General features: G+C 34.4%; 11 protein-coding genes and 3 pseudogenes across 18 annotated transcripts; 5 read left to right on the top strand and 9 right to left on the bottom strand.

Moving 5' to 3' along the window:
* Positions 1-3,206: 3,206 nt before the first annotated feature.
* LOC120199634 (sucrose synthase 2-like) lies at positions 3,207-8,464 on the top strand. The gene is made up of 15 exons (XM_039200666.1): positions 3,207-3,405; positions 3,565-3,697; positions 3,994-4,145; positions 4,288-4,480; positions 4,704-4,826; positions 4,971-5,186; positions 5,328-5,423; positions 5,513-5,686; positions 5,870-5,974; positions 6,015-6,193; positions 6,484-6,708; positions 7,126-7,447; positions 7,530-7,774; positions 7,866-8,004; positions 8,116-8,464. The coding sequence occupies exons 1-15, from the start codon at positions 3,308-3,310 to the stop codon at positions 8,146-8,148; spliced, it is 2,433 nt and encodes an 810-aa protein (XP_039056597.1). The 5' UTR covers positions 3,207-3,307; the 3' UTR covers positions 8,149-8,464.
* Positions 8,465-12,275: 3,811 nt separating this feature from the next.
* LOC120199410 (protein SENESCENCE-ASSOCIATED GENE 21, mitochondrial-like) lies at positions 12,276-12,857 on the bottom strand. Its single transcript, XM_039200501.1, has 2 exons — positions 12,698-12,857; positions 12,276-12,598 (listed from the first exon to the last, which is right to left on the bottom strand). Exons 1-2 carry the CDS (start codon positions 12,766-12,768, stop codon positions 12,364-12,366), a joined length of 306 nt encoding a protein of 101 aa, XP_039056432.1. The 5' UTR covers positions 12,769-12,857; the 3' UTR covers positions 12,276-12,363.
* An 842-nt stretch (positions 12,858-13,699) lies between these two features.
* Positions 13,700-15,934, top strand: LOC120199635 (peter Pan-like protein). Of its 2 annotated transcripts, none has more exons than XM_039200667.1 (7): positions 13,700-13,818; positions 13,996-14,190; positions 14,315-14,545; positions 14,812-14,904; positions 14,997-15,184; positions 15,320-15,513; positions 15,687-15,934. In XM_039200667.1, exons 1-7 carry the CDS (start codon positions 13,801-13,803, stop codon positions 15,821-15,823), a joined length of 1,056 nt encoding a protein of 351 aa, XP_039056598.1. In that variant the 5' UTR covers positions 13,700-13,800; the 3' UTR covers positions 15,824-15,934. The 2 variants fall into 2 exon arrangements, with proteins under 2 accessions (XP_039056598.1, XP_039056599.1); XM_039200668.1 differs by having other exon boundaries at positions 13,702-13,818; positions 13,999-14,190; positions 15,687-15,933.
* Positions 15,935-18,601: 2,667 nt separating this feature from the next.
* LOC120199636 (E3 ubiquitin-protein ligase RFI2-like) lies at positions 18,602-22,242 on the bottom strand. Of its 6 annotated transcripts, none has more exons than XM_039200674.1 (6): positions 21,980-22,242; positions 21,348-21,520; positions 20,856-20,917; positions 19,993-20,018; positions 19,509-19,587; positions 18,602-19,314 (listed from the first exon to the last, which is right to left on the bottom strand). In XM_039200674.1, the coding sequence occupies exons 1-6, from the start codon at positions 22,110-22,112 to the stop codon at positions 18,894-18,896; spliced, it is 894 nt and encodes a 297-aa protein (XP_039056605.1). In that variant the 5' UTR covers positions 22,113-22,242; the 3' UTR covers positions 18,602-18,893. The 6 variants fall into 6 exon arrangements, with proteins under 6 accessions (XP_039056605.1, XP_039056603.1, XP_039056602.1 ...); XM_039200672.1 differs by having other exon boundaries at positions 19,509-19,593; positions 21,980-22,233; XM_039200671.1 differs by having other exon boundaries at positions 18,602-19,320; positions 21,980-22,224.
* Positions 22,243-23,695: 1,453 nt separating this feature from the next.
* On the top strand, positions 23,696-27,905 carry LOC120199475 (heat shock factor-binding protein-like). Its single transcript, XM_039200534.1, has 5 exons — positions 23,696-23,785; positions 26,870-26,938; positions 27,043-27,066; positions 27,133-27,175; positions 27,557-27,905. Exons 1-5 carry the CDS (start codon positions 23,696-23,698, stop codon positions 27,667-27,669), a joined length of 339 nt encoding a protein of 112 aa, XP_039056465.1. The 3' UTR covers positions 27,670-27,905.
* Positions 27,906-29,039: 1,134 nt separating this feature from the next.
* On the bottom strand, positions 29,040-30,132 carry LOC120199639 (glutathione S-transferase PARB-like). The gene is made up of 3 exons (XM_039200677.1): positions 29,916-30,132; positions 29,793-29,841; positions 29,040-29,711 (listed from the first exon to the last, which is right to left on the bottom strand). Exons 1-3 carry the CDS (start codon positions 30,063-30,065, stop codon positions 29,257-29,259), a joined length of 654 nt encoding a protein of 217 aa, XP_039056608.1. The 5' UTR covers positions 30,066-30,132; the 3' UTR covers positions 29,040-29,256.
* A 688-nt stretch (positions 30,133-30,820) lies between these two features.
* Positions 30,821-32,321, bottom strand: LOC120199638 (glutathione S-transferase PARB-like). Its single transcript, XM_039200676.1, has 5 exons — positions 32,301-32,321; positions 32,086-32,094; positions 31,608-31,771; positions 31,499-31,544; positions 30,821-31,294 (listed from the first exon to the last, which is right to left on the bottom strand). Exons 3-5 carry the CDS (start codon positions 31,755-31,757, stop codon positions 30,822-30,824), a joined length of 669 nt encoding a protein of 222 aa, XP_039056607.1. The 5' UTR covers positions 31,758-31,771; positions 32,086-32,094; positions 32,301-32,321; the 3' UTR covers position 30,821.
* Positions 32,322-36,141: 3,820 nt separating this feature from the next.
* Positions 36,142-37,197, bottom strand: LOC120199640 (annotated as a pseudogene).
* On the bottom strand, positions 36,142-37,226 carry LOC120199641 (transcription termination factor MTERF9, chloroplastic-like). The gene has a single exon (XM_039200678.1). It carries the CDS (start codon positions 37,198-37,200, stop codon positions 36,784-36,786), a length of 417 nt encoding a protein of 138 aa, XP_039056609.1. The 5' UTR covers positions 37,201-37,226; the 3' UTR covers positions 36,142-36,783.
* Positions 37,227-38,042: 816 nt separating this feature from the next.
* On the bottom strand, positions 38,043-43,028 carry LOC120199637 (peptide chain release factor APG3, chloroplastic-like). Its single transcript, XM_039200675.1, has 15 exons — positions 42,747-43,028; positions 42,602-42,658; positions 42,065-42,145; positions 41,897-41,954; positions 41,676-41,779; positions 41,301-41,352; positions 40,977-41,026; positions 40,611-40,676; positions 40,197-40,361; positions 39,868-39,940; positions 39,635-39,767; positions 39,418-39,475; positions 38,825-38,872; positions 38,501-38,584; positions 38,043-38,321 (listed from the first exon to the last, which is right to left on the bottom strand). Exons 1-15 carry the CDS (start codon positions 42,897-42,899, stop codon positions 38,250-38,252), a joined length of 1,254 nt encoding a protein of 417 aa, XP_039056606.1. The 5' UTR covers positions 42,900-43,028; the 3' UTR covers positions 38,043-38,249.
* Positions 43,029-45,335: 2,307 nt separating this feature from the next.
* LOC120199403 (monothiol glutaredoxin-S1-like) lies at positions 45,336-46,505 on the bottom strand. 2 transcript variants are annotated; one of them, XM_039200497.1, is made up of 2 exons: positions 46,484-46,505; positions 45,336-45,731 (listed from the first exon to the last, which is right to left on the bottom strand). In XM_039200497.1, exon 2 carries the CDS (start codon positions 45,723-45,725, stop codon positions 45,417-45,419), a length of 309 nt encoding a protein of 102 aa, XP_039056428.1. In that variant the 5' UTR covers positions 45,726-45,731; positions 46,484-46,505; the 3' UTR covers positions 45,336-45,416. The 2 variants fall into 2 exon arrangements, with proteins under 2 accessions (XP_039056428.1, XP_039056427.1); XM_039200496.1 differs by lacking the exon at positions 46,484-46,505 and adding an exon at positions 46,102-46,333.
* Positions 46,133-47,781, bottom strand: LOC120199402 (annotated as a pseudogene).
* Positions 47,782-51,734: 3,953 nt separating this feature from the next.
* On the top strand, positions 51,735-52,354 carry LOC120199404 (glutaredoxin-C11-like). The gene has a single exon (XM_039200498.1). It carries the CDS (start codon positions 51,843-51,845, stop codon positions 52,149-52,151), a length of 309 nt encoding a protein of 102 aa, XP_039056429.1. The 5' UTR covers positions 51,735-51,842; the 3' UTR covers positions 52,152-52,354.
* Positions 52,355-53,657: 1,303 nt separating this feature from the next.
* LOC120199409 lies at positions 53,658-54,281 on the top strand (annotated as a pseudogene).
* The last annotated feature ends 2,886 nt before the right edge of the window (positions 54,282-57,167 follow it).

Raw genomic sequence — 57,167 nt, forward strand, 5'->3', positions numbered from 1 at the left:
TATAAAATATTAAAAATTATAATATTAAAATAAAATATTATATTTTAAATAATATGTTTTAAATATTTAATAATTTAATAATATTATTTTTATAAAATTAATAAATAATATTAATTTTATTAATAATTTATTATATATTATTAACATAAAAATTATAATATTATATATTATAATAATATAATTATACCATACATTTATTTCAATTTAATTGTCAACTTTGATATTAAATATTAGTTTAAATTGAACCAATTTATTTTTTCATTGATTAAATCTTTTAAAAAAGTTAATTTAAGCCACAATTTAGGGCATGCTTGTTTGGATAAGGTTACGTAAATAATTTTTTATTAGTTGATATATTTTAAAAAATTTATTATAAATACCAAATATATTAAATAATATTATTTATTAAATAATAATAATAATATTTTTAAATTATTAAAATAATTTATTAAATATTATTTATTTCAATATTATTATTAAAATATTATATCTATAATTTTATAAATATAAATATTAAGATTATTGTATTTATTAAAATAAAATTATTACAAATTATATTATTTATTAATTGAAATTAAAATATTATATTAGTAATTATATTAAATACTTAATAAATAATGATATTATAAAATATTAAAAATTATAATATTAAAATAAAATATTATATTTTAAATAATATGTTTTAAATATTTAATAATTTAATAATATTATTTTTATAAAATTAATAAATAAAATTAATTTTATTAATAATTTATTATATATTAACATAAAAATTATAATATTATATATATAATAATATAATTATATATTAAAAATTATAACATTACATTATTAAAATTATCAATAAATATAATTTAATAATTAATATTTTTATTAAAGTGATATTAAAATAAAATATTATAATTAAATATATAAAATAATAATATTTTAAATATTTATATCTTAAAATGAAAAATTCGTAAAATAATTTTAAAAAAATCTAACTATAAGAAAATACAATGAAAAATTAATTCGTCAAGAAAATGAAATATATCGATTATTTATTTTTCCCAACTAAATATTAAAAAAATAAAAAATATTTTTCAAAAATAAATTATAAAAAATAAACAAATCCTGAAATCATTTTAGAAAGAACGAATATAAATAGAGAAAATCGCCTCAGTGACCAAAAATACCTTATAATATACGATTTTAACCAACTTTTTTTGGATTTGCCAAAATGACCAATAAAATCGCAACGCGATTTAGAAAATCGCAACGTAAAAAAGAAAATCGCAACGGACAAAAGACAAATCGCAACACGAGCTTCCAAGTTCGCAACGCGATTTAGAAGAAAATCGCAATGCGATTGATTGAATCGCAATGCGATTTATAGAATCGCAATGCGATTGAGAGAGTCGCAACGCGATTTAGAAGAGAATCGCAATGCGACTGAGAGAATCGCAATGCGATTGAGAGAATCGCAACGCGATTTAGAAAATCGCAACGTTAAAAAGAAAATCGCAACGGTTAAAAGAATAGTTCAAAAAAATTTGTTTCTTAAGAATTTTCTCTAAAAAGATAGTATCCGCGCGGACGTGTCGAAGACACGTATTACCACGACCACGACCACGACCACGACCACGACCACGACCACGACCACGACCACGACCACGACCACGACCACGACCACGACCACGACCACGACCCGACCCGACCCGACCCGACCCGACCCGACCCGACCCGACCCGAGACGAGACGGCGGCGGCGGCGGCGCGCGAGAGTCCCCCTTGTCCTCTTTCACTCAACAAGGAAGTGCAAATACAAGCCTTAAATATAATTCCCAATAGTGTTTCCAATACTATGTGGGATTGAGCATTACCAACACTTGTTCCCAATATCATTATTCTTCATAAGTTATCATCCATTACAATATGAATTATCGATAATAAATTAATTCATTTTAATAAGTATTTAAAATTATAACTTGATAAATACATGAAATAATTCTATTATTAAATAAAAAATATATTTTTTATATTAAAATTATTGAGATAGATATTTACTATAAAAGTAAAAGATTTTTTTTTCACGTACAACCTCTATGTGAATTAGTTTCACAATAAGGTATCGGTTATGCATTGGATTCTTTCGTATTAGATGGTCTTTAATAAGATCATCATCATCATTCTTTTGTTCAACAATACCATATATTAATGAGGTATATTGGTTCATTAACACGACTAATTCATATTGTAATGGATGATAACTTATGAAGAATAATGATATTTGGAACAAGTGTTGGTAATGCTCAATCCCACATAGTATTGGAAATACTATTGGGAATGGTATTTAAGGCTTGTATTTTGCATTTCCTTGTTGAGTGAAAGAGGACAAGGGGGACTCTCGCGCGCCGCCGCCGCCGCCGTCTCGTCTCGGGTCGGGTCGGGTCGGGTCGTGGTCGTGGTCGTGGTCGTGGTCGTGGTCGTGGTCGTGGTCGTGGTCGTGGTCGTGGTCGTGGTCGTGGTCGTGGTCGTGGGTGGTGGTCGTGGTCGTGGTCGTGGTCGTGGTAATACGTGTCTTCGACACGTCCGCGCGGATACTATCTTTTTAGAGAAAATTCTTAAGAAACAAATTTTTTTTAACTATTCTTTTGACCGTTGCGATTTTCTTTTTAACGTTGCGATTTTATAAATCGCGTTGCGATTCTCTAAATCGCATTGCGATTCTCTCAGTCGCATTGCGATTCTCTCAGTCGCATTGCGATTCTCTTCTAAATCGCGTTGCAACTCTCTCAATCGCATTGCGATTCTATAAATCGCATTGCGATTCAATCAATCGCATTGCGATTTTCTTCTAAATCGCGTTGCGAACTTGGAAGCTCGCGTTGCGATTTTCTTTTGACCGTTGCGATTTTCTTTTTAACGTTGCGATTTTCTAAATCGCGTTGCGATTTTGATATCGCGTTGCGATTTTATTGGTCATTTTGGCAAATCAAAAAAAAATTGGTTAAAATCGTATATTATAAGGTATTTTTGGTCACTGAGGCGATTTTCTCATATAAATATTTATTTCAACATGAAAATGCGTCAACTTGGTCTTTCCGCTATTACAACTCGTTTCAACGTGTCGCAAATCCGATGATGAAGGGCAAAACCATCTGCTTCATCTGTTATTCCCCTCTTTGATTTGCTATATATACCACCTTATCGACTTCTTCACAGTTCACTCAGTTTCTTCTTATCTTCCTTTTTTTCGATTTGACTTTTTAAAATTATCAAAGATTTCTTTTTCTTAACACTGGAAAGAGGATATCCAAAGTTTGCTGATGGCGAATCCTAAGTTAGGTCGGATGCCTAGCATGAGGGAGCGCGTGGAGGACACGCTTTCCGCTCATCGTAACGAGCTCGTCGCTCTTCTCTCCAGGTTCTCTCTTCCACGACTCTCCGATTTATTAGCTTTTTTTTTCCTTTCCGGTTTTAAATTTAGTAGTATCTGACTATCTGTTTGGTTTTTAAGAAAACGATGAAAGGAAAAAAAAAAGAGATGTTATGTTACTGAAGTTTAGGTTCGTGGAATTTTAAGGTACGTGGCTCAGGGAAAAGGAATATTGCAACCACATACGTTGATCGATGAACTAGAAAACGTTGTAGGCGACGAGAAAGCTCGAGAGAGGCTTAGTGATGGTCTCTTTAGCGAAGTCCTTAAAACTGCACAGGTCATTTTTAACACTCTCCTCTTTTTGGACTTTAATCAATTATTTTATTTTTTAATATATTGTTTTTTTGAAAGAATATATTGATTAGAACTTTTTTATTTTATTTATTTTTCCTCCGCAATTAATGATTTGGTAAATAAATAGAAAATAATTTCGTACTGATTAGTTTTTTTGGATAAATTATTTTTAATTTACTGTTTCTTCTAGGTAAGCTCTTGATCTCTCTCAAATGGAGTTTGTACGGTCTTGCTTACGATATTATATTTATTTATTTTTGAAAAAAAATAAAACTGCAGGAGGCCATAGTGCTGCCTCCGTATGTGGCTATAGCAGTTCGTCCAAGACCTGGTGTTTGGGAATACGTACGAGTCAATGTTCACGAACTCAGTGTGGAGCAACTGGGTGTTTCCGAATACCTTCGCTTCAAAGAAGCACTTGTTGATGGAGTGTAAGCTAATAAGCTTATTTCCTGTTCTTTGTAATTTGTGTTTATTCATTCTTTGAAGTCATTGTATGGTTGTTATATGTGTCCTAGCTTGTAACTAATGGAGATTGTATTTGTTGATTGTTGATTTTTACATATTGCAAAGGGATAACAACCATTTTGTGCTTGAACTTGATTTTGAGCCATTCAATGCATCGTTTCCTCGGCCCAACCGTTCTTCATCCATTGGCAATGGTGTTCAATTCCTCAACCGTCACCTTTCCTCAAACATGTTCCGTAACAAAGATTGTTTGGAGCCCTTATTGAATTTCCTCAGAGTTCACAAATATAAAGGACATGTAAGTACTCATAATAGGTCCCCCCCCCCCCTAAAAATCTATTTCACCCTTATTTGGTATTCCTGCTTATACATCTATAACGTTCCTTTAGATTTAGGACAAGAAAATTTCACCTTGTGATTTGTATGGTGATGAATTAACAGATTTGGAAAGGAATATGTTGGGGTATCTATTTCTGATGAAAATTTTGTAACAAGATAAACTAACGAAGGTCTCTATGTAGGGATTGATGTTGAATGATCGTATACTAAGTGTACCCAGACTTCAAGCTGCTCTGGCCAAGGCAGAAGATCGTCTTTCTAAGCTTCCTCCTGATGCACCATATTCCGAGTTTGAATATGAGTTAGTGTCTATTTATGTGTTCTGTTTATATTTGCGTTCAAACATATACACGTACACATACATTTTTTTCATGGAGTCTATCAGCATATGGGTAGAGCAATAAAGTTTTTGATATTTCCATCTGTTTTTCCTTTTTGTATGGATGCAGTTTACAGGGAATGGTTTTGAGAGAGGGTGGGGAGATACTGCAGCACACGTTCTGGAGATGATGCATCTTCTCTTGGACATCCTTCAAGCTCCTGATCCATCTACATTGGAGACATTCCTGGGGAGAGTGCCTATGGTGTTTAATGTTGCCATTCTGTCTCCACATGGATACTTCGGGCAAGCAAATGTTTTAGGTTTGCCCGACACTGGTGGGCAGGTTCGTAGTGAATCTGAAAGCATGGAGATTTCTCCATGTTTTTGTTCATTAAGGGGTTGAATCTTTGTTCTGCCCTTGCAATTGCATGGCTTCTTATTGTTTAACATGTTATGATCACCATATTTCCTATGTAATGTGTAGGTTGTTTATATATTGGACCAAGTGCGGGCCTTAGAGAATGAAATGCTTCTAAGGATAAAGAGGCAAGGACTTGATGTTACTCCCAGAATTCTTATTGTAAGTATATATGACAAGATGCCCAGATTGCTTCATTTTTTTTTTCTTTTGCTTATGTAAATTTGACATATTCTTCCTTCTTGTTCAAGGTGACCAGGTTAATACCTGATGCAAAGGGAACTACTTGCAATCAAAGGCTGGAAAGAGTCACTGGGACAGAGCATACTCATATTCTGCGTGTTCCTTTTAGGTCAGAACATGGGGTTCTTCGTAAATGGATATCAAGGTTTGATGTATGGCCTTATCTGGAGACTTATGCCGAGGTAAATTATTTTGACTTTCACTTTGTTGAACTTTATTGATTTTATTCTCTTAAGTCGTTGAAGATTTTTCATCAGTCATTATTTTTGAGAAGGATGTTTTCTTTTTTACTTCTCTATTGAGTTCTATCTTCCTTCCTATAATATTCTTTCATAACACACTTTCATATTTGTATGTCTAATCAGGATGTAGCAAGTGAAATTGCAGCAGAGTTGCAGGGTGTTCCAGATTTTATTATAGGAAACTACAGCGATGGAAACCTTGTCGCATCTTTGTTGGCTTACAAAATGCTGTGAAGTAGTTGTTGCTAAATCTTCAATGACGAAATTACACTTTTTGCAGTGTACCATTGCCCATGCTTTGGAGAAAACAAAATATCCAGATTCAGATATATATTGGAAAAAGTTTGATGAGAAATATCACTTCTCTTGTCAGTTTACTGCTGATTTAATAGCCATGAATAATGCAGATTTTATTATCACCAGCACATACCAGGAGATTGCAGGAACGTAAGTTTTCTTCTATTACTGTTGAATACACTATTTATTTACTGGACTAGTGTTAGCACCATTCATTTTGGAATGGAATGTCGTTATCGTTATTTTATAGTAATATGTTTAAGAACATTGTTCATCTTAATACACTTCAGTCAGCTGCTTTCCTATTGTATATGGATGGATCCCCTGGCTAAAACATGTAACTGCCTTTGAACTGGAATTTCTGTAGTTTATTACATGTTACGAAAAAAGTGATGCCTTTCACATTATATAAATTGCTTGTCACAATGTTCTTGCTTCAGGAAGAATACTGTTGGTCAGTACGAGAGCCACACTGCTTTTACTCTTCCAGGGCTGTATCGAGTGGTTCATGGCATTGATGTTTTTGACCCAAAGTTCAACATTGTATCTCCCGGGGCTGATATGTGCATTTATTTTCCTTACTCTGATAAGGAAAAGAGACTTACAGCACTGCATGGCTCAATAGAAGAATTGTTATTTGATCCTCAGCAGAATGATGAACACATGTGAGTTTCTTCATTCTTCAGTTGTTGCTGCTTATATATTACCATCTGTTAGAGCATAATCTTTGAATTAATAACATTTTCTGTTTGTTCTAACATATTGTTCTATTAGACAAGGCACTTTTAAATTCTCTTCATTTCCCTCACCATTCCCTTTTTTCTATTTATTGAATATAGTCAAGAATGTGGGTTGCCAAGAGAAGTTAAGTTACTATTTTGACATCTACTTTCAAGAATCTTAATAGTTTTACATTAAATGGAATACTACTAGGCTTCTGCAGGTAAAGTAAAATGCGTCTCTGAGATTTTCAGCTGATGAATATCAAGTCGGGACTTATTGCAAAAATTTGCTGCACAATTCTACAATATAATTTTCTTTGTTTGCCTAGTTTTTTATGCAAGTTCATCTTCAATTTGTAGTGGTAGTTTGAGCGATCAGTCAAAGCCCTTGATCTTTTCCATGGCAAGGCTGGATCGAGTTAAAAACATGACTGGATTGGTAGAGTGCTATGCCAAGAATACTAAGCTGAGGGAATTAGCAAACCTTGTTATTGTTGCTGGTTACATTGATGTAAAGGATTCCAAAGACAGAGAAGAGATGGCAGAAATTGAGAAGATGCATGGCCTTATAAAAGAGTATAAGTTGGATGGTCAATTTCGTTGGATAGCAGCACAAACAAACCGAGCACGCAATGGTGAGCTATATCGCTACATAGCCGACTCGAAGGGTATATTTGTACAGGTATGTTCCCTTTAGCAATATGCTGCTATTGTGGTACAACCTCTTGGGATTTTCTAATAACAATAACCGTCTCAATTTTCAGCCTGCATTCTATGAAGCCTTCGGACTTACGGTTGTGGAAGCTATGACTTGTGGCCTTCCAACGTTTGCCACATGCCATGGTGGTCCTGCAGAGATTATCGAAAATGGTATATCAGGGTTCCATATTGATCCGTATCACCCTGACCAGACTTCAGAACTCTTGGCAACTTTCTTTGAACGTTGCAAGGAGGACCCAAGTTACTGGACTAAAATATCCGATGGAGGGCTTAAGAGGATATATGAAAGGTCTGTTCCTAATCATAATTTACATTTATACCTCCATTGTCTAAACAATCAATGTGGAACTTAAGCAAAGTTTCTTTTGCTTACATGTTAGGTATACATGGAATATTTATTCTGAAAGGCTGATGACATTGGCCGGGGTATATGGTTTCTGGAAGTACGCCTCAAAACTCGAGAGGCGTGAGACCCGAAGATATCTTGAAATGTTCTACATTCTCAAGTTCCGTGAGTTGGTAAGTGAACAACTTTGATCCCTCATTAAGGAGGAGCGTTACTTTCATGTTAGAAAACTCGGGTAAACGTTGTAGTATATAGAATTAAAGCATGCATGTATTCTTTTTCAGGTAAAATCTGTTCCGTTGGCCAGTGATGATTAAAGCATAATCCCTGGTTGCTGCGGGGAACTGGTAGTATATATATAAGGATGAATAAGTTTGAGGTTTCCTGGTATGGAGCTTTTTCAATTAGATGTTGGAAGTCCTAAAATCATGTGCGAGGGCTGTTGTAAATAAATGTACTGCCTAGGCTTGGATGTTGATGGTGTGTACGCTTAGCTAACGGTACCTGTATGAGGCAATCATAAGATCGGAGTCAATGGCCAACCAGTTGGTAGTTTGAGAAACAGTAATTCTTATCCATTGAATTACACTGTACTTGCACACTGTTTGGTTACTGCTGGCTGCGTTATATGAATTCGAGTGGTTTGTTATGTGTGTGAAGAATCATAGTTGGGGCTTTAGGTATTGTGGCTTAACAAATAATAGAAGCAACCAACTGGATTAAAGCATAGTGGACACGGTTATTTAAAAAAAAAAAAATGAGGAATAACTTGACTGCCGGCCGGGTGACTGATATTTTCTATAGTAATAAATGTATAGGTCCACAAAAGTAAGATATAACATTTGTGAAGACGTCATCCATATACCTAGAAATAGCATATCAGCCGGACCGCAAAGCGGAAGGGCTTAATATCAAAACAAGTGTTCCAAAGTGTACTTTTTATTATTATTATTATTCAATAAGGTGCTCAACATTATAAATATGATTATTTTAGGTGTTTAGACCATTAATGACATTAATTTTTTATTAAGTGACACTTATCATAATTAATGTCCCGATAAGTGACACTTGTTACAATATAGTAATGTTGAAATTTATTTTTTAAAAATATTATGAAATTTTAAAAAAAATATTTATTTTTCTTTATATTATAAAACAGTTTCAAAATTTAAAATTATAATCTTAATAGGTTGTTATTCTTTTTAGTCACGATTAACGTTGTCGATGTAGTTGTTATTATCTTTCTATTCATATGTCGTTGTAGTTGTTATCGATTGGTTGAAATTGTATAGGATCGTTATTTTTATCTTAGGATTCGAGGGATATAAAACGTTAATTCTTTGTTGATTGGTCGTCGATCAGTTACGATTTTATGAGGGTTTTAATCGTCGGAAGAGATGAAATTGGGTGGAGTTCTGTTGACAATAAAAAGTGGCGGTAAGTTAAAAATATAAGTTTTAAAATTTAAGGTTATTTTAAATTTTTTATTTCTTAAATATATAGTTTTTAATTTTTAAATTTTAAATATATTTTTTAAATTTATCAGTTGTAACATGTGTCACCTAACAGGAAAATTAATATTATTAACGTTATTAAAGTGATAATATTTATAACATTAGATACTAAGATAAATTAAAAAATAGTATATAATTATTTTGGTATTAAACCAAGAGGAAAAGGAAATGTTACACGTGGTTTTTCGAGACCAAATAAAAGGGTTAGTCATTATTTTAGAAAACATTCTTCTTCTTTCTTTCTCCCGTATCATATTAAACCAACTCCATCTGATCTGATTTTTTATTCTCAGATAAATCATATAAAGCCATGTCTCTCATTTTAAATATATTTGTATTCTCACATTTTTCTATGTTTTTATACTTTTTTAAGTAAAATAAAAATACGAAATTATATATCTGCACACAACTCTTGCCACTCGTCAAATGATTATTGATTAGTTTAACTATTTTAGATATATTATATTACAAAAAAAGATATATTATTTATGAAATACTTTCATTGTACTACATAACAGAGTGTAATATTCAATTTAATTGGACCTATGGACTCGCTCGGTTCTCGTCTTCTTCACGTCCTTTCTGTCACATGAGAGCCTCAATTTATATTTTTGTCATAAAATTCATCTTCGTGCTATAAAAAATACTATAATTATTGCGTTTATATATAGTAATAAGTAAATAAAAGTACAACACACACATCAACAACAACAAAATGCTTTTCACCTAAATAATACCATTTCAAAGATTATTCATCAAATTTACACTTAAAATCAATTAATTATTAAAATAACACTTTTTATTTACCAAATATATCAGGTAATGATATGTGCATCCTCTGTTCCGAAGCAAGGGAATCCAGAAACCATCTCTTTGCTTAATGTAAAACAACTGCTTCAATCTAGAATTCTATTATTCGGCTCACAGGTATTCATAAACCTCTTCTTACCTGGACTAATATGCTTACTTGGGCATATAACACATGGAAAGGCAAGTCCTTGCTTACTAGTATATTGAAGCTTTCTTGGTGCACTCTCAATTATACAATATGGGAAGAAAGGAATCGAAGATTTTTTCGAGGAACCTATAGATCCGAAGACGAGATTCTGGCCTCAATCAAAAAGACTGTAGGAATACAACTTAGCAATAGGATTGTCAATAGATTGGGGTATAGTATGATTTTTTGTGTATCTTGACACCCCTTTTTCATGCTAGTTTGTTTGTATTGGATTTGAAGCAGCTACTGCTTTCATTGGGTAATAATAATCTAATTATCCAAAAAAATAAATATATCAGGTAAGTAAAAGCATATTCAACCAACCACGTTTTTAAAAAACACTTTTAGCAAAATATGATTTTCATAAAATAAATATCAAATATGTCCAAGTGATTAGGGATGGCAACGGGCAGGGTTCGGGTCGGGTATTGGTCCCTCCGTCTCCGTTTAAAAAATCGGTACACGTCCCCGTTTAAAAAACCGCGGGGATTTAAACGGAGATCCTCGTCGGGTAGTCGGGAAAAACCGCGGGGAAACGTGTATCCCCGTTTAGCATAAACGATTATTTAAACGGGTATTGGGCCGGGTATTGGCTCGGGTATTGGCTCGGTATTGGGCCGGGAATCGGGCAAGGTATATATATATATATTTAAATTAAATATATATTTTTTATTTAAAATAAATTTATTAATATTATATATATATATATATATATATATAAATAATTATTTTTAATATTTATCGGATCGGGTATCGGGGCGGGTAATCGGGGCGGGAATTACCAAACCCGTCCCCGTCCCCGTTTAAAATAAATAAGTTTCCCCGTCCCCGTCCCCGTCCCCGTTTATCATCCCCAAACCCGACCCGTTTAATTCAGTTTTCGATTTTCCCCGTCGGATTCAGGTTTTTTTGTCATCCCTAAAGTGATCGTGTATATATAATCTCAACGTCTAATCTTAAGTTCAAATCTTTTTAGTGATATTTCCTTATTTTTTTTCAAATGCACTTTTAGATAAAGATTTAAGTATATCGAAGGTTCATAAACTATTTTAAAATTTAAATTTCAGTCCATCCACTATATTTTGTTCAATTTTGTCTTTAATTGCTAATCTAAAGAGTTATAAGATTTAAAACTAAATTATCATACTTTAATTTTATGACATTAATGATTGTACTATTTTCTATTAAAAAATATTAGTTTCTCCTCAATTTTATTCGATTTCATTATTAACTGCTGATACGCAAATTATAAAAAATCAAAATAACTATTTTAGTTTCATACTACAATTTTTATTATTTTGGCTATTAATATTTAAATATATAAAAATATCTAAATATATAAAAATATCTGTAATTGAACTATGTGATTTTTTAATTATTTAGATTTATATTATTCTAAGAGTCAAATGGATAAAAATTGTAAACGTAAAGGACTAAAAGTTGTTTGCATTCTTTATAACTACTCGATTAGCAATTAAAGATAAAATCAAATCAAAATTAGTAGAGAGTCTAATATTTTCGAATAAAAAAATCTCAATGCCACAAAAATCAAAATACCTAGACTAATATTAAAAAAATAATAATAAAAAGACTCGATAACTCGAAGTTAAAGTTTAAGGACTAAAACGAACATTTGATAAACTCGTTTGAAAAAGAATATCCCTAAAAAGAATTAAACTTAGGACTAGACTATGAAACTATACATACATTATTACTAAGACATATTTAATATTTAATTCATAAAAAACACATTCTGTCGAAAATGATTTTAGAAGACATGATTGAATGAACGTACCTTTATCATACATGACACATTAGACCGATAAAAGAATATTAAATTCAATAATTAATAGGAAATCAGTGTCGTTTGAAAAATTAAACTTTTAGTGATTCTATTTTGGTAAAAAAATAAAAAGAAACAAGCACGTTCGACGAATTAAAAAACCAAAACAACAGAAGGAAAGGATGGATCTTCCCTCGAGAAACTCCCTGCCGCAGATATAAATCGTATGTATGTTTATCTAGTTCCTCCTCAAGAACGTGGCTCTGAGCTCGGCCGGGCAAATATCGGCGGTGGAGTTCTCGGGTCTGTAGAATCCGGTTTTTGGGTCGGGAACCCAGTAAACGTACTCTTTAGTTGCAGCAGCAGCTCCCATATCTTCTCCTGTTTTCTTCAACACTGCGGCAATTCTCGCAGATGCTGCTTCCTTTACTCCGTTCGATACCACTCCTTGTGATGCCGCCGAGTATCCTCGTCTAAACCAAAAAAAAAAAAACACCAAACATCATTAAACCATTGTCCCTGTCCCGTTCCCTAATATTATATTTAAAAAAAACAGAGCAATGGGTTGACACCTTGAGATAGCTTTAGAGAAACCATCGATAACGAAATCAGAGAAAAATTTAACGTTTGAGAAAGGAGACATTTTATTTTTTGTAAGAGAAAGGTTGTTGAACGCTGTGTGTTGTGGTGGGGAAGAGAGTTCCGCAGGCTTTGTGGATTAACTCTCTCCCCCTTTCCCTGTCGCGAAAAAAGATGGGTTGCGAAGGGGGACTCCCTCCGGCTTTATATAGAACGCCTCAACACTCGTTCGACGGATCCCCTGTTTTTGCTATGGGGTTTGTTGTTGTCAACCCCTTTATTGTTCCTTATTTATTTATGGTTTTGCAACGTGATGTGTTTATTAATTAAACTTTTTTTAGTTTTTGGAATGGATAAAGTAAATAAGGATTATCCGAGATTACGCCTTTAAATGACAGTTAGTGGAAGGGATAAAAAAAGGGTTTATGTCATGGATGCCCATTATTTTTTTTTCGAGCACACAAGGCAGGACATGTTGCACAACACAACAAACCTGCAAAACATGATCCCACAATCATCTAGCATAACCACACTCAAAAATATAAATGGTCACGAGACTCAGTCTCACCCAAACACAACACATAATGACTATCTAAATTAAGACCAAACGAAATAAGTCTACTATTAGTAGGAAGTCTGTCTAATACCGCATTCAAACCATAACAGAATTCTTCAAGTTATGATCCGAATGCCAAATCAGCTATCCTAACCCACATTAACTTTCTGCACTCGCACAGCTTTCCAAATCGCTGCTACCGAATTCATTTCACCCCCAAAAAGGTTACCCAACAAGGCCACAACATGCCTCAAGTTAAGCAACCTACTCCAAGCATGACCCCCTAAAAGAGCCACTCGCCTGCCAAAATAAATAAAAGAAACTGGGCTGAATTCTGAAATCTTAGAATGTAGTTAAACTCAGCCCTAGACCATTAAGTTATTTGCCCAACAGAATATAAAGTAGCAATCGATTTTGCTTGTAGAATTCGTTTTTTTCCCCCTGATGGTGAAAAATTAGCTTCTCTAAAACCCAGCCGTCAATTAAACCCTGCTTCTTTCAAATCGGGGCCTCGCTGGTTGCGGCGCCTCTATTATAGCCATGGCTCGTTTCCGTAATGTAAGTAATAGCTTTCTCTTGAAATTTTAGCATTGGTCGATTCTTTTGAACTCCAAAACTATTCAACTGAGCTATGAATTTCGTCATGCTTTTGTTTATTTTTAGGGTTTTTTTGTTCTTGTTTTTAGGTTGGTTTGGTTTAATCATGTTCTGATATCTGAATCGGAAAAAAAAAAACAGAGAAAGACGAAGGTTTTCGTGAAGCCTATTGTGAAAAAGAACCAGCAACAGCAATCAAATGTGGACCATATCACGGGGAATAAAATCCCAAAGAGTTTCGTGTTTTCGAGAGGGAAGCTTCCTGGTCCAATTAGGCAACTTCAAATGGACTTGAGAAAATTGATGCTTCCTTATACTGCTCTCAATCTCAAGGTAATTCTTTCGTTCTTTCACTTTTCGTTATATATATGTATATATATATAAACTGGTTTTACTTTGTTTCGTAAGTTTTCTTTTTAATTAATGTTTTTGTTATGTTGTTGTTTAATTTTTGCAGGAGAAGAAAAGGAACAATCTGAAAGATTTTTTGAATGTTGCAGGGCCAATGGGTGTAACCCATTTCCTCATTCTATCCAAAACTGAATCTTCGCCTTTCCTTAGGGTTGCAAAGACTCCTCAAGGCCCTACTCTTACTTTTAAAATACACGAGTATTCATTGGCTGTTGATATCGCTCAGTCTCAATTGCGCCCTCGATGTCCTCAGGATCTTTTAAAAAATCCTCCTTTGGTAAGTTCTTCGCCTCTTACCATCTCTCCTATGGAAACTTCCTTGTGTTATTGTAATTCTTAGCTGGTTGTAGAACCTTTTTTATATAAGAAATAAGAAAGTTTTTTTACAAGTCAAATGTTGATGTGTTTGCCTCTTGAAGCATAATGAGGGAGAGTCTGAAACCTCGGTTTTCGCATTAAAATTTTTGCTCAAATTGGTTGAGTTTATGTCTCAACTTATATATGACACTTTCATGGCATTAATTTTGAATATATGTTGGGCAGATTGTTTTATCTGGCTTCGCAGCTGGAAATGAACATTTAAAGCTCACCACCACGATGTTTAAGAACATCTTTCCAGATATTGATATCAACACTGTGAGTGCTTGGACAGTTAAATTTTAGTTTCTCAACTGACTTCACTTGTTTCATTCTTCCCTTTTAACATTGTCTCAACATGAATATTTCAGGTTAAACTTTCTTCTTGCCAGAGGATTGTGCTGCTTAATTACAACAAAGACACACAGCTTATCGATTTTCGACATTATTCTATCAGACTACAGCCTGTTGGTGTCTCCCGTAGAATTCGCAAATTCGTGCAGAACCATCAAGTACCTGATCTTAGGAATCTTCAAGATGTGAGCGACTTCGTCACCAAGTGAGTATTGTTATGAGCTATACATATTTATAGTACCGTCCTTATTAATAGCATACTCTTTTTGATTTGTTTATGAATAGTATACTCTTTTTGATTTGTTTAGCTCTCCTCATGTGTTTGATTTGTTATATGAAGAGCGGGTTACGTATCAGAAAGTGAAGCAGATGAGGAAGCTGCTACAGTTACTCTGATTAGTGATCTTAGTCGAGTTAATCGTGCTTCCACAAAAAGTGCTGTCAAGCTTCAAGAAATTGGACCTAGAATGACTCTCCAACTCACAAAAATCGAGGGTGGATTATGTTCCGGTGAAGTTATGTTCAGTGAATATGGTATGCTCATCTATCCTATCAATTTTTCTCATTATTACCATCATTTAATCGATAAAAGAAATAGAACCTTTTCTTATACATGCTAGATTAGTAGGCTGAGAAATTCCAGATATATGCCCTATACAGTACCATCATTCAACTAGCATTTTAATAAACCATTCTGTATTTTTCAGGAAATGGTGGCAATAAGAAAAAACCAGACAGTGAGAAGGGCACTGAAAAGGAAGATGATGATAACGATGACGAAATAGGAGATAGTGATGAAGATAACGAAAGGGAGGATAATGAGGAAGAGGATGAAGAAGATTAATAATGCTTTCGTAGAGTGGAAGGATACAACTTTTGTATTCCCATTAAAATGACATGAAAATTATACTTTGCTGTGTTTTTTTACATGGGGAAGGTGATCATCCAGTTAGCTTTTTTTTTTTACTTTACTTTCCTGCATTGTGGTTTTCCTCTTGAATTTTCCCTCTAATTTGTTGTAAAAGATCCACATATTTTTATATGAGAAAGAGAACCAAATTGGTGTCTACGCTTTAAATTGCCCAATGTGTGTGTGTATATATATATATATATATTAAAATCTTGGGGGTAAATTACTGGGTTGGTAACTTTTGTATATATTTTAAACCTATGGTCACTCGATCTAGAAATGTCAATACATGATCATTTTTGTTTCGTTTTAATTAAGACGTGATCATTGGGACATTAGTTGCCGTGAGTTGGATGACGTGACACGTTTGTAAAAATGTTTAATTTTTATTTGAACCCTTAAATTTAAGATAATTTACTAATTTTGGGTCTTTTTATAAATCTAAAATAATTTAGGGATAAAAAATCAATTAACCCCTTTTCCCCTTATGTTTTATTCTCAAATCAGAAATGGAAAATCCCAAAAATCAAACCCCCAAATTTTATTTTAATCCCGTCACCATTCCATCGATCTCCCGCCATCATTCGGTCGCCGATGATTGTCACCGTCGATGCCATCGTGAGCGGTTGATGAAAGCGATCAAAACCCCGTTGAGAGTGTCTCGTGAGTCACTTCTGTTCGACGTGAAAAGTTCGTCGAAATTCTGTCGGAGAACTCAAAACCACAACAATGTTATCAACGAATTCCAGTTGATCCAGTCACCGTTAGGCTTCACCGTCACCATCCATGTGCTCCCCGACGTCTTGCGAACAAAACCCTACTGGTGTGAACATCCCTGTCGCCGTCGTGGAAGGGGGAAAGCGTGGAGGTTTTGGGTTTGTTGATAAACGTATGGGAAGAATAGGTAAATTGATATTTTATCATGAACTATTTTAGGTTTACAAAAAGATTCATAATTAGTAATTTATCTCAAATTTAAGGGTTAAAATAAAAATTAAACATTTTTACTAATGTGTTACGTCATCCAACTCATGGCAACTAACGTCTCAGTGACCACGTCTTAATTAAAATGAAACGAAACAAAACAAAACTGACCACTATTGACGTTTCTGAATCGAGTGACAATAGATTTAAAAAAATAAAACAAAAATGATCAACTATGTAGTTTACAATAAAATCTATTGCTAATTGATATATGCTAATGAAAAGGGACAATGATTTCATACTTTACTAGTTTAAAACGAGTTGATGGGATGAATTGGATTAGTTATTTTCTATTTGGATAGTTGGCGTAATCATTACGTTCATCAACTAGTCTTTGGTTCTCCCTCCTTCGGATCTCGTCCATCGTTTTCTATCAATGTTCATCTCAAGGTCGTCTCTTGCTTTTCTCCTTCGCCATTCAAGTTTTCTTTTTCTTTTTCCGGTTAATCATGTTCGTCGTCATTGTTGTTATTGCTCCATGAATCGGAGTTCATTTTTAAATTGTTGTTTCTATCTTATCTTCTACAACTCAGCTTACATCATCAACACATGGTTTAGTTTTGATAACGAAACTTTTGTTTTAGTATCTAAATTATTACTTTTATTATGTTTTGATACCTGAATTTTTGTTTTTACTTTTTTAATAATCATACCTAACAATTGATTTTTTGTATTAACCTAAGATGATTATAAATAGTAGTATCTATTCTAAAGACCTAAATATTTGACAATGAACGGTTAAATACTCTGCAATCGCTAGTAATCGAACCTGAAACCTGTAAGGATAACAATCATCTCTTTAATAATTGAGGTCACTTAGTTCGTGCATACCTAGAGTTTAATTTAGGTTTTAATTTGGTATCACCTCGTTATGGTGACACATCAACATCATCATTAAGTTTTTAATCACAGGGTACCAAAATAAAACATAAATTAAACGTTAGGTATGATTTTAAAAAATAAAATAAAATTTAAGTATCAAAATAAAACAAAAGTAATAGTTTATGCACTAAATATATAATTTGCCCTAAAAAGAATTAAGAATGACATTGCCGAGACGTTGAACTATGATATTATGGTAATGATAAGTCAGTTTAGGGGAGAAATACTAAGGATTAGTATAGATATTATGCTAATGATATGTCTGTTAAATTAAAGGAATATTATTAAACATGTGTCATCCCTAAATCATCATCTTATTTTTTTTATTAAATAAAAGTTATTATAAAATAACATCGCTTATAAATATTTTTAACCGACAATTAACGCTCACGGCAACCGCTACTATATTAGTCATCACCTTATTTTCTAGGTACAACTTATTTAATTACCAAATTAAATTTAAAGTTGTTTATTAACCATTCAACTAATTTTTTTCTTCTTAAAATTAGATTTTATATCATATTTTCCATTCTATTTTGATCGTCAATTATTAAAAGCATAAAACCGCTAAAAATTTTACAATAACTACCTAACATTTCTAAAATCAATACGTCAATATTATTATTAATATTATTACTAATTTTTTTAGTGATAGACACCTAAAACAAAACTAAAATATAACATTATTATTTTAAATTATTAAATTTTATAAAATATATGTTTGACAACTACATGACTTGAGAATTTTAAAATATAATTTTTATACTTTTGTGAACAATAGATTTTAAATAATAATGAGTCAAACTTTAAAAATTAACAAATTTAATGGAACAGAGACTAGTCGTGTGACCACACCGAAACCACAAAAATAGTTGAGTGGCTAGATACATGATTTACACTATTTTCTAACATCCGATGTGCATTGTAAGATCTTCTTTCTCATCCACCGAGTAAACAACATAGGGAAGAGGTAGATCGTTACATCAGTACCTAAGCAGAAAATGAATTAAAAGCTTCAGTTGAAATACCACATGGAAGGCGTGGCTCACGGCCAAATTCTACCATAGTTTCTTGTAGTTTACTTTTCATGCCAGTCAATCGTTTGAAAACAACCAATTGATAAGCGTTTCCAACCAATCTAAAGGTCGGTCACAGACCGGTTGCCAGAACCAGAGCTAGATGTAGGAAAATATCCTCCCCAACCGCTTACTCTTGTAACAGTTCCGAAATGAGGCAAACGCTCTCTTTCCAAAGCATGGTAATTATTTGGGTATGAGCTTTCTGCTTCCTGTGGGTTCTGTCCTGATGAACTCGATCGAGGATAGACATAGTAGCCCTCAGTTTGATCAGGTTGTGGGACTGCTAGGGTCATTGGGTTCATACCTCTTATACCAGGAACTACGGGAGCAGGCACTCCAGGTTGGTTGAAGTGCTGTTGATGGAAACGATGTTGTTGTCTATGATAGGCAAGAGATGGCCAGATTCCTTCATGGATATGAGCACCACTGCCTGGATGACGATGAAAAACTGAAGAGACAACCGAACTCCCGCCTCTAGAACTGGACCTATGAAGAGCAAACAACAATTAAGTGTTCCAGTGGTCAACAACATTCGTGATAAAGAAAAAATAGGGCAAGCTTTTCCAATCACGTTGGATACTTTGTCAATGACATTTGATTTTCATATTTCAATAATCACTGACAATAACATCAGGTGTGTAACCAAACGTGTCTCAGCTAGCATGGCATCTTACCCATGCTCAAATGGAGAAGGATGTCGAAAAGAGCTGGGTCTAGTCGCAGCATCAAGCTCACCATTAGAAGATCTCGGAGCTGCAGCTGGAAGAGAAGTTGGATCAGTATTGCTCATATGGCTATTGGATATAGAGAAATTTGAAGAATGACAACCCCAACAATGATATTGGATACTAATGGTGGGCAAAACATGAGGGATGAAAATCTCGTTGTGTGCAGAGATATGTTCCAATGGCGATTGAAGTTGGAATCACCACGCAATCACTATTTCCTAAAGTAGTGGATGGAAGTGGACCAATCGCAACATATGAATGAGCCACAGATGAAGCAGGCAGCGTGTTGCAGCAACTATAGGGTGGTGTCCATATATTTCATGAACTACGTGGAGAAGGATTTCAATTTTGAGTCACATAGTTGTTGGCTCTCATTGAGTCACCAGAGAATAGGGATGAAGAGAGTAACAGTAATCATAGTAAAACTTACATGTAGTTGATGGAGATTCGACTTCCCTGAAATTTATGATAAAGAATTATGTCAGAGGGCAGCAAAGAGTTTATCAAAGGAACTCCCAAACATTTTTCAGTAAACAACAATCAAGGTTCGTATAAAACTGTTTTTCCCTCTTGTCTTACAGTTCTGTCATGGTGAACAAGAGAAATGAGAGATTGGCACCATAAGAAAAGTAGAAAACTGCAGTAGCAAAACCAAAACGGAAGTTCAAACGATCGTAAAAACTAAAAAGAGAGTTCAACACCTGCAAAACATTCAGCACTACCTATAATCATTCCGTTATGATTTTAAAACCCTATACTCAGAAAGCGATAACACAAAGATCCTTTAAATGGCTTTATCATTCCAGGAAAATGTATTCTCAAAGAAAGAAGATGTAAATTGCTTGCTTTTGAGACTCAAAGATTTTAAAATGTGACAAGTTCCATAGAATGGGTTGCAATAAAGCAATAAGCTATTTTCTGCAACTTAAACAGTTCAAGAGAAGATAGAATCACTTTGACCTGGTTAGTCTATTTCCTCAAAGCAGTTAGAGAGAAAAATTTCAAGAAGAAACCTACTCTAAGTGAGAGAAGCTTATTATTATCATGGCCGTAACAAAGCTTGAATACTACAGAAATAAAACCCATGAAAAAGATAAACTAGATAAAGAAGACACTAGTATCAGAGAAAAGTATACCAACCAAGCAACTAAATTGTACTGAGCAATTTTGTTAATAACCTGTCAGCACTAAATAACTAAAAGTTCAAGAGAATAGTTTTAATAGTTTGATAATCGAAGTACCAAAAAAAAGTCAAAATGAAATCAACACCACAAAAAGAGAGATATTGCTTACTCATATGATGATCCAACTCCTGTGAATTCGCCAAATGGACACCATTGAGCTCTAAACTGCTGCTAAAAAAAGGTACTAAGTGTGATCACAAGGATATCATATGAATTACACATTGTGAGGAAGAATTACCTATACTTTAATAACTGAAAAGAAGAGGATTCAAAGGAGAAAACCATGTCACACATATTTAACAACGTCGGCAATTGAAATAAACAGAAAGAAGAAAAACGAAAACGACGCTCTTGAACTTTTCTTTCTGTGAACACTGTAGCATAGAGATGGCATATACCATATTTCTCGTCATAATATATATCGAACTAAAAGACCACGATTTGGGGCAATCATTAGACAAATGTCAATATTTTGCAAACATAATATCACATCAGGTTAAGAAAGCAGCTAATCGCACATATTGAACACTGTGTTTTAACTTTTAACATGATAAGACTCAACAATACCAACAGATAGAAAACATAGGAGTTTGCTATATACCATTTCAGAATAAACAGGATCATAATACTCCTCCTCAACACTCCACTCCTCCATGGTTAGCTCAGGAAGTGATTGGGTGGATCCCCTTGCATACAGCCACTGACCTTTTTCAACCTTCCGGCAATTTGGGCATTGCATAGCCCCCTTCATATTAAATGCTGAACCAATGCAATCTGCAAGCATGAGACATAAGCAGGAAATTATCCAAGCCAAGAATGACAGAATGAAGGACACTGTCAAACAAAAACACAACATGACACAAAGCAACATGCAAAAAACATAGTTCAAGTAGAAACGGTAAATGCATGTAACTTGTTTCATCTAAAAATCTCATTGCCTTTCATTTCTTAGCTTATCAGACAACCTTAAGATACACGCCTAAACGTTACCGGTCCTTTTGAATGGCAATGAATTGATCATTGAATCCGTATATCAACACGACCAAGATTATCCAACTAGATTTCCATGCTAATAATTTCACCGACTTTGCCTTATTTTTCCTTACAACGAAGTTCAAAACGGGCGAGATGTTAACATGCAGCAACATAACTTCATAAATAACTGTTTACCCAGAAAAGAAGCTTGGTTTTTAAAAAAATAAAAAGCATCGTGATTAAGAAACATGAAATTACCTAGATGGAATTGATGACCACAGTGAAGCTTAGCCCAGGATCTGCCTCCGGTATCGGAGACCAAATCGAGGCAAATGGAGCATGATACCTCAGAAGACGGGGGAACAGCAGCATCCTCATCGGGACCGTCCATCAAGTGATGATGATCAAGATCGGGATCAAGTTGAGAGGGCTTCTAGCACACCATATCCTTCTTCCACCGATCAAAACGACTGAGTTTGAGTTCCAAATATTCTTTTGCTTTGGTTTGTCGGTGCTGTGTGTGCTTGGTTTGGATGCTAATCCCAAGCTTGGGTATCCGAGCTGTCAGATTTCTTGGATGGGACTTTCAACAGTTTTATACGGACTTCTGTCTTTTAATGGATTTTCCTTCTGTTTTAGCAAAAGTCAAAATAAAAATAAAATTGCGAATGTTCATTGAACCACAAAAGACCACACATGGGCTCCAGCCCAACCTCCTAAAAACCACCATCCTGAACCAGAGAGATTAGGAGCAAAATTTAGGATAAAAAAAATTAATGCTAAAAAGTCCTATCAAAATAATGGAAAATTATACTCTTCAATCAAATTTTTCACCCAACGGGACCTTTCAGTCAACAAACATAATTAAGCAGGTCTTTCCTCATTTATAATTTCAATTACTTAATTAATTTTAGCTGCTAATTTAACAAATGATCAATTAAATAATTAATATGTAATATTTCTAAAATTAAAAATATAAAAAATCATAAAAAATTTTACTAAAAGTTATCAAAAAAGTATAAATTCACCAACGGGGTTGATTCAAGTGGTACGCAGTTTGATATCGCTTAAGCAATGTCTTATGTTCGAGTTCTTGTGTATACAGAAAATACCCGCTGGGAGACTTGCCCATCAAAGCTAAATGTGCGACCCGGTTCAATTCACATTAGTCAGGACGAAACCCTGAAAGGAAAAAAGTATAAATTTGTGATAACATTATAAAAATATTTAAAAGTATGAAGCCTATTAAAATATAAATTGCATAGATTTTAATAAAATTCTAATAATGTTACGAAATTGCGACGAATAATTATAAGAAATTACAAATAAAAAAAATAAAAATACATATTTCATATGAAAGTTTTAGATTAAAAAGTCATAATATAAGAGAAGAAATTCAAAATCACCAAAATTATTTAAGAGAAATATAAACTTAAGCTTAAGCACACAAAAATATTCTAAGTACATATATGTGTACGGCCCAATAGACAATATTCACATCTACTAAAAAATATATATTTTTACCTTAAATAATTTTTTATCAGATGAGTTACACTACGAATATTTTAAGTCGGACCAAATAAAATTCGGGATATGGTATTTAATAAATAAATTTTATAACTTTTTGACGTGACACCTTCAAGATACGATTAGTGATGGGTATTGAGTGGGACGCACGTATTGATTTTTAAGGATAAATTATACTATTATTCACTGAAATTTTATTTTATTTATCGTACTTTTAATTTTTTACTTTGTACACTAAATTCTTACCCCCACCTTCTCCGACCACAATCTTGATCGCCCCTTTTAGAACCACCATCATCCCAATCAAGCTGCCATAAACAACCCAATCAAAGCTTCAAGGATTCCATTTTGACCCATAAGTCAAAAATTCCTTTTTTTCATTCGAACAAACAGAGAATAAAAGAGAAATGGAGGAAAGTTGAGGTTGTGGGAAGGAAATTGAGAGTGATGGTGGAGGGCAAAATGGGGAGAAAATTGTTGGTGGGGTTGATGGGAAGGGAATTGAGGGTGATGGTGGAGGTGGAGGTGGAGGTGGAGGTTAAAATGGTCTTTAGGTGGCTGAGGCTGGGTTTGATGGGGGATGGAGCAGGAGGTTGATCTGGTCCCTAATGTGTATGATATTATATTATTATATTTTTAATTTAGCAATATATAATAAATTATTAATATTTATCTATTATTTTTATAAATATAATATTATTAAATTATTAATAATGAGTAATATTAATTTATATATTTAATATTAATGTACTAATTTAGTATTATGTTAATAAAATATTAATAATTAAAATTAAATGTATTCAAATAGTTAATTCAACCACCTAGTGAATTAAATTATCATTAATTGAAAAAATTGAATCTTTTTTCTTTAATCATTAATTGAATCAATTTTTTTTGAAAATATTAACCGAACACAATTTTATTCATTTTATGTAAATCATTTTCTATAAAATTAATTATAGTGTATCAAATAATTAGTGAACATGATTTACACAATATCATCAAAACACTGTAAAATAGTTTCCGAAAACTATTTCCTAAAAATTATAATTCATTATACGTAAAACAATTTTAAGCAATTCATTCTACATAAAACAGTTTCCATGTAATTCATTTTAATTAAAACAATTTTCATGTAATTCATTTTAATTAAAACCGTTTTCAGGTAATCAATTTTATTATTTTCTAAAAAACTAATTACAGTCTATCAAACAGACCCGTAATTGGCTGATTTGGATTTGACGTCTTAAGAATGAGAAAGGTTGATAACAGCTTGGTAAAGCCGTTAAGGTATAAATATTTGAAATGCATTTAGCTGTTTGCAGGCATGTAAATGAATCGAACGAACACGAACGGGGTATGTTCATGTTCGTTCGTTTAATTTTAACCAAACAAATGAACGAACACGAACATAAACGAATAAAAAATTTATTGTTCATATCTGTTCGTTAAGGAATGTAGTTTTTTCATGTTCGTTCATTTAAATGATAAACAAACACAAATGCGTGAACATAAACGAACATAATAAACAAACGTACACGAACAAACGAACGAACGTAAATGAACACAATAAATGAACATAAACGAACATAAATCACAACAACAATAAACACATAAAATCCATTAGTATAAATTGCAACTTTATAGTTAATTTGTATTTAATTGTTTTAGCTTTTTCATTTGTATTTAAAATTAATTGAATTTAAAATACTAATGGGTATCAGATTAAAATTTATTATAACTTAATATTTTAAATGGGTCTAGAGAGATTGAGCTAAACATAAATGAATAAAAGTAAACGAACATAAACAAATATATTATCGAACGTTCACGAACGTAAATGAACGAACGAATCCTCTGTTCGTGTTCATTTATTTAATTAAACAAGCACAAAATCTTGTTCGTATTCGTTCATTTAATTAAACAAATACAAAATCTTATTCATGTTCGTTTGTTTAATAAATAAACGAACTTTCACCTAACGATTTACAACGGTTCGCTGAACTTTCATTTCGTATACATGCCTAGCACTTTGCACTCTTGCGTCTTTCTTCTTCTGTTTCTACTCCTAATAATTCCTTTACTTTGGATATCCAATACTAGGAGTAGGGCTACTCCAAGCCAAACTATCTACTTACACTTTTATTCCTTTTACATAGTCTTTCCTCTTTTTGCACCAATCCGGTGAGAATCTACTATACTATATTAGAAAAACATTTTTCAATACAATAATCCTAATCTCATTTAATATATATATATATATATAATCCTAATTTTAGTTTTTTATTGAAAAATAAAAATATATCACAATAAGATGGTTTAATTATAGGAAGTTCTACCTAACGACAGTCTTAATATATAGATAAAGAAAGACGTTATTGATTTTATTATTATTTTTATAACAAAACCGATAAAAAATTACCTAAAACATTATTATTTCTATCTAAAATATTAATATTTTTAACATTTTCGGTAAAGTGCCCAATAATAACAAAACCGGTAGCACTTTACCGGATATGTTAACAAAACCGGTAAATCTCCCAATAATAACAAAATTAATAGAAATAATAATGTTTCCGGTAATTTTTTACCGATTTTGTTAAAAATAATAATAACAAAACCGATAATATCTTACCTTGATCGTATATTAAGACTACCACACGTTATATTTTCCATTCAATTATCAATTCATAATGGTTTTGATTATAGACAGAGTACACGCTCTATATACTATGGCTGTTCCGATTCGAGACTTCGAGAAAACAATTTACTTATTAAAAATTCTTTAATAAATTTAATTAAAAAATTAATTTAACTGATTCCATCACCGATTAATTTTTCATTAGTACACCCACCCCCTTCCCCATCTTTGATTGTTCCTAAAAGAATAATTCAATCAAATCTTATTGTAAAAAAAAAGAAGAAGAGGAGAGAAAAAAATGAATGTTGTAGGGCCGAATGAAAAAGGAGCGCGACCCTCCGCCTTTAAAATAAGCGCCGATCGTTTATGATTTCCATCAAATCTCAACGCTTCCAAGTTTTCGAATTGAGGAGCACAGCGGGAACAAACGATGGTAAACTTTACCTTCTATCTTTGTTTTTCTTATATTGTAAACTTTACAAACTTTGATCTTCCCACCTATCATTTGCTCCACTTCCTTCAGTTTCCCAGAAACGGTAATAAGATCTAAAGCCGTATCACTATTTCACAATGCATTTGATGTAAAAGAGCGTTTCTCTTCTATTTTTTAATATTACCGAGTGATTACAAGACAATATATGATTAGAATCTTTCTACACACCTGCTGGAACTCGGTTAGAATATCATTCTCGACTGAGTCCACTCGATGGCTTCTTTCGACTTGTTTTAGATATTCTATCTTTATTAATCTCGTGAATCTTTAATGGGTTTTTTTTACAACTGTGCTCTTCTGCTTCATTTCTAAAACTTTTTTTTTGGAAATTTTTTCACAACCCCCGTTGAATTTCAGAAAAGGAAAATGATTTGTTTTAAGTTCTTTAGAGGACTATACTTTAGAGGTATTTAATGCTTCGACTAAAATCTGAATTAGCTTTGTGTAGCATGCCATATGCTAATGTTGTGTGCTATGGGCCGACCAGCACACATTTTCGCAGGACGGGCGAAATTCGGATGAGTTGAAACCAAACATTGCTGATATGTCTATTTTTGTGAGCTTCTCAACCCCGGTTTGTAGGATGTAATGATAATTATTTTCCATTTATGCTGTTTTGCTAGTATCCTTTTAATGATTTCTTTGACTGATTTTTTGTAGGTGCAAGATCTTCTTCAACAAATGGTGAGTTATAATAAGACCCTTTGTTGTTTGAAATATCTCGGTTATTGACAAATGTTTAGTTTACAGCAAACCAGGTTTCAAACAATGTCTGATTCCATTATTGCAAAGAATATCTTTTTCTTTTTAATTTCATTAACATGTTATGAAATGTCGTTGAGTTGCTTCATTTATGTGAAATATATTTTACATGGAAAAATGTATATTTTTCTTTATTTAGCTTTTCCATTGTATTGTTATACGAGTAGGTCAAATTGGGTAATCTGTACTATACTTTCATATTTGTCCAGTTATTGGGAAATCTAGGGATATGAGGCTAAGCTGAGACTGTTTTGAACCTTTATCTAATGTCTGTTTTGCAGGGCAGACATGAAGAAGTTTGAAACTTTGTTCTGTTTTGCAGTATTTTAGTATTAATCGAAATGGAAATAGTTAATTAGTTACTTTTGTTTTTCTCTGAATTGTGTGACTTCTATTGTTAACTTCAAAGCACTTGATGAAATGGGAGACCGTAGAAACAAGCTGGAGAACAGCATCAATGACCTAAAAGCAGAGATGGGCGTGGATGGCTCTCCTTCCCCTTTAGCCCCATCAAAGCAAAAATAAGAAAGAAAGCAATAGGATGGCTCAGCATAAAACTTGGCCAAAGATTGTGTTTAGCAGTTGATTGTGATTGTAATTAGGTGATATCTTGTTTCGATTGAGACTACTTTGGCAAGCAAGAGTAGGGACATTACTATGTGTCCCTCTTTTCCAATTTTTTTTTTACATGTACCAAGTTCTTCTGTGCACCGTGTTGTTTAGCAATTCATAGAGGGAAATAATGATATGAAGTGGTTTCTGTGCAATACCAGGTGCAACGCAATCCCAGATCTTTGAAATGCTACATGAAGTTTGAGAGATAATGATTAAAGTTGGCTTTCAGAATATGATCTGTCCTAGTTCACATTTCATCTTAAAACAGTTACGAGTGCTTATACGAATCAATTGGATTAAATCTGTGTAACATCAATTCAGGCTATTTTTGGGATCATTTGAGTTTGAGACCAGAGTTTTGTCAAGTCATTTGGTTTAGTAACTGTTTTTAAAACTGGAGAAATTGAAACTTGAAAGGTAAAATTCTGAAGCATCAAAATTAGAGTTCAAAGAGAGAAATGGTTACAAGATAGCATATTTGGCCATATGGGTGTTTCTTCAACAGCATATGTGATGTCTCCATCTCATCTGAGGGGAGCTTGACGTTCTATCCATAAATCCCAGTTTATTGCAATGTTTCTTTCTCACAAATGAGAAACAAATGACAGAAAGAAAAGGAGGCAGAAGATTAACCTTAACCACGGCAATGAGTAATGGTGCTGCATCCTCGGTTGTATGGATTAGCTTCCACTCCCGGCTGACAGTTATAGTAGGACACCCCCCTTCAAGAGCATGGCACGGTGTCCCTGTGCAGAGCCCCATAGCTTATGTACTTCGTGGTTTGCTATACCCCCCTGCTAATCTCGGAGTCCATGTCGAACTCATCATTCGTCATGCACTCGGCCTCTGAGGCCCGACAGCCAGCCTCAGCCGGAACCAAACTAATGTAGTGCTCACCGCTCGAGTCGACGGTCAACGGGGTGCCAATCAGTGTTGTGAGGAAAACAGAAATGACCAGGGGAAAACCAGAGGCATCAGCCATTTCTTTCTTTTTCCCTTTTGTTGTGGGTGCTCAAGTTGCTTTAAGACATCTTGTTTCTATAAAAGCCACCGATGAGGGAAATTGTTGACCGATGACGAAGGTGCTGTATTGATTTTATAAAGACCTGGAAGAAAGCACAGTACATGTGCCACAAGATCCAAAACTTACCCCATTCTAGTTGGCTCTTCACTTATATATTGTCTCGCATTGTTCTAAGCCTATGCAACTTCCAGTTACTCGAGACTCTCAATTCTCTCCACAAAGCAGTGTCCACATTCATTCATTCACTTAGCTGTCATTAATCAACAATATAAGAGCTATGACATTCAAAAGATTGCAACTTCAATTTCATGACAGATGAACACAAACCTTAATACATTCTACTCAAAGGCTGCAGGAAAATTAGGAGACAAAATCACACAACGCTGAGGCCAAAATGCAATCAAGATTACAAACCCCTCATTCTTATTCACTAAATAATAATTACTAATAGCTTTGGATTGCAACCCAAGTCTTCAAACTTTCTGCTTCTGCAGATCTAGGACCTTAATCCAAGACGGCCTTGCCGTGATATCATCCACCCAAGCAGCAACATGCGGGCGAGACTCAAACAGCTTCTTGACCGAGCTCCTCTTAAAAAACTCAACATTAGGCAGGTGATGCAAATCGGCCAAGGTGAAGTGGTCACCGGCCAAGTACTTGGACTGAGCCAATCGAGCCTCATACACATCCAAAACTTTGGCAAGCTTAGCTTCATGTTCGTCGACGACTGCGCTGTCGGGAGTCATACCGACGAAACGCTTAAACCGCAGTTCATAGATAAGCTTCGCCGATGGAGGATCGAATTGGTGAGATTCAACTTCCTTCCACAAATGAAGAACCGCCATAGTCTTGTTAGAGCCAGGCAACAACAGTTGGGTGCCTTTATCGGAGTACTCATGGGCGATGTATTGGGTTATGGCCCTTGATTCTGCATTTTTACAGAAGTTCGAACTTTGGGTTAGCTAAAATAGTGGAAATAACGAAGGATTTAAGGGAACTTGACCCTTACCAAAGAGCTTCAAGTCCCCTTCTTCAAAAGCTGGAACTTGGCCAAACGGCTACATCAAATCAAACCAAATGATGTCAAAAATGGGTTTAGTGAAAACGAAAGATCTGCAATTAATTTACTTACGTTGTGGGAAAGGAAGTTTTCTGATTTGTGTTCACCAGCTGCCATGTCGACATTAACAAACTGAAACTCCACATCTTTTTCGTAAAGGCAAGCAAGAACCCTCTGAGTGGCTGTTGACAAAGGATTTCCATGAACTTTCATGACTGCCATAGTTGTTTGATCTACTGTAAACTTGTTCAACACCCGCCAAACATGAGATCTATTATGTTTTCAGAGGAAGAAGAAAACTCTATATATTGCTGGCAGGATGAACCGTTTCATCATTCTAGAATCCTCCAATTTAAAACGTTACAGGTGGCATGAACTACGTGTTTCAATGACATCCAAGTTTTTAATCCGTTCACACTACTCAAGTGTGGAACCAAAAGAGAAAACCTGTGTTCATGCATGGATCAACGAAGATGGACCCATGGGACCCTTGTTTACAGAGTCTCATTAATTTAGACAGCAGAGGCCTTCAATGTGAAGCGTCTTATTTTGTGGCCTAGATTTGTCTTTGGTCAACTAAATTACTGATCCGATAAAGTTGATGTACGACAGGATAAGAAATGATTTTTCCAAATAGTTTCTCCAAAATAGTTTAGGTTCATTAATTCCATGATATTAAACTGATGAATATTTACTGTCACACATATATAATATTAAGATTATTCAACATATTTAATCCACTTCTTTTATATATTATATAAATAATAATTTCATCAAATTAAATCCAATCAACATCTTCTCTTATATTTTCAGAATACAACGTTTACACAAAAACTTAAATTTCATGACGGTTGAAAACAAATTTAATATCTTCAACTAGAAGGCTGAAGGAAAATTAAGACACAATAACACATAGGCTGAGGCAAAAGTGCAACCAAGATTACAAACCCTCATGCTTATTAATCAATAGCAATAGTATTAGATTGTATCCCAAGTCTTCAAACTCTCTTTGAGCATATCTGGAACCTTAATCCAAGACGGCCTTGCCATAATATCAGCCACCCAGGCAGTAACATGCGGGCGAGACTCAAACAGCTTCTTGGCCGAGCTCCCCATCAAATACTGAACATTTGGCAGGTGATGCAAATCCGCCAAGGTGAAGTGGTCGCAAGCCAAGTACTTGGACTGAGCCAATCGAGCCTCGTACACATCTAAAACCTTGGCAAGCTTAGCTCCATGTTCCTTGGCAACCGCTGTGTCGGTAGTCATCCCAAAGAAGGGCTTATAACGCAGTTCATAGACTAGCTTCGTCGATGGAGGATCAAATTGGGGAGCCTCAACTTCCTTCCACAATTGAAGACGTGCCATAGTCTTGTTGGAGCCGGACAACAACAGTTGTGTCCCTTTATCGGAGTATTCATGGGCTATGTATTGAGTGATGGCCCTTGATTCTGCATTTTTACAAAAGTTCAAATTGGGGTTAGTTCAAATTGTAGAAATAACAAACGGTTTTGAGGAAAAATTATTAGAGTAGTTTCCGGTTAGTAAAATCCATCTATCTCATTTTTTTTAGTTGAATCTTTATCTCTTTCGTATATATAAATAAGAAATGAATAGTCTAATAATTTCTCGATGTTAAGGGAACTTGACCTCACCAAAGAGCATTAAGTCTCCTTCAAAGGCTGGAACTTGACCAAATGGCTGCATCAAACCAAACCAGATTTAGATTAAAAAAATGGGTTTAGTGAAAACGAAAGATCTTACGTTGAGGGAAAGGAAGTTTTGTGATTTGTGTTCACCAGCTGCCATGTCTACATTAACAAACTGAAACTCCACATCTTTCTCGTAAAGGCAAGCTAGAACCCTCTGAGTGGATGTTGATAAAGGGTTTCCATGAACTTTCATGGCTGCCATGGTTGTTTAATCGACTGTAAAATTTGTTAACATCCAGGGACGGAGCCATAATTAAATATTGGCAGAGGTCGAAATATTAAATTATTTAAGAAAAATATAAAGATTTATTAGGTATTTAAACTCGAAATTCAACATGAATCAACCGATCTTAGTGATTAAGATATTGTTGTTATCCTTGAAGTCTCGAGTTCAAGCACGTATGTAGAGGTATAAGTGTTCATTGTCAAATAGTTGAAAGTATTTGTATATATATTATATTGTATTCACCCTAAATTTTAAAAAAACTCAAAACTCAAAAGATAAATTCTAATTTATCTAATATTTAAACTTACAATGACTTAAATTGTAATTAGACAAAAAATTTATGAACACGGACTTATCATTTTTAGTTCGATTCCTACTTAATTAAATATTTAATAAATTTTTTATATTTTTTAAATTTAAATATTTATCTTTACATGAATCAAAATACTATTAAACTAAAATTATATTAAATATATAAATTTTAACAAGATGAAATAAGCGAGCTCTGTCCCTGCCAACATGCTAATATGAGAAATATTATTTTTTCAGGGGGAAGAAGAAAAATCTATATAAGGATGAAGCGTTTCATCATTCTAGAATGGCCCAATTGAAAACGTGTTTTTATTCCGTTCACACTTATCAAGCGTTAAACCAAAAAAACGTGTTTTCATGCGACAAGGACAAAATGTGAAACCGTCGATGTTATCGAGGAATCCCCTTTGCAATTTTTCATTTATTTGAATAGCAAAGCGAGAAATTATTTTTCATTCATGCTACTAATAAATAATAGTCATAAATTTTAAAATAATTTCTAAATCACTATTCATTTTTTATTTATATATAAGAAAGAGATAAAGATTCATCTTAAAATAATAATATAGATAAATATTATTTAAAATTATAAATGACGTGACGAGTAGAACCATCAAATAAATTCTCGAAACAGTGGGAACTTCGAAATGTAAGGTCGTTGTTTCCAATGACGCCTTATTTTATGGCCTAGATTTGGTATTGTTCAACTAAATTATGGAACCTACAAAAAGTTGATGTATGATACGAGCAGACATGATAAATGTCGCAATTGCCTTTCGGGTGGGGATGATGACAAAATCTAGGGTCTATAATAAGAAATGATTTTTCTAAATCTGTTCATAGATTCTCCTCAAGCCACACAAGGACGATAATCAATATTGACATCTCATTAAAAAACCTCTCTAAACTTAAATGGAGAAAAAAGAGTGTCCCAACCTAAGCCGCAATTAATCAAATACATACATGAATGATTAATAAAAAATAAGAGTTGTTCCCGACTAGAAGTTATAAGCACGAACTCTAACAACATACAAAATTTAGCAACAAGGCTAGTTCACAAACACAACCACAAAAATTCCATATAAAGAGCCCCACAATGAGATTAAATTACTAAGAGCCAATGGTAAATCCCTCAAACCGTTCCAGAGATCTTCCTTCAACATCCACTATCAATTATGCATCCTCAAATTAAATAGAAAACTATCGTAGCTCAACAAAAATACCCTGCTGCTCAAATCTGATCGATTTGTTTAACCAAAGGTACTTTGCTTGGAAACCTCTGTATTCACAATACTCTCATTCAGAGTGATTCCCACTTTCCCCAAATTTCACAACACTTTAAACTGCCCATCTTTTCATAAACTTAGTGCAACTCCAAGTTCAAACATCAAATTGGGAGTAAATGTCTTTGTCATCCATCCAAAGCTTTTAAGACCTCATGTAGGAGCTAGCCATAGGCACTGAACAGAATTACCTACGTAGCCAGATCTCTCCTTTAATTATTACTTGATCATTAATACGGTGCAGTAAACATTAAATAGACAAACTCTTGAAATTCTTGTGCAGCAAAGAGGATCAGTTGGCTTGAACAAAACACCACACGACTCTGCAAAACCTGTTCACAGCACGGAGAAAACTACAGGACACCATCAACTAGTTATATGAACTTTCATCCACACGAAAGGGAAAACTCCTCGAGCACCTTCTTGAGCTAGGTCATGTGCTTCTATATTTCTCTCTCTATGAGCAAAAGAAGCCTTCCAGGACCAACTTAAGCATGTCGCCCTACATTTACCGACTAAACCTTCATGAGGCTTTGGTGCGCTACTGGGGTTCTCGATCCAATTTACAACTACAAGGCAGTCCAATTCAATTATTAAGATGCCATTCTCATCCCACCTAGAAGAGGAGAATACTTGCACTCTTCAAGTATAACAATTTGTTCATCACTTAAGGGATCCAAAATTCCGATGTTTCTATAAAAAAGAATAAGTATCTCCCCCCTGTGGTCACAGAGAATTCCTCCTATTCCAGCTTCACCAACGCTGCTATAAACTGCCGCATCCACATTAAATTTCAATTTACCTAATGAAGGTACAATCTAAGAACAATTTGATGGTCTTCTCTGCTGGTGCAAATTAAAAGATATTGCATATGGGCATCTTTTAAAGTCATTGAGAGAGATAAACGCCTCCGACAATTTTATTTTGGCCCAAATTCCAATTCTCAGGGTCACTAAATCCACGATACTCTTTACCTCCCAACCTTTGTTGTTGAATATCATCTCATTGCGAGCCAACCAAAGGGACCAAACGATGCCGAAAAATGCTAACTGCCATAGAGGATTCACCGATAGTTTTGGTGACAATGTTTCCCATATTAGGAGAAGATTTCTCAAAGTTCTCGGCATAACTAGATTAACACTTCAACATTTGCACCACTCCTGCCAGACAATCCATGAAACCTCGTATTGACAAAAAAGATGGTATGACGTTTCTTTTACTGTTTCACAGAATGCACACTTATCCCTTTCTACGTTGCAGACACCTCGCTTTAAGAGTTCAACCCTTACTGGGACACGGTTTTGGATTGCTCTCCAAACAAAAGAACTCCACTTTCGGTGGAGCCAATCCTGCCCAAACAAATTTCCAAATGCGGTCAGCAGACTCATGCCAAATAGATTTTCATCCCAGCTTAGGTTCATTAATTCAATATTGTTATCTTTAAAGAATTTAAGTTTAAACAATTATATTGCACGAATCAACTTACCTAATTAGTTAAAAGAATTGTTGTTGTTCTTAGAGGTCACGGGTTCGAGCATCAATGACTGCAGCAGGGTGGTTGAACGTTCAATGTCAAATGGTTGAGAGTGTTTAGAACAAATACTATTTTGTAATCACCTTAGCTTAATAAAAAAAGTTTAAACAATTATATATGTTGTAGGTTGTATGTACAATATGCATGGTTAATATATTAGAAAATTCTAAATATATGTTATCTTATAATCACTTTAGAATTTAGATTATTAATTTTTTTTATAATTTAAATTTAAAATATACAATAATTTTTTAAATATTCTAGGGTGATTATAAAGTTATATATATTCATAATTTTTATTAACTATTGACAATGTACACATTCACTACTCGAATCTAAGACCTTAAAAGATAGCAACATTTTATTTAACCACATATGTATTAAATGTATTCATTCTATTTACTTTTTTTATATCATTTAATAATTCCATCAAATTAAACCCAATAATTATTTTCTTTAATATTTTAGGAATACATCGTTTACACAACTTTGTCTTCCACCTATGTATCAAGGTCTAAATATATAATAATAGATATAATAAGGTTTGTTTAAGAAAAGTATGCTTAAATTTTACATCTTTCTATTATTAGTTTTTCTTCTTCTGCTCGACAAGATGATTAATTTTATTAAAAAAGACCTAAATTAAGAGTCTCATTAAAAACCTCCCTAAACCTAAACGGAGGATAAGAGTATTCTTAACTAGAAAAAGAAAGATTCATTATATGCTTAAATTTTTAATAATACTAATGACTTCTACAAAAAAAAATTAAATTGGGGGAGAAAAGGAAGCACCAAGACGATAAATAGAAACGGGTTCTTATTGGGCTTAGGTTGGGTTTGAGTTGGGTAAGGAGAAGGGTTTGACGCTTTAAGCATGATAGTGGATCTTATTGGTACATGGAGATGTTTGGGGGGTTTTGTAGGTGATGAAGAATGAGGTTGACGATGTTGTGAAGGTCTTATTTTATGGGTATGGTGAGGTTAAAAAGTGATCACTTATGTGAAGTCTCTTGATAGGTCCTACAACAACAGATAACTGATACTATATGAAAACTGCAGATCAGAGTCTTCTTCCCCATAATCATGTTTTAATCTTAGATTTGCAGATGAACTGAAGCTAGACTCTGCACATATATTGGACTACATATCTATGCCCCAGGTCTTAACATGGATTTTGATATGTACTGTATATGCATGAAATGCAAGTTGCATTGGCACTAATTTGGTGCCAAAATTAACCAATGCTTAGTTAATACAATCGAAGTAAATTGATATTTACTAGCAATTGATAAGTTGATATAGAACATAATCCCTCGAATTTCACCTTCCCTTGATACACACACAACAATTCAGGCACTTCCTCCTGATATCTGCTCACAAACCTCTCCAAGAACCGTTTCTCCACCGGCAGCAGCACCGTCGTTAAGCTGAAATCTTCTTTTATCAATCCCTTGGTCTACAGAATCTGGAAAACAGAACTCCTGGGGATTTTTCTCTTCTCCAGGCTGAAGAACAAGACCACAGGGCATTCAGATATAGCTCTCGATGGCCACCCCATTTCATTCACGAAATAATCCATAGTCTTCGTGATTTTCGTCTCCGACAGCATCATGGAGTGAGGTTGTTTCCTAAACGCCGAGAGGATATCATCTTTAGACCAACCCCATCGCTTGTAAACCTCGAAACACTTGTCCCATATCAACTTGTTTCCTTTCCGGGAAAGGGCGTGAATCGCCAACACAAGCGTGGATTTCCTCTGCTCGAACCCCATTTCCTTAACCCCTCTCACGGTTTCACACAAGGATTCGTGTTTTTGCATCACGGTTTCAGGGAAATGGGTTAATAAAAGGGAGACACAATTCTGCGGCACCCCTTATTCTTTCAAATAAGCTACGTTGGGGATAAGACTCCTTACCATGTAGTGCGTTTCAAGGCAGTAACAATCTTCTTTCTCATCGGAGAGCAAAACACTCTTGAGAAACTCGTAAGTGGGGATGATTTTGTTCTCTAAGCTTCGAGTCAAAAGGGTTGTTTCCGATGAAAGAGTCCTCGCAAGTTCACTGCTTGACAACCCGATAGACCGGAAAAACTCGAGCTTTGGCAGAAGGATGTTATGGGGATGGGATAAAAGAAGCCATGGGCGTTTCCTGATGAGATTCGAGTTATTGGTTTTTGAGAACCCGTAGTTTCTCAAAAGAGCTAAGACCAAATCGGGTCTCTCAGGGGACTGGAACTGTATCTTCTCGGAAACTGCAATGGCGGACTCTAAGGAAAGGCCGCATGAGTTCATAAGCTAAGTGACGGCGAAAGGGCGTTGCTCGGGGGTGCCTTTGGGTTGAGCTGGTTTCCAAGGTGCAGAAGAGATTGATGGATAGTCCGGCCTTAGGGTTTTGAAGTTTTGGTTTACTGCCATTGTTGAAGATTTTGAATCAATAAAGATAATGGTTAGTTTCTTTCGGAGATTAAAGAAATTAGCCATTGTGGAAAATCACTTCCACTTCGCAGTGGGCTTGACTTTTGGACAATGGGATGTCTGATTATTGGGAAATCACCATTAATGGTTGAAAACCTGAATCAGAAACCAAACAAAGAGAAGAATTGCGAACAAAGAGAAAGCAATTAGAAATTGACAGCGGCGGCGGCCGACGAGTTTTAGGGTAGTAACCAAAATTATTTTGGGCCAGTCTCACAAAACTACTTCAACAACCTAAACTAAGATTGAATTTAATTATTTTCTAGTGACCCAATAAACCCAATTTCTTTAATATTCACTAAGCTTTTCTTCCTTCCTGAAAAAAAACACAGCTGTCAGCTGATGTCTTAAATCTTGAAATTTTAATTCCAATTATGTCCGTAGTTGGCGGGTTTGTGAAGATGCCTTGAAATTGAACACCGATAATTCATCAAGTATGAGTTCTAGAGGTCTGAAATAATATTATTAAACAATCCATGCCCTTCGTTGTGCCGTTAACGATAGACGGGTAAAATTGTATTGTGTAATTTCATTTATAAACCCAAAATTGTCAAGTTTTAAGATAATTTGCAAAAGAAAATTTTAATGCAGAAAGTTATTTGCACACAATATGAAAGAAAGAAAGAAAGCAATAATAAAACCATTTATACACCATAATTGCATTTTAAGAATATTAAGTTTCCTTTGTATTTGAACAATTTCCACAGCCACCCAAGCGAAAAGAATCGTCATGATGATGGGACTGGGAGTGCAAGCGACGGTGCTTTCTTGATTTGTTGAACGAGTAATTTCTTTTAACTTCTTCAAAGTTTAATCCATTCTCGCCTGACATCACAGACACTTCGATCAAATATCAGTGTTATCGTTTAGCCAGCAGTTGTAGCCGCAGACTCGGCAAGCTCTTCCAGGAGCTCCTTCTGTTCCATTGATGAGCAAGCCTGTAAGATGCAAGATTTTGCATTACAATTTTGACCATATTCCTGTATGGAACCCTATTCGATATTTTTCTAGTTCAATATCGAGATAGATATGTGTTCATGCAAAATATTGGGAAGAGAGAGAGAGAGAGAGAGAGAGAGAGAGGCAATGAAAGCAGAAATACAGGTATAAATAGTACCTGAACTGCATTCTCAATATCACCTTCAAGAAAAGATGTAAGCTCATAGTTCGTCTTTAGCCGGTGGTCGGTAACCCTATTGTCCTGATAAAAGGTAGCAACATGATATTTGTCAGACTCCACAAGTGACTTGCAGTCAACCATAAGCCATTAGCGCTACTAACAAAGGTAACATAAGCAACCAGTAGTTCCATAAACAAAATATATATTCAGCATATCTAATCTCTTAGAAATTGTGTAAATTTTGTCTAAATATTCTTATATGGTTTTTATAAGCGGGAGAATAATCATGTAAATAAGAGCAACTTAGAAGAAGCAAGGGACCTTATAATTGTAGGTTCGAATCTTTTCAGCACGGGCACCAGTACCAACCTGCATATCAAGACATATGTGACAAAAACATAGGCTTTTAAAATCCAGACGCAAATGTTTAATACCAAAAGGAAACAATCACAGAAGAGGAAATTCCATTTAGAAGAAAGCAAATACACAACCGGAATCAGCATATTTTCTTGCCAATCTGTCACTACAAGTATACTGACATTAGGAGAGAATATGAAACAAACAAGGCGGTAAAACAACGACCTGAAAAGGATGTCACTTCATCATATAAGTGAGCAACTGAGCATGATACATGCAAGACTTGCAAAAGGTTCTCATAGATTCACTTAGCAATTATTGTAATGCTTAGTTAATGTTGTGTGTTAGCTGCTGTTAACAACTCAAGTTTAATGATGATGATGATGATCATCCCAAATTACCAGACTGCCATTGGACACACCTAGAGAGTTATTAATTTGTACTTAAATTGGAGGTATGGGAGTGGAATGGGGGGTGCTTGAAGCTGAACATGAAAAGTCATTGTCATTAAACCCCATGAAACTGCCACTCGTGTAACAAGCATAGCAATGTTATACCTGTGATTTTCGTTGATTCCTTATCAACTCTTGCTGCTCCCTTACTTTTATTTCATACCTGTAAGGATGACAGAGATCATAAGGAATGAACCAAATGGGAAGATATAAGCTATTTTTGAGAAAATATGAAAGCAAGGATACTGATTACTTATCTCAGATAATAATTTCTAATTACTGATTAAAATAAAAAGCAGTATATGGTTAAGTTGTGCCTCACAGTTTTGCTCGTAGCAGCTGCAAAGCACGATTCTTGTTCTGAAGTTGGGTCCTTTCTTCGGTACAGAATATACGGATCCCAGTTGGCTTGTGGAAGAGATCAACTGCTGTCTCCACCTTGTTGACATTCTGGCCTGCACAATAATGAAGCATAAAGAACCTCTCGAAAAAAAAGGAGGAAAGGGAAATGACACATGAAGAACTGCCGATTCATTTGATCATAGTTCAATATACCTCCAGCACCACCAGATCTTGTAGTTGTGAGTTCAATGTCTTTTGGATCAATTTCCACCTCAACTTCATCGGCCTATGCCAAAATTCATGTCAATCACAATTGAACTCAAATGAAAAAAATAAAAAGGAGCTTAAATCAGATATGTTGAATGCAGCACATAAAATGCAATCTAATGTTTTGTTAAACAAATGCTTATAATAAGCACTTAAAAGGCTAAAATAATTGATACTAATTCCTAGGCTCAAAACACAATTGAAAATTGAGATGACATCTTTCACACCCAAGATGTCTCAAGTCAAATATGATTCAGGTCTGTAATGTAATCTACCTCAGGCATGATGGCTACAGTTGCTGTAGAAGTGTGCACACGGCCCTGTGTTTCTGTTTGAGGAACACGCTGGACCCTATGAACACCTGATTCATATTTCAATTTGCTGTAGACACGACTCCCCTTGACCTCTATCACGCAAGTTTTGAATCCTCCTTTTTCAGCCTTAAAAGTTCCACAAATTTGACAGTCATATCAAAAACCATAGCATGAATATTTTGCTGCTCTTGAAAAAAAAGAAAGAACGATGCTAGAAATACTTGTACACAATTTTAACTAAAACTTCCAGGCAATATGTACTAAAAGTCATTAACTATCAGTTATGGTTGGTTGGGTAGAATGAGTATGGCACCCCACATATTTTAGCAAAATTCTAAAAGAAGGTACAAATAATATTACTGCAGTAAGATATACCTCAGAGCATGAAATTAGGGCAGTTTTCCAAGAGTTCCGCTCACTGTACTTTTGATACATTCTGACCTGGATGTTTTTAAAAAAGCAAGGTAAGCTCTAGTTAACATATAGCAGAAAAAAATATAGGTCAAAACAAGAATCAAAATGTATCATTAGCCTAGTTCCATTAAGCTGGTGACAACGAAAATAAGTAGAAGTAGAAATTAAACGGTTTCCTGATTCGATCCCAGCATTATTTAAAAAATATTTCTGTTCTACTTCTATGTCATCAAGATAATAGCTTCTTTTAGGTCACATTAAAATATTCAATGATAAAAAATGATTATAATCCATAAATCTAAAAGGATAAAAGAAACATGTACCTACAAGATCACCGGCCCATATTCCAGCCTCATCGCCTCCAGTACCTGCCCTCACTGGAATATAGACAAGCATAGTTCATTAAAGTGGGACTGTGAAGGAAAATTTCACTAGATGATGCATCTAAAACTATAGTCTATATCACATGGAAAGTACAACTTGTATGAAGACCAATGCTAAGTATATAGAAATATCCAACCAAGAGGAATGATATCTAACATGGATTATAGCTCAAACTGCAGCACAATGCAAATTATAGCAAAGTACAGCCTGAATCCTTCCGTCGATGAATTATCTTCTCGACAAGATTAGGAAAGGTGATATAATTACCTTCAAGCATTATATTTCTTGCATCAAGAGGATCACTTGGAATCAGCAGCACCTGTTGACATAGAAGCAATATAGTAGTTTGAGAGATCATAAGCAATAATTGGACATATTCCACTATAAGGCTCAATATTGATTAATGTTCATCAAAGAACAATGTTCTATAAAATATGCAGTCAGTATCAAGCTCATTCCAAATTGTCGGAACATTTTAAATGGAAGTCTTTTGTAGCACAAAGAAAAGTGATCATAACTTCTATCTCGCACTTGACTAAGTAGACAATAGACACAAGTTATTCACTAAGACAGTAGCTCCTAGATATGGGGAAAAAAAATTATAATGGCAGTAAGATATGACGTGAGATGTTGAGTGAAAACCTTAATCTTCTCCTCAAGCTCTTTTAGTTGACCAGATAAAGAGCTGATTTCGGATGCTATCATCTCAGCCATATCTTCATCTGTTCCATCCTCTTCCGATAAAGCTGGAAAAAGTTATTGCAAAAGTATGAAAAAAGATTGACTAGCTTTTATCTTATGGTAAAAACAACTTCAAAACAGTCTTATAGAAAAAACATTTTAAAAAAGCTCGTCAAAATTACCTTTGGCCTCCTCTAATTGCTTCTCACAATCCTTAAATCTCCTGAAAGTTGATACAACCTATCCAGCAAGAAAATAGAACATGAAATTCATTTCAATGGAAACTTTATTAGCAAAGAAAGAGATTAAGTACTGTAAACAGCAAGAGAAAGCAAGACGAAATCCACTACCTCATCAAGTTCTGAAACAGACTGCGCCAGTTTTTGGTATTCAGTGGGATTGGAGACAACATCTGGATCAGCAAGCCTAACCTACAGTGTCATTGTTTGAAGAAACAGAAAATTAAATAATTGAATTTAGAGACTAATAATGGCATAGAGAAACAGTTGATGCCGAAAACGACAAATTGCCTAAAGTGAAAGTGGCAGTTAGGCTATAAAAGGCAGTAAAAGATAAACCTTCTAGTTTAGCCAACAATGACTGAACAATTTTTCATTTAGGAAAATGCATGTTTTGGCCAACTTGGATTTCACTTTCTTGGGAAAGTGTGTCTCTCTACTACTGGATGAACCTAGCTGACTAACTTTCTCATACCAAATTTTATTCTCTGCAGAGCAAGCCTACAGAAACCATGCCTAATTTTGATTCCCAAAACTAAAGAATCATCAGGTCGACCAATTTGACCAACACACAACTAAAACCCTCCCATTTCCCAAATAATCGAAACTTATTTAACAAGACAAAATAAGAGAAATTAAGAACTCTACCGATAATTCCTTCCACGTCTTCTCCGCAGATTCCAGTTTCGTTATCAGATACGGCTCCTACAAAAAAAATCAATCAAAAAGAGAAAAATGAAACCAATAAAAGTTTATCTTTAGCTGAGTTCTTCTTTCCTCGATTTAAACGCACCGCCATACAAACGATTCTTGAAGCTCTGAGAGTAGGCCAAGGCCTGGCTAGCCTCAAACATCTCGACTGAGTAGTAAAACGGCGTCGAAGTAGGAAGTGATTGAAAGTAGTAGTGAATATTTGAACTGTAGAGCTCATTGCAACGCAGTTCATGGGTGCTAATGTATCTTTTAGAGATAAATCCGATGTTTGAATAACTATGGCTGTGGCGGAAGAGAAGGAGAGAGATTGAAGGGTGTGTAACCCTGGGGATAAGGAATAGACACTGTCAATTTAGTGGAAACTCATCCAAACCCCAATTGATAACGTTCCGTATCTTAACTAATTAACAAATTCTTCTTGCAATTTTTTGGGTAAACTATAAAAATAATTCCCAAACTTTTAGATATATTGCATTTTGATCACTAAACTTTTGAAACTTGCACCACGGTCATCAAATTTTTAGTTCGTTTGCATTACATCCCTCTCGTTATCGGCCGTTACCATAGAATGACGTGGCACGTTAGTATAGCGTTTGGGGCTGAATAAAAGCTCATTTAATTCATATCAGCAGCCAACCCCAATTTTCTCCCCATATTTAAAAACCTAACCCCTAAAAATCAAAATTTCTTTTCTTCCCTTTGTTTGATTTGATCATCAATTGCTAGCAATTGATACACCACCAACTGCAATCCTAACATGTTTTTGTGGAATGTCAGCTAGCTTACGCACAGCTTGGACAAATAGCCTTCAAATGACTGTAGAAGGCAGGTTCCATAAGTTCATTAGTTGTGGAAGGATCAGCTTCACAATGAGATGATGGCCTATAAGTAACATATGTAAGGTGCGAAATGCCACTGCAGTCTCTGCACTCCAATGAGGTAACCATTTGAAAGCTGAAACAGATATTAAACCATTTTGAAATAGCTCCACCACTGACTTCCCATCCCCAAGAACCATATCTGAACCACTTTGAGCTTATGCATCGATACAAATGGAACAAAAAGCAAGAAAATCAAGCTTGATTGCTTTCAATGAAAGTGGATCAAACAAACGAGGTTAAAACATGAAACCCATCTTTATAATTGAATTCTTCTTCTCCATATCTCCATTCACCGTAAATCTATTAAAAACCCCATCAACCAATGCACTGACAGCAAGCGAAACACCAAATACTGATGCATTTCCAATGAAACAAACAAAAGCCTTCTCATAATCTCTTTCTCCTTCTCATTAAACACCTCCGAAAACCGCGAGTACATAATCAAAACAACATGACATAATACAGGATGAAAGGAGTTAATCAAACCGAAAAACTGAACTTTCAGCATAGATGGCTGCAAATCCAAAGCTACTGCTAGCGGTATTACCATTCGCATAAAAATCATCATCCCACAAGGAGTTAAAACCCGTGGCCATCCAGTAAAAACGCCATTGCTCTTCTCAATTCCTTATAATTCAACCCAAATCCAACCCCTGACCCTTCCTTTTCCGGTCCTAAAATCCATTGCGGAAATTTAGTGTATCAATTGCTAGCAATTGATGATCAAATCAAAGGGAAGAAAAGAAAATTTTGATTTTTAGGGTTAAATTTTTTAAATCTGAGGAGAAAATTGGGGTTGGGTGCTGATATTAATTAAATGATCTTTTATTCAGCCCAAAACAGTATACTAACGTGCCACGTCATTCTCGACTATCGGCAGGTAACAGCCGGTAATGACAGTAATCGTAATGCAAATTAACTAAAAGTTCGATGATTATGGACAAGTTTCAAAAGTTTGGTGACCAAAATGTAAACATCCTAAAAACTCGGAGACTATTAGATAGTTTATACCAAATTTTTTTATAGGATCAAGTACAAATTGATCACCTTTTATTTTATTTTTTCACCTTTCGTTGTCAATTAAAAAACTATATTTCAATCGCTTACTATATTAATTTATTATATTTTAATTATTAATCTCAAACACAACGAATACAATGAGAAACGCAAATCATGTCAACCATTACCAATGGAACGCAAATCATGTCAACCATTACCAAAGGGGAAGTCTCACGTAGCTTAATTTACGGTTAAAAAAATATGTTTTATTATTTTTTTAATATTTTCGATAAAAATTTACTTATAAAATTATTATTTCTACCAGAAATATTATTATTGGGTGTTTTATTGGATTTATTAACATATCCTGTAAAGCACTACATAAAACGTTAATTTTTTTACCGAAAATGTTAATATTGGACACTTTACCGGAAATGTTAAAAAATAATATTTTAGGTAAAATATAATATTTTAAGTAATTTTTTACCGAAAATATTAAAAAAATAATAACATTTATGATAACGCATTTTCTTAGCCATATATTAAGACTATCGTACAGTAGAACTTCTCTAAATGAATATTGTGAAGAGAATTTATATAGTAACCGCAATGACATTCATTATGTCTGCAATCGCGATAAACGCGACACGACTGTGAACGCTATTTAAATCCTTGGTCGAGGCTATTATCCATTCTTCCCGGCTGATACAGATCGGCGAAGGCTAACAGAGACGAAATTAAACAAAGACGAACCATTCTTTTATTTATATCTGCTCCTTGCCAACACTTACATTTTTAAAGTTTAGCTCGGAAGTAGAAAATTACTGTGACTAGTACCAACTTGAGTAGAGAAAACAACTTTTGAGGTTTCACAGCCATATAGCGCCTGCCCTGATGAGCAATGGGACAAGTTGGTTCCTCACTTGGAGGGACATGACCTGGTTAGGACCCCCAATGAGCTGCTGCCCTATGAACACAACCGGTACACTGACCTTGCACCCCATCTGCTGCAGTGCTCTCTCAATCTGTCCCCCATTCTCAACTTCGTCAAGCTCGTAAACCGTAGGGTTAGCCCCAAAGCCACTTATCAGAGTCTTGATGGTGTGGCTCATGCAACATGTGGTCCGGCTAAAGATCACCACCGGCCTGTCGGCAACCATCCTTGCAATCACTTCCATTGTTATCTACCAGGGAAGAGTATTGGAAATGGAAGCTCAAAGGACTTTGTTGGGAGACTTCCGAAGTCTTAAACTGCTTAGCCCTGATGAGGAACCTAATCACCCTGGAGACCCCATTTATACTGTCCATGCACAGGCATAAAAAAGGAATATAATAATCCAATTAGTCATAACAGTATGCAAATACATAACATGTGGCAATAAATAGATTTAAAATGACTTCAGTATCCTTAAAATACCCAGCACTCAACAATACTCAACAGAAAAAATGCAATTGAAGTGTAGGATGCAAATTTAGAACTTTCTTAAAAGCAAAAATATCTTGTTGATATTTGATACCCTACAAGATTCATCACATGGCCTGCTAATTACTTACTTTTCTTAAAGTCATTCGACCTTCCTTGAGAAGATAGTCAAGGACCTACATGTTTCAAGAATGGAGAATTTTTCCTATTTGGTTTCATCTCGTCATCTATCTGATGTGAGCTAATCATCATCATCTCTGCATAGATTTTGGCATTATGTATTAAGTTAGAATATATTCACATTTCCAAACCACGTTTTTAAAAGAATTTGCCATCATCTCTCACATTTTTCTCATTTACCAAATCATGTGCCAAAATAATATCGCATCAACAGTTCAATCAAAACCAAGTTTCAAAGTATAGTTTAGATCCAAAATTTGCTTGCTCCCTCAAAACAACAAATTGTAGTAAACATGCACATGGAAAGTAACATTCCGCAGTATTACATTATACCTATCTGATCAAATTTGGGATGGCAGAATTATAGTGCTTCCCAAGCCCAAAGGCATGCTTTTGGTATGACAACCTGAGATTCCCCTCAGATGAAGACCCTCCATCAGATTTGTTCTTCTTTCCCGTCTCCACATCAGGAAAGGATCCCGAAAATATCATGATGTGTTTTCTCAGGCAGTGAGTTAAAGCTCCAGCTCTAACTGCCCTCCCCATGCAGCAGTAGACTCCACCTCCTTACAGTAGTTCTCGAATCTCTCTTCTAGTTAATCATCAGAATCTCCATCTACCGTATTCTCTGACAGGAAAAAAGGAAGAAAATTGAATGTGTGCTTCCTCATATAATAAGTCGCCATTTCTCGTAGCTCCTGATATGTATAAGGAGAAAAACCTCCAGACAGAAGGGCCAGCTGATCTTCAACGGCTCGGTAGAGGCAGTGTCCGTCCGGCTTTATTTTATTGATTGAGAATCCCAGAGGCTTGAGTTTTCTCTCCAATTTCTCATCTTCAATCATTCTATCACTGACAATGTTGCTCTGCTCATCTTGAATCCGTTGTTCTCTAGCGGCCTCTTGCTGAGCTCTTTTCTCTCTTCTCTTGGCACATTTGCTAGGCTTTGGATGATCCTGCTGAGGAGTTAGACACCCCAGCTATTGCCTTCACTAAATTGTCGATATTGCTTTTATCATTTCCATTACTGTATCCTAGTGAAGAAAGCTCCTGAGCTTGTTTTTCCTTGAGCTTAGCAGAGAGCTGAGAGATCTCTTCCTCCACCTGCTTCTTTTTAGCTTTCTGTTCAGCCTTGCTACCCTTTGCTGCAGCCTTTTTCAGGTTAATTCCCTTGTTTTGTAGCTCCGATATCTCTTTTCGGCATAATAGTAGAAAAAACAAGTCTCATAAAGGGAAAATATATATTATTTAAGTTGATAAAGAAAAGAAACCCCAACTGAACTTGCAAGGAGCTAAACTCTGGCAAGTAAAATGCAGTTTTTTAAGGGTTTAAGAATCAATTTGTTAAATCAGGGCATATTAATATTTACATATGAGCCTTATTTCATAATAGAACCTAACCTTATTAAACCATCTTTTGTGCTAGGAAAAAAAGCAAGATTAAATGTGAAAGCAAGAAACACATCAGTCAACTACCCGAAACCATGAATAAAGCTTACAGGTATGTTAAGAACTGTATATTAAATATCATCGTAATACCTATGCCTAGAAAGCATCTCATCGCGGGTTTCCTGCTTTTGAGATATGCAGGGCAGACTTTCTTCACAATCTACACCTTGAACATCTGCCATCTGAGAACACCTAAAATCACGGTCAACGATAATACAGAGGAAATGGTAATGTTGAACTTGGGACTAAGTATGCAGTTAATATTCAACAAGCAAACCAAATCTATGCTAGTCTAAGCCACAAGGATGCAGCTAAACAGGAGAAATATCCATCTTTAAACTCGGCATTCTGAATGAACATATGGTCAATTTTGCAAACGAAATAGATTATCCATGTATGGTCGAGAACCGACACGTCGAGCCAACATAAACTTTCTAGGAACTAAAAATATAACTCTTTCATTAAATCAAGTTCAAAAACATTGCTTAGACATGTAACTTTCTTTTTTTGGAACTCTAGATCCATGCATTAGCTAAAACAATTCCAATTCATTAAACGTAGTTTCCAATGTGAGTTATGTAATCAATTAAACAGCACCCTCAATTCAAATTCCCATCGGAAAACTAAGGAAGAACAAAAAGAACTCACAATTACTCCTTTCAAAACATGAATTACACTGAAATCAAAGAACATCCGATAAAAGAAATTCCACCTCGAATCTATACAAGTTGAAACAAATCCTAGCAACAATGGATGATCAAAAACTCAAAAGGTGAACATTAATATTAATAAATTGACAAAAGCGTGATTTAAAATTGGAGCTTAGTTCTACAAAAAGGAAAAGATAAGCAAAGCAACTATAACAAGTAATTGGCATTCCTTCGGTAATTATCTTTTTGTATCCTTCAAATTTTCTAGTACAAACTAACATCAAACGGAATATAGTGACAGAGAGCAAACCTATGGGAAGAAGCACGAAATTAGCTTAAGTTAGCTAGGATTTACTCGCGTTACAACCTATAAATCTTGAAAGAAAACAAGAAAGCCCAATTTCTGCAAGAAGCCATAAGTGGTCTCTCTACTTTTGAAAAAAATTAAAATGTGACCCTCGTATCTTTTCCCCTCAATGTGGCCCTCTAACTCAGAAAATAAATCTAATGTGGTCATTTGATCAATATTTTTTTTGTCGTTGACCATTACGGTATTGATGTGACAATTCACAGTGTTAAAGTGACAATCTAGGGTGGCAGATTAACGTGGCTAATGATAGAACAAATTAAACAGATGGACTATCACGTCAACACTACAATAGTCAATGATGAAAAACGTTGGTCAAAGTGCATTAAGTTTGTTTTCTAAGTTAGAGGATCACATTGAGAGAAAAAATAATACGTGAAAATCTTATGGCATTAAGCTTATGTTATTTATGCAAACTTCGGTGTGGGAATTCGCTTATTGGGCTCATATGGCAATATATTGAGCTAAATGTCTAATAGTAAATTAATTAGACTGGCTCTTATGGAAATTGTTGGCAGAGAAGTAGCTGTTTTTATCAAAGAACTTTTATTAAAGCAAGACAAATAGCATTACAATTAAAGTAGATCTAGCCCAAGATAAAATAGGCCAACAAAACCCAACCACACTCTACAACCAAAAATAAATATGCCTGAAGATATTCCAAAAATAGTATTGATAAAAAAATCTATGGTCATATAGGAAAAATTAATAGTAATCCAACTATAAAACAAAAGAAACAAGGAGATAAAGAAAAATATGGTATGCAACAAGATAATTCAACATTCCAGTGATATATAGTAATGTAACTTTTCGATAATCTTATTCTCAAATATAATCTTATAGTTCGTAGATCAAATGAACCCTTAAAAAAAATCAGTAATGATAAAAAAAAGTCACGATCACTGTATATTAGTCATAATATATTAGGTAATTTTGTAAATTTACAACAAATTAGGGGATTTACAGAAAACTGAAATTGAATTTAAGAAGGGGAAAAAAGTCTGAAGTGAAGTTTTGAAAGTCTTTACTATCATTGAGACTAGCGTTCAATATAATTGAGAGTTGGCTTGCAATCAGATAGGTGAAAAAAATAGAAAAGAAGAGATGAGATGAGAAAAGTGAAAGAAAAAAAAAGTAAATTGGAATTTTTTTTTTATATAATTCTCAAATTAGATCGTTTTGTGTCACTCAAAATGTTGTCAGTTTGGACATTCGAACCATATTTATGTTTGGGGTTCGAAACTTTTTGAATAGTTATATTTTAGCTCTTTTGCATTTTCATTCAATACAATTTGATTCCTATTTCATCCGATTACATACTATTTGACCCATTTATTTTCTCTTTCTTACAACTAAGTTCTCCATTATATTTATATTTATTTATTTTTTTCATTTGCAGAGGCCGACTGTTAGGGGTGCACACTGAGTAACCGTTTAGGACCCCCATCTTTTATAGGGTCACTAATATTTTTATTATGTTTTTTATTTTTATAATTGAGTATTTTAATTTTTTTAATTTTAATTTTAATTTTATCTTTATAATTAAAGCTCCTAATTTTCGTTTTCATCTTTATAATTGAGACCTTTAATTTTTTAATCCAACTTTTTTACATTTATAATTGATGACCTTATTTTTCAATCCCAGTTTGTACATTTATAATTGAGCTCCTAATTTTTTTCAATCTCACTTCCTACCTTTGAGACCCCTAATATTTTAATATCAATTTTTACTTTTATAATTAAGGCTCCTAATTTTTTCAATCCGTTTATTACTGATATAATTTAGGCCCCTAAGTTTTTCAATCTCACTTTTTGCCTTTAAAATTAAGCCCCTTATTTTTTTTTATCTCATTTTTACCTTTATGATTGAGGTCTCTAATTTTTTTCAATCGTACTTTTTATAATTTAAGTCCCTAATTTAATCATTTTCACGGTTTATTAATGTAATATTAAATTAATTGTTTAAAGTAATATAATATATTTTCGTTTTATAGGAGTCTATATTTTAATTTCATTCAGGCCCCAAAAAATGTCTGAGACTACTCTATCCATTTGCATATTAATTTTGATATATGTTCCTAAATATATAAACATTTCTAATAAAAATAAGTTTTACTTTTTTTTTTAAGATTCAAGGTAATATTTTTTTAAAAACGATTAACGGGATAGTCTTCAAAATAATCGAAGCATGATCATTTTAGTTATTCATAATAAATAATATTTTTCTTAAAATCAAGTGAATCACAGTCTTTAATTTAGAAAAAAAATCAAGAATTTTTTTTATTTTCAAATAAATCCAATTCATTAATAACTTTTGACATTCATACTTTAATTTTAATAGATCATAATTTAAACATAAATTTAAATTCATAATTCATCTCTTAATATAAGATTTTATGTCCGTCCCACATAACACTAGGGTCGAAACTCGAATAACATAAAGTATGATGCAGAAGAAAGAAGAAAATGCAGCAACTGGCTTGTCGATGGAGATTCGGATGGCAACGAGAGGGCCAAGTAAATCGCACCTTTTCATTTGGTTCTCTTCTGCCTTTTTACACCAACTGTTGCTCTAGTGTCCTGCCCTTTGCATTCTCTGCAAAGACAATCCTATTCATGCATCCAATTTATAGGCATGGATAAGCCCCAATATATTCCTCTCCCGTTGACAACGCAAACCTATCCTAAATCCAGAACTATTCCTCTCTCACTTCTTTTATCTAAATCAGTGAACAATCTCAATGCATTTTAATTATGGGTGCCGCATCTTCATGCTGTTTATAAAATCAGTGTCTCAAGCTCAAAGAAAGTGGATTCTATTCCAAGTTATTTGACATGAAGTTTTATTTTTAATATTTGATATTATTAAAGTGTGATTATTCCAGATAAACTTATTGATTATATTCCCAGCACTAGTTTACTTGTACGGACTCATATTGATTTCAACTTGCTCATCACTCTCAAACAAATCATGGGAGGGTTTTTCTTATCCAAACAAATATGTCAAGGAACTTCCTTCTTTTTATCCTTTTGATTTTTTTTTTTTTTTTGCATTAAACAAATGAAATCCAATTCTCTCCCTTGGCCTTATAAATAAGAGTATGTGAAATCTCAAAGTCCATGAGAGCTAAGCCTTAACACATAAACTTTTCCTAGTTCCTAAACCATTCTCTTTCAGGCTTTAATTCTGCTTCAACTTTCTTCTGCCGCTTCGAGCTGCATTGTTATGGATAGAGTACGAGAACTGGCATCGAAGAAGGCCGCCGTGATCTTCACGAAGAGCTCGTGTTGCATGTGCTATAGTATCAAGACCCTTTTTTATGAGCTCGGTGCTAGCCCTGCGATTCATGAGCTCGACAAAGATTCTTATGGGAGAGAAATGGAGAGGGCTCTTCGAGTGTTAGGGTGCGACCCCTCGGTCCCGGCTGTGTTCATTGGCGGGAGGTTCGTCGGCTCGTCGAAAGATGTCATATCCCTTCATGTTGATGGATCACTGAAACAAATGCTCATAGATGCAAAGGCCATCTGGTTCTGACAATGATATCGAATAACTTTGCCTACTAAAAAATTGGCAAACTTAGTACTCTACTGCTACAATAATAAACCTAATACCTTGTTGGAAGAGAAAAAAAAAGTTGTATTAGGGGCTTTGCTTTTTCTAGAGTTCCTTGAATACATTTTGCTTGGAAAAATGACACCTTTGAAAATACCTAAACATTAATGCATATATACCTGTTATCTTAAATGTTTATTGGTGCTTTCTTCCATTTCCATGGCATACAAAAACACATCACGAAAATTGCAGACTAATGAAATGATGTGGCATTTCACTTTCCGGGATTCTCTCCTATCAAAAACAGACATAATTGCATGACCGGCCGTAATCAACCTTTGGATCAGATGGTGTTTAAAAATTGTCTATTGAAGAATAAAGTTTTTGTAGCCACGATGTTTATGACTGTACGTTATTCAGGTGATCGAAAATGTCGTTCCTATCGAAAACTTGTCGGCTTACATAAAGTCAATCCCGTGTCATGAGCTGATTGTTGCAGAAGCGGCATTGAGCTTACGAATTCTCTATGATATTGCAGATTGTTTCAGTGCTTTAAATTCTTTTTATGGTGCTGATTAAATTTTGAAGAGGAATCAAATGGCTGGTTCGTTTGCAAGTTTTGTTGATGATTTTATAATTCATACCTACTGATGTCTGTATGGGCTTATCTGAGAGAGAGAAAGGTGATGATGGAACTTTTTATTCCTCCCCATCCACAACTTAAAATGCCAAGAATGGTGTTTCTTTTAGATGCTTGGAAGTTCCTAGATGCATGGATAGTCGTCCACATGCATAAATATTTATGTGGTTTAGGGATATGCATGAACATATGATAGCTTAAATTACTCGTGATTTTACAAATGTGTACCTTTCCTTTGTCTATCTCATGCATAAGATGGCAAGAAGATAGAGAATCTGTCCCACTCTCGACGCCATTGAGTACTTGTGGTCTTTCGCCATTCACAGGCTCACTTGCACATGTTAAAGCACTACCAAAAAAGAGAAGCAGCAGCTGTACGCATGAAGTGAAGTGAGCATATCTGTGTGCTCACGTGTAGGAAGAATCATACAAGTTGGTCGGCGCAATAGAATGAATTACAGCCTCATGATGTTCTATTGTTGCAAACTGACAAGCTAAGACACCATTTGATCCTTATTTTAACTATCTTGTTTCAAAATTGTTGATTATATAAGATGGCTATATGCTTTACAGTTCTCACTTATGATATGGTCTAGTTCATGGGCTATTAGAAGTAGAAGCCGCTCTGGTGAGCAGAAAATGATTGTGGTCAGTTCGATAATGATCAAGTGACATTGGTTCTATTACTTCGATGGTTTTAGTATTTAGCAGAAAATTTGTTTGCCAACTTGTTGAAACCATGGAAACACAGTAGTCCCCATCTCGTAAAGTAACTTTATTGTTATTAATTAGCATCTAGGTAAAGGCATGTTCTTTTGAACGTTCTTCAAACTATGGAGTCTTCTACTATATGTTGTCCCTATAAATACTCTCTACCATGGGACTTGAGTTCTAGCAACCTCAAGCTTTGAACCCTTTCTCCCTTTTCCCACTTCACCTTCTCAACGCAATCGACACTAAAGAACTTTGCACGTATTAAGTGGACATTGCCGGTCCGGACTTTAACATGGACAAGGTGACGAGATTGGCCTTAGAGAAGGGGGTATTGCTATTCAGCAAGAGCTCATGTTGCCTGTGTTATGCAGTCACTGTTCTGTTTCAAGAGCTTGGGGTAACCCCAACGATTTACGAGACCGACCAAGACACTGAAGGAAGGGAAATCGAGAAAGCACTTATGAGGTCGGGGTGTAACGTGCCAGTTCCGGCCATCTTCATCGGTTGAAGTCTCATAGGCTCGATGAATGAAGTCATGTCCCTGCATCTAAGTGGAGGACTAGTACCTTTGCTGAAGCCTTATCAGACTGTTAAATTAAGTAATTGACAATCAATAACATTTGCTCAAGTCAGCAGTCTCTAGTAAGGTGCATGTGCACTATAGCGATGGATTAGCTCTCCAGCAATAGAATGTAATCTGTTCCTATTTCTTTAATAAAGTTAAATGGCATATACATTTCTTGTTTTGAGCTTTGCTTTCAATATAATCCCACTGATTACTGTATGTTGTTCAGATGCTTCACTTTCTACAATTATTTTATGCATAGTTCAGTACTTCAGTATATATACATATTTATAATATATATATAAATATGAACATGTAACAAATACAATACTCATAATATTAAATTGCAATCGCATCCTAACGATTTTTAAAATCATCATGGCACCACAGCTATATTTATAATTTAAAAACATAATGACTTTTAAGAAACAAATCACCACATAACGCCCACAACTGCATACATAACTGTAATTAAACAAATATTTTTAAGAAAATGAAGAGTAGGAGCATACTCCACATGGAAAAGAAAAGGTTAAAAAGGGAAATTCTGAACTTTATCCCTTGTTTGCTACCATTGGTTCTTCTTTTACTTTATCTTAGATAAAGGAAGGTATTACATTCCTTGCTGTTTGAAATGGCCATAAACATTGTTTTTATTATTGCAATATTCTATCGATATAGAAGACAAAGTAAAATAAAAAAGAAAGCAATAAAATAATGCTTTGTGTAGATTCCTCCATTGTTAATTTGGAGATAAGCATATGGATTCTACTGAAAGTAGGACAAAAAACAGAGTCAATGGAACGTGGAGTCCTACAATGGAAATCAAACAATATTACCAACCCATCAACTTAGCTTTACAATAATCAGTCTTGTCAGTCGTAATCATGCTCTATGACTGTTCAACTGGTTTTTATTCTCTTTTATCATCAATAACAGACTATGGACCGCTTGACTACTCTTTATTATAGTTATGTACTTGTACATCTAAATTTACCTAAAATTTTATGTTCAAAATAAATTTATAAAATTTAAAAAAGCAAAAGCAAATTATAAATAAAAATATGAAAAATTAAAATATATAAAAAATTTAAATTTTAAATGACCACCACCTGTCTATTCATCTTTATATATATCCAACACTTATAGACCAGCTAGTTTGGTGGGTTTCGGAAAAGAATGAAATAAAGAAAAGAAAAGAAAAAAAGTAGAAGAAAGGAAATAGTTTTTTAACTTCCAAAGTAAGAACGAAAACTTCTCTATCTTTTGTTTTCTTCGATCTAACGCCTGCTACACAGTGGCCAGACAGAAAGTTTTTGCTTCATTCGGCTCTCTCTCTTAGGTCATCTCTACTTTAGATATGATTGCTTCGGCCCATCGTCATTTTGTAGCTGCATTATAACGATAGCTAAAGTACACACTATAACTGTGTTATATATATATATATATATATATATATATTTGTAATTTTTCTGATTTTTTGATATTTTTTAGATGATATGTAGAGATAATGTTGTAAATAATAGTGGAGATGAAATACTGTTTTATCTTTAAAGTAGAGAGAAATGTTGTATAGTAGAGATGAGGGCTGGAGATACCTTACACACACTGATTCCTTCCGTCAATGGCTTGGTTAGGTATTTTCTCTATTTCCTCTCTCGATTATTTTTTTTTCTTTGCTGTTCGATCTTTTACTATTTTCTGGTATTTTTCCTTTATTGTTTTGGTTGGCGAGAAAAATAGATTAAAAAGAGAACGAAAAGAATTGGAGAAAGAAACGATGTTTGTTTTGATTCGCTTTATGAACTGATGAATCGGAAAATGAAAGAAAAGAGTAACCGGAAATCTGAAATCTTAGGTTTTTTATTACATTTCTTTTCTGATATTTTCCCTGTTGGTTAATTAGGTATTTAATAGCGATATTGTTGTTTGCTTTTAAATTTCTTCTCTGCTCAGAATGAAATATCGAGATCTTAAACAATGTTATTACTAATTATGGTTATTTCTGGTCTCTTTATACGTCTGGTTCTTGAATTTGAGTTCTACATCTTGTTTAAGGAACTCTGGTTGAGAGCTACTAACAAGGAACTTTACCAGTTACCAGTCAGATCATATGAAGTGCTCACTCTCTTGGCGAGGTTCTCAGGCGGTTGATTTGCATGCACTTTTACCAAACAAATTCCATAGAGGATTTAAGGTTGGTTTGATGCAATGCAATTCTTATTGGAGTTCGTGTTTATCTACATGAGTATGGAGAACAGTAGTAAAAGAAGATTATAATAAGTTGGGCGTTTTATGCTTTCTAGCTGATATGATTGACAATGTACTAATACTTTGTGCGCCTGCCTAATTTGACTAGGATAGGCAATTAAGTTGATTATGCAAGATTGCAAGTATAACTGTTCAGCAATGTTTATGTTTTAGATTTGAAACTCATACATGCTGGTAAAGTTCTGGAAAACAACAAAACGCTCGCTGATTCCAGGATAACAATTGGCGACATTCCTGTTGGTTTTATTATAATGCCCGTGGTAGTGCAGCCAGCTACAGGAAATAATATGAAAGGTTCGTCAAGTTCTCTTCCTAGAAAAATACATGTTTGAAAGGATTTATTTCATGAAATCTTCTAGGTATTTTAGTTTACTTAGAATTAAGGTGCCTTTATTAGTTTGTTTTCTTCATCACATGCAAGAGTCGCATGTAGATCCTTGCTGAATTCATGAGATATAGATCTGTGTACGAATCCCCCAACCTGATTCCTGCTGCATATTTCTCAGGAAAAAGAAATAAAAATAGCGGAAACAAAGTAGTTGTGAGGCTGGTAGAGAAGCTAGGAATAGAACAGGACAAACATTTTCGTTTGTTTCCTGCTTCAGTGACAAGGCCCCTAAGCCTCACTTTGCCTTTTTCTATTTCGCTATCCTTGTCTATATTGTCATTCATTTTACCTAAACAAAGATGGGGGTTTAAAGGATTCTTGTTTTGAATTAATTTTATGAAAAATGCAGAAGATGCATTAATTGATCTTTAACTTTTAGTTGTGTTCATGGTATGATGCTTTGAAAGAGATCTTACTTTT

Source organism: Hibiscus syriacus, unplaced genomic scaffold (genome assembly GCF_006381635.1).
Source record: "Hibiscus syriacus cultivar Baekdansim isolate YM2019G1 unplaced genomic scaffold, ASM638163v2 tig00005459_pilon, whole genome shotgun sequence".
NCBI lineage: Eukaryota > Viridiplantae > Streptophyta > Magnoliopsida > Malvales > Malvaceae > Hibiscus > Hibiscus syriacus.

Coding starts and splice junctions, on each gene's coding strand:
- LOC120199634 (XM_039200666.1), top strand. CDS start 3,308: ATGGCGAATCCTAAGTTAGGTCGGATGCCTAGCATGAGGGAGCGCGTG. Junction 5,687..5,869: donor ATCTGGAGACTTATGCCGAG/GTAAATTATTTT, acceptor ATGTCTAATCAG/GATGTAGCAAGTGAAATTGC. Junction 5,975..6,014: donor CTTTGTTGGCTTACAAAATG/CTGTGAAGTAGT, acceptor ATGACGAAATTA/CACTTTTTGCAGTGTACCAT.
- LOC120199410 (XM_039200501.1), bottom strand. CDS start 12,768: ATGTCTCCTTTCTCAAACGTTAAATTTTTCTCTGATTTCGTTATCGAT. Junction 12,599..12,697: donor TTCTCTAAAGCTATCTCAAG/GTGTCAACCCAT, acceptor TTTTTGGTTTAG/ACGAGGATACTCGGCGGCAT.
- LOC120199635 (XM_039200667.1), top strand. Junction 14,191..14,314: donor ATACTGCTCTCAATCTCAAG/GTAATTCTTTCG, acceptor TAATTTTTGCAG/GAGAAGAAAAGGAACAATCT. Junction 14,546..14,811: donor TTTTAAAAAATCCTCCTTTG/GTAAGTTCTTCG, acceptor TATGTTGGGCAG/ATTGTTTTATCTGGCTTCGC.
- LOC120199636 (XM_039200669.1), bottom strand. CDS start 22,112: ATGGACGGTCCCGATGAGGATGCTGCTGTTCCCCCGTCTTCTGAGGTA. Junction 20,918..21,347: donor ATCCTGTTTATTCTGAAATG/GTATATAGCAAA, acceptor ACCTTTTTTTAG/CAGCAGTTTAGAGCTCAATG. Junction 20,019..20,855: donor GGAGTTGGATCATCATATGA/GTAAGCAATATC, acceptor CATAAATTTCAG/GGAAGTCGAATCTCCATCAA.
- LOC120199475 (XM_039200534.1), top strand. CDS start 23,696: ATGGTGGAGGGCAAAATGGGGAGAAAATTGTTGGTGGGGTTGATGGGA. Junction 26,939..27,042: donor TTGCTGATATGTCTATTTTT/GTGAGCTTCTCA, acceptor GATTTTTTGTAG/GTGCAAGATCTTCTTCAACA. Junction 27,176..27,556: donor TGATTCCATTATTGCAAAGA/ATATCTTTTTCT, acceptor ACTTCAAAGCAC/TTGATGAAATGGGAGACCGT.
- LOC120199639 (XM_039200677.1), bottom strand. CDS start 30,065: ATGGCAGTCATGAAAGTTCATGGAAATCCTTTGTCAACAGCCACTCAG. Junction 29,842..29,915: donor AAAACTTCCTTTCCCACAAC/GTAAGTAAATTA, acceptor GATTTGATGTAG/CCGTTTGGCCAAGTTCCAGC. Junction 29,712..29,792: donor AGGGGACTTGAAGCTCTTTG/GTAAGGGTCAAG, acceptor GTAAAAATGCAG/AATCAAGGGCCATAACCCAA.
- LOC120199638 (XM_039200676.1), bottom strand. CDS start 31,757: ATGGCAGCCATGAAAGTTCATGGAAACCCTTTATCAACATCCACTCAG. Junction 31,545..31,607: donor AAAACTTCCTTTCCCTCAAC/GTAAGATCTTTC, acceptor GGTTTGATGCAG/CCATTTGGTCAAGTTCCAGC. Junction 31,295..31,498: donor AGGAGACTTAATGCTCTTTG/GTGAGGTCAAGT, acceptor GTAAAAATGCAG/AATCAAGGGCCATCACTCAA.
- LOC120199641 (XM_039200678.1), bottom strand. CDS start 37,200: ATGAACTCATGCGGCCTTTCCTTAGAGTCCGCCATTGCAGTTTCCGAG.
- LOC120199637 (XM_039200675.1), bottom strand. CDS start 42,899: ATGAACTGCGTTGCAATGAGCTCTACAGTTCAAATATTCACTACTACT. Junction 41,780..41,896: donor GCAATTAGAGGAGGCCAAAG/GTAATTTTGACG, acceptor AACTTTTTCCAG/CTTTATCGGAAGAGGATGGA. Junction 40,677..40,976: donor GAATATGGGCCGGTGATCTT/GTAGGTACATGT, acceptor AAAAACATCCAG/GTCAGAATGTATCAAAAGTA.
- LOC120199404 (XM_039200498.1), top strand. CDS start 51,843: ATGGATAGAGTACGAGAACTGGCATCGAAGAAGGCCGCCGTGATCTTC.